Source organism: Hydractinia symbiolongicarpus, chromosome 14, assembly GCF_029227915.1.
Source record: "Hydractinia symbiolongicarpus strain clone_291-10 chromosome 14, HSymV2.1, whole genome shotgun sequence".
NCBI lineage: Eukaryota > Metazoa > Cnidaria > Hydrozoa > Anthoathecata > Hydractiniidae > Hydractinia > Hydractinia symbiolongicarpus.
In genome coordinates, this window is record NC_079888.1 from 13,015,853 (window position 1) to 13,087,941 (window position 72,089).

Genomic DNA, 72,089 nt, shown 5'->3' on the forward strand with positions numbered 1-72,089 from the left:
AAAGTCAAACACAACATAAAAACAACATGTTAAACGAGAGCATTAAATAATAAAAAACCAACTCAAAATGGCTTAACAATCAAACTGTGCCCCATTTCCTGAGAATCTAAAAAAAGGTAATTAATTTGTATTCACAATGTGGTGTTTTTTACCTGATAAAATTAGCATAAAATAATTTTGTATTGGCTATGCTTTTTAAGTTTCAAAATTTAAGCATTCTGAAAGAAGATAATATTTAAAAAAAAAAAAAAAGAAATCTGGCCAAACAGTAACAAATAGGTAAACTAGCTTTTTGTAAAATAAATATTTTAACTTGATGTACATACTAAGAAAATTAAACAAAAATGCACTAGGTATTCTACTTTTTATATATAATACATTATTAATTAAATTAGGCCTGGGACATTGCATTCCATGAACTATTATGCATAGTATGCAAAGGGTTAATCAGGTGGATATGAAAAAAATCTGCTGGGTTGATTTACCTTATTCCCACTCAAAATCGCCATCGCTATGAAACAAAAAAAATTGGATGGAAAACAGTTTCGCGAGTCGAAAATTTTCTGTAATTTAGAATATGGTTTAGCTAAAAACTTTCGCGGCCAAAAGGCTAAAAAGTTTTTTCTGCGGAAGTTTCTGCCCATAAAGTAAGTCACTGTAAGTTTGCTTTAGCTCGTAATTCCACCATAGTTCACGACTTTCCTAAGAAATTAATGTTTAATTTCGTAAACAATAAAAGTAAAAACGGCTAAGCACTTTTAAATGAAATTTCAACAATTAAATACACACTAATATATACAGCAATCATGTATTCAATATATATTCAATTTAACTTTTCTTAATCATACTTTGTGTTTTTACTTCGCGCCGACAAATGTCACCACAAATGAACGATATTTGAGGAATTAATTTGCGCTTCCTGTGTTGTCGCTTACTGTATAGTTTTCACGGGTTTCAGTTTTTGCAGAAATTAGTACAAAAATAACATTGTTTTTTTTAATACCAGGCAGTAAAATATTTAAAAAATAAATAATTAAATTAAAATAATTTAGTGGAAATATAATCACCAAAAATTTCTAAAATTTGAAATAAATAAAATGGGAACATTTGATACATACTTACAATGTCAACTTTGTCGTTTCAACATTCAGAAGTGCGGGGGGGGGGGGGGGGATATCACACTAGAACAAAACATGCTTAGTATAAAATCAAAGCATGCTTGAAGCAAGTTGCCGATAACGTCAAAGGGAGAGTTGTAAACAAAATTAAAAACGAAACTTAAGCCTCACCTCCACTTGAGCGTACAAGTGGTGCGACCGAGCGATCTATTGGTTTGCAAATGAGGTATTGCGCAATAGTGATTCGCAGTCTTGCCGAAGCGACGAAACTTTCAAACGACAAAAGTAGGATTGGATTCTTCTTTTGTCGCATGGTAGTTTGTCGCTGAGTTTTCGCCAATAAAATTGCACAAAAACGTAAAAAAACAATAAGAAAATTTTTGTTTGCAAGGATAGAAATAAAGATATCTTTATTATCAAGATGATCTATTAATCTTAATGGATATGCATTTGAAGTTTACAAACAAAAGAAACAACTACAACTTGGAGTTGGATCACTTGCAGAAGAAGCACAGCTCGAAATTCATACAGCTAGAGTTGAAGAGGAAATGGAATTACATCCTACTGCTGAAGAGAACATGGAAGTGGAGATAAAAATTGATGATGAACTTCTAATATATGAAGTGAGAAATTACAGGTGTCTCTGGGACACAAGCACTACAGCTTTCGAAGACAACAACAAGAAATAGGAAGCCTGAAAAACGATGGCATCAAAATTAGAATATGATGGTAAGAGTTTCCTGTTTTTTCATGATATTTTCCAGCTTTTTTTTATCAATATCCAAGAAAACTTTCTATTTATTCATCTCCTGGTGCTTAGCATTTAAGATATTTGATCACAGTAAATCAAAATCAAAATTTTGGACACAAATTTTTGGTGTTCGGAAACACAGACAAAACAAAAAAATTGTAAATGGGAATTACATTTGTAATTTTTTCTTATATTTTTAGAATTGGAACTATCAAAGCGTTGGAAAAATCTTCGAGATTGGATGATGAGATGTATTAAGAAAATTGATCAGCAAACAAGGTCTGGGGCAAGATACAAAAGAACTCCAAGATGTCAACATTTCGATAGTTTGCTCTTCATCCGGGACAATGTTACAAATAGGGAAAAATATAGTAATTTAACTCTTACTAAATCTACATCAGAAAATTCAGATTTCTAGACAGCAGAAGGAACCTTTTTTAATAGTGTAAATATTCCTAAAACTCCAACCAGTAGTGCCAGTAGCCACACAAAAGTAACCGTTAACAACAAGTCTGTTGGTAAATCAAAAGTTACAGCCAATGACAACTGCACAACCGTAACTATTGACGATTCAATTTTAATTAAAGAACAACTCTCCACACCAAAAATAGGTGTGGGAAAACGTAGAAAATTAGAAGAGGTAAAGACTTTTATTAACCAATCAAAGGAACAAAGTCAAAAAATCGATGATTTGATTGTAAAAGTGGCAACCTCCCTTCTTAAAGCTAAAGAATCAGTAGATGATGATGCAGATATGTTGTTTGTCAAAAGTTTAGTTCTAAACCTTCAAAGGCTTAGTCGCAAAGCCAACATGATGGTGAAAATAGGAGCTGAATTTTGTTGTTGTTGTTTCTGGTTGTGTTGTTTTGTATAATTTGAACCTTCAAATAGGCATATGCTTGAATGTCTCATGACTTTACCTGATGTGTTTCTTAATATTAATAATACTTAATAATTACTTAATAATACTTAATAAGGTTTTATGGCTTCTCTTTTGGAAAAGAGTTTCAATAAAAACAGTGCAACGCTTTCGAACAACTTTTCGTACGTACTTGGTGACATGCGAAATATTGTAATTCATTCTTGCCTGTTTCTCTAAGGAATAGAATTCCTCTTATAATGAACTTTCTTTGAATATTTGTAGCATCCAAAATCTTCTATTTTTAGGAGTTTAAGTATCAACATCTTCCAATTCCATTTGATAAGGATCAATACCAGAAATCTTTTTCTTTTGTCGGCAGATATCTTTGTTTTTTGGGTACATTTACAAACTAAAAAAATTACGCCTTTTTGTTTGCTCCATCGTGCTTGTGACGACTGGGGAGTAGAAAACGCTTCCCGGATCGCTTGATCTCTCTGCTTGTACGCTCAAGTGGAGGCGAGGCTTTAAAATCATACATAACAAATGTTTATTTACATGTGAAGCCGGTTTTCCAATTAAAAAAATGATACGCGTATCGGAACGTATCGTATCAATGAGCATGCGCAGTTTATAAAAATCCTGAAAGACGCGTATTTAAAAGTAAACTGTGCGTGCACAAATAAAGTAGAAATCAATCCAACTTTTTCGCGTGCTACGAAGTATCAGTCAGTGAATCAGCCAATCAGCGTTCTTTTTTCGTAAAACAACCGCATTCAAATTAGCTGAGAATCCACAGCAACAACAAATACCGGTGGAAACTTTTATAGATGTTCTTCATCAATCAGGGATATTTTCTAGTTGTGGACAGTCACAAATTATGCAAGAAACCTCGCAGGAAGCAGTAGCTCTTTTTACCACCAACAACAGCACGAATGATATAGAAGAAACACAAAAAGAAGTGGAAGAAACACAAAAAGAAGTGGAAGATGATAATAAAACCAATGTGAACCTTCTTTCATCTCGTACTGACGAAATAGGAAAATATCCTTGTATTTGGAATATATCTTCTAAAGCTCACAAGGATAAGTACAAAATAGCAGAAGCATGGAGAAGATTATCAGCTGCTTTACAACATCCAGGTAAAAATAATGAAAATGATATTTATTGTCAAGATTTCTGTTGTAATGTACTGAAATGTAGCTAGCCAAACAAAGATGTATATAGTTGCTACAACCCTGGAGAAAAATTGTGGAAAAACTATGTAGTTTTTCAAGATTACCTCTTCCCCAGCATCAATGTTGGCTTTCCAGCCTGTACGCATGGCTCAAACGCATTGATATTAGAGGGGAAAAGGGAGATATTAGGAAAAAAATTTAGGTTTTTGTCACTATATTTTGTCCAGGATTGTAGCTTTATTTGAACTTGTTTTACACCTAGAAAATATGCTTAACCTTGGATTCATTATATATATTTAATAAAGCATTAATCTTCCTTAATTTCTTTTAGAAACCGCACTGCAGAAAAGGTTTCTGAAATTAAAGGATAATTATCGACGATGCATAAGAAAAAGAGAACAGGCAACACGTTCTGGATCTGGTCACAAAAAATTGCCCCAGTGTGAATTTTTCAGTGAACTGTTATTTTTATATAACGTTGTATCTGGGAAACAAACTGACACCAACTTGTTTACCCCACCTCCCTCTCCGATACCGATTAATTCCAAAAATCAGATAGATGGAATTAACTTTATGACACAACCTGACTTTGATTCTGCTAGTGCACATCAATTAAATTCTTCTGTTGTGATTCAGCCTCACCTTCAACAAAAAAGTCCAAAAGGAAAACTGATATTGATGACTTGTTAAGGGAATCTCTTGCTGCAGATTTAAAGAAGAGCAAACAGGAGGAGGGGTTAAAACAGATGGAGAAGCTGGATCACAATGATTCGGATGTTTTATTTTGCAAAAGTCTTGTTGAACAGTTTCGTGAACTTACAAAGCGGCAAAAAATGAAGCCAGAATAAAGATAATGCAAATATTTTTAGGCTATGAACATGATGATTAAGGACATGTTCAACAAAATTTTATGTTTCAATGTAAACTGGACAAAAGTAAAAAATATATATGCAGTTCAAGTTTATTATATTTTGGATTTTTAAGTATATTAGTTATATATTAAAAAGATAGTCTTTCTGTTTTCTTGAATATAGTTTTTGTTTTGTCATTTGTTAAGTACTAGTCACCATAGACCACTGCCAATTTACTTGACCATCATAAGAACTGAAATAATCACGATATTTTTCTGGTATTGTTTTTGCGTCTTTTGAATAATTGTTTGACCCAGCTCTTGTTATACACTGTAGTGCATCTGTATTCCCAATTTCATTCTTCCATTCTCCCAATTTTGTAGACGTATCACCATAACCAGATGGGACAATATCTTGAAGTTTCCGAGTAAAATTCCTTCCCTGCCATCAAAAAGTTGTGTAAAGCTATTACTGCTTTAGTGATATGTATAACAACGTGAACTCTTGCATTTATTGGACGTCTTAAAACACAAAATCTTGAGGCTGCAATACCGAATGCATTCTCTATAGTTCTACGCGCCCTTGAAAGTCGGTAGTTAAAGATTCTTTCTTTAAGACCCAGTGTCTTTTTTAGATATGGTTTCATGAGGTTTTCCCTTAGAGGGAATGCCGCATCACCAACCAAAAAATATGGAAAATAGGTGTTGGTACTTCTCAATTTGTCTTGCTCTGGAACATTTAGTTTATTCTCCAAAAATGCTTCTCCCATTCTACTGTTGGAAAAAACACCCCCGTCACTGTTTCGACCAACGTTACCAATATCTACCATAGTGAAGGAATAATTGGCATCACAAATAGCCATCAAGACAATAGAAAACATCTTTTTGTAATTAAAATACAAAGAGCCTGTATTGGCAGGTGCTTGCACAACAACATGTTTTCCATCCAGCGCACCAATGCAATGCGGGAAGTTCCAGATTCTCTCAAATTCGTCAGCAATTTTTTTCCAATCTTTTTTTGACTTGGGGGGGGGGGGGGGGGGGCGCAACATATTCCTCGAGCAGTGCATTCCAGATTTCTGCGCAGGTTTCAGCTATTATTCTGCCAATAGTAGTTGGACTTATTCGATAATTTGCAGCTATTGTTGTCTGTGCATCACCAGTTGTGAGATATCTCAAAGTGAAAGAGTCTTTCACTAGGGCCTATAAATTTCCTTCTAGATGATTTTAAAATATGTGGTCCCACTTTGGAAAGAAGAATTTCAAGCTGCTGTGGATTCATTCTAAAATATCGGAAGAAATATTCTTCATCATGCAATCTCATATCACAAACGACAAGATAATATTCTCCTTTTGCTTCTCTCTCTTGGAACAATTTTCGAACCCAAAACCTTCTTTTCTTTGACAAACGTCGCCGTAGTAAGAGAAGGATAACTGTTCTTCTACTAAGAATTTTCGCCATGTTTGTTTAGATTTTAATGTTGCGCCAATGTTTTGTTTATGGGAAATTGAAAGTAGTAGCGTATCGTGCGCTTCGATATTAGTATTTTGCTAAGAGACGCGTATCATTTTTTTAATTGGAAAACCGGATTGAGTGAAGCAGATGTTAAAATGGATGCGAGAAAGAAAATTTTTTGTTGATAAAACTCAAAACGTTTTTACGACGAAAGTATGCTGCAAGGGGAAAAAGACACATTCTGATTTTATAAATTTAATTTGTTTCATCGTTTTATCAGATCTAACATCATTGACTCAATCCTTGACTTTCGACCAAACTGAGTTATGTTTCGCTGTTTCAAAATCATTAAAATGTTCTTTTCACACATATCGACTAACGTTCTTGTTTGTATTTTTGACCAACGTTCTCTCTTCCTTTTACCAGTGGTAGTCTTATTGAAATATTACTAGATGCGATTCACGACGATGATGCAGAATTTTTCATATATTGAGAATTTGAAGATACTGCTCGACTTATTATATTTAATGTTTAATCAATATGTGTGGTTTTTTAGAATTTAGAAACACATATTTTGATTTAGACGTGTCCTTTTTATTCAACGATTATTTGAAAGGCATTTTAATAAAGCAAAAATGCGTTCACATTAATTACAAGCTCGTGAGCTTGTATTAAAACGCAAATGTGTCCTACAAGAATGGAAATTTTTGCCTCTCTGAGCACCGACACGGGAGTCGTCGTGTGTTCGAATCTCATCTTGGTAACTATTTTTCTTTTTTCTTTTTTTAAAAAAAAGATAAGACAAGTGTTCAAAACACTTGTTTAACTAACTAGTAAATAAAGGTGTTTCCACCAAACTTTTTAAAAGTGAATGTAGGCAGAATTAACTGAATTAATGAATTTCGCAAATTTTGGGGTTTGTGGGTTTGTGGTCTTTCTTCTTCCTGTCAGTCGGTTCACCCAAGACGGACCCATCGAAAATTAAAAGTTCGAGGAATTCTCCGTTCAGGAAGGTCTCACAAATCAATTTTGAAAAATAAGTGTGTAACAAATATTATTGCGTATCTGAATAGTAAAATATGTCGTGTCTAACTTCGTAACAAAAATCCCAATTTGATAGACAGCTTTTTGTAAACATTATTCGCGAGGTTGTTTGCGTATATCATACGTCTTGTTAAGCATGCTTTAAATCGTGTTTTAAATTTACAGCATGCTTTAAAATTCTAGTGTGACCCCCTCCCCCTATTATTTAAATTTAAAGTACGATCTGAGTCAGTTTCATCATCACTGAACAAAATTGCTACTTAAACAACTTTGCTATTATTCTGCAAATCATCACAGGTTTCGCTAATGACTACTACCACAATATGGGGTATCTCCTTTCCTGTGGTCGATTATTCTCTCCTTTTTAATACACCCGGTATCTGAATTATGACTAGATTCTTTGTCACAGATTTGTGAGATTTGTGGAAAATTATTGATGACCGCTGCATCATTCGATAGAATACTACCTCGTTCAATTATAAATTTATTCGAACGTTTACCCTCAATAATAGTTGCAGTTAAATCTTCACCAGATGAATCTTGGATACATTTTTCTTCGTGTATTTTACCGAACGCTTGATATAACAAAGTATCTGTATTCTCATCTTCAAGCACTATTTCTTTTATTTCAGACAAGTGTTCTTTTTTGTTTACTTTGTTCGACGTGGTAAGTTGTCTTCGTCTGCGTTTTCTGCGAGGTGGCGGGCTTGTTAAATTTCTTATTTTTTCAAACCCAAGAGATCTGTGATGTCTGCTCGCTTAAAACACAAACACAAACAAAATACAAATATCTACTTCTGAGTATAAAACATTCAAATCTTCATAATTTCATAAATTTTGCATATTTGTAAGGTCCTCCGGTCAGAAGCATCGCTTACCTTAAATTACTTAAAATCAACAGGAAACAAGTTTAGAAGAAATGTTTAAAACGTTTAGGCATATCCTAGGGCAAATCTTCCAGATACTTACACAGGACATAAGATGTGAATTTGGAAAGATTAGCGTGTAAAAACACTTTTCGTGTATTGAAAACAAACATTTGCCGCACTCTTTATTCTATAACAGCAGACAGTTAAAAACATATCAAAATTATATTTTTGTCTTAACGGTAGATGGTACAGAGACACACAAAATTAACACTGCGGTGCACACACACGGACACACTAATAATGACGCATACGCTCACGATGTTTTAGTGTCAGAGAATTTACCTGATCTTGGAGACAACAAATTTTTGCTTTGTAAATTCGCAGTCCAGCTGATTTTTCCTTCGCTGATTTCCTCTTCAAGTTTTTCATCAACTAAGTCACTGTTTTGCGAGTCAGAGGTTTGTCTTAGATCTTGCAATCTGTCGAATATCAAACGTTATCGTACGTTATCGAAGATCAACGTTAAAAGAGGTCGAAAAAATAGCTAAATCTTACAAGACTACCTTTCGCTCACTTGCATCTTTTCTTTAAATATTTTAAGTATCACGAAAGAGAAACAGGGAGGCAAAGCATTTATGATATAAAACGACAACATACCTATCATATGCTTTTAAAATATCTTGGCAATCAACAGGTGGAACGCATGGGTATATATTCTGTGGCTTCAGATATCCTACCACCTCTCTGATCTAATAAAACATAAAGAAATAATGTTACGTGGTGGCGAAATCGAATAGCTATTTTGAAACGGGAAACGATTTTAATTTTAAAAATATTTTCCACCTCGTTATAAGAAGCATGCATGGAATGAACAACTCTCCACAGCTTCTGTGATTGTCTAAAAAAATTTATCTAATATCAAAAGAAAGAAAGAAAGAAAGAAAGAAAGAAAGAAAGAAAGAAAGAAAGAAAGAAAGAAAGAAAGAAAGAAAGAAAGAAAGAAAGAAAGAAAGAAAGAAAGAAAGAAAGAAAGAAAGAAAGAAAGAAAGAAAGAAAGAAAGAAAGAAAGAAAGAAAGAAAGAAAGAAAGAAAGAAAGAAAGAAAGAAAGAAAGAAAGAAAGAAAGAAAGAAAGAAAGAAAGAAAGAAAGAAAGTGTTAGTTAGTGTTAGTGTTTTTTATTACGTAAATTCCAAACTTTTGCACAAATAAAATTAGAATACACCATACATCCAAACATGGTTTTCTTTAGGGATTCCATTCCTTAAAAAATACAGACTTGATGGAACGATGGTTATCATCTTGATACGTTCACCATTAATGTATTGTAAATCGCAGGGTAGATGACATGCTGAGTTAGTGCTCTAATGGAAAGAAAGATATACAACCCCCACAACCTTTTACTTGAGGGTATTTTTTTATAAAAAGGAGCTGAAGGTCTTCCTTTCTTAAAAATTTCGAAGGTTGAAACAAATAGTGTTTCTGAGGAATAGGAATATTCACTTACAATTTTTCCATAGTAACAACAATGGATTTGTGTTGATGAAGCGTCAGTGGTGAAATGTTTTAACATGTCGCTTAATTTAGCACACATATTCATCCTCCAGTGGTTTACATGGATCTAAAAAATTATGTTGGTGTAATTACTGCACTGGCCGTAACATGCACTCCTTTTTTTCCAATCATTAAAACTTTTCAATTTATCCCGACCTTATTTTACTGTTCCTATCCCCTAACCTGTCCCGTTTCCAAGCAAATTAAGAGATGCCAGAGAAAATAAAAACATTTTTTTGCAGAAAGAACTCAATTTTACAGGGCCAAGGCCAACGAACAACTCTTGACGTCAATTCTTCTTTTACCCTTACAAAACACACCGCTTGTATAACAGAACATTTTTATACAACTTCAATAGTGTGGAAGTTAAAGAAAACAAGAATGTTAAGATGATGACCTGTTATCATCAGGAGAAGCCAATCCGCAATTTCCATTGACATTACAAACTCCAAATCTGAGAGGTGCAAACGTAGAAATCACTCCTACCTTCATCATAAAATGCTTTGCAACTTCTTTCATAATGTATTCATAGCCATATCTTCCTTTACATTTTAAATGGACCATGTAATTAGGCCCTTTTAATATCCACCTAACAAGAGAAAAGATAAATCACCGACACAATAACATTTGTGGAAACGGTTGCTGAACAATCAATATTACATATAATGTTGATTGTCTCCTTAATCCCGTTTAATTAAATTCGCAAAATTTGTGTGTATAACAACCAAATAACAATAGCTCCTCTCAGGTTAATATAATGAAAGATAGCTCAAAAATAGATAAAAAAAATTGATAGATTTTGCTGTCTATACCCAATATTTTTCATACAAAGTAAGTTCACTAAATATTTAATTGTTATGCCAGTTAAACTACATAAACGATAAAAGCAGTCGCTCTTAAGAAAACAGGACATGAAGTCACTTGATCTAATGGTGAGACTTCAATAACCAAAAATAGTCGTAAACACAGGGCGGAAAAATGTTAAAGCGATAAAAAGCTTTGTCTAGTTTTAACATTATCAAGGTAATATAACTTCGCATACGGAATATATTTATGATAAATAGATTGTAAGATATAAATTCCCAGCTCTATAGCTTTTAAATATTTTGTTAGGTAGATAGCCAGTTCTTACACATTCTACATGTTTTACGTTTCATTAGGAAGTTACATGTTATTGAGATTATCAGAGTTTACTTCTGTCCTGGTATATAAAGCTAATAAAAAACATTGTCTATAATTCTTGCTGTCGTAGGTAAAGTCATTGTTCAATAAAAAATCCTATAGGCTTCGCAACGCAACCATTTGCATTGCAGTTATAACTTTAAGGCTAAATAACTTAAAAAAGGAGGTGGTGACGTCATTCATTTTCCACCGCGTGGGTAACTAAGGACAACCTGGGACTAATGGAACTATTTTAATATCCATTTCCATTCCGCAAAATACACAGCCGGAATAGACATACTAACATGAAAACGAGGTTAGTTTAGAGACAATTTTAATTTTACAGCGAAGTGATGCACGCATAGTCTGTTTACCTTTATTATTTCTCAAATTAACTTGTCAAATGGGCAAATTATGGACTTTTGGTAAAAGAAAGAGAAAATGGCATTTACTTTATACCAATTTACTTTATACCCATTGGTACCCACTTGTGACGCATGGAATATAAGAACGACGGGTTCCACTCAGTTTCAATGCCATGTGGTAGTGTTGATGCTCACCATCTGTATGATCCTCTGTACAAGTAGCCCAGTGTTCGACATTTAGCCTTAGGCGTACCTATGAAAAATGCCTCTAATATGATGTCAGTGAACGCCTTTTGATTTGGAACAACACTTAAATCTGCTTTTGAGTAGGTTGAAATATACGTTCTGCAACTGTCTTTGTTCTCAAGCTCCTCAGCGCTATTTATATCGTTTGCAATTCTATATTAGGTTTTATACTTTATTTTATACTTTATTTTAGGCTAGCATGAGAGCTTTTTTCTTGTGTTGAATATTATTTGATTTCACTTTCATTTTCTTTAAATTTTGGCGCCTAATCTTTCTTATCATATCACTGGATTCGTTACAGAAGAGTAGTCTCATACAAACTAGGCTCAAGCCAACGTGCGTGTCTAACAAATTCGAGTTACAGAGGCCCTTTTGACTTTCTCTAGGATGAAAAAGGCCACTATTCTATTCAATTTTGTTCTTGAAATTCAGATCTCTGAAATTTTAGACTTAGATACAGATACTATTTTTTTAAAGATTTGAATGTGACGCATGTGACGCATTAAATTCTTTCACAGCATAGTACTATGTAGCTGGTGAGGCATATGTGACGCATGGCACAAAAAAAAAACAATGCTGGTACATATTTCAAAACATATATATAGTATTTGTTTTTTTCGTAACCTTCTCATCGTCCTACCAACCTTTTTATACATTTTTTTAAAGATATGTCCCTTCTTACCATGATCTTCGCCACTGCAAAAAATCGACATTTTCGACCTAGCCACCCCGACCATTAATACGGACCATTAATCCAGACTATTAATCCGGAGTTTGAAGGCTGTCAATCCTTTTGCGCCGGACTATAATTTAATAACCAATCAGAAACCTTATTCGTTTCACGTGTTTTCGCAACCCGGAGTTTAATTTTAGGCCGGGGCATTCACGAGATCACCAGAATATACATACGCAACCACGAGACAACGAGGACGGATTGGTTAGACATTGGTTTTACGTTTTACGCACTTAATCTGTTATCAATCTTTCCCCATTTTCTTTGAAGCAATTACCTAAACCTTAACATTTCGCCCCTTTTTATTTTGTAAATCCTTGCAAAAGAATGCAATAATATGCAGCCTTTGCTCGATATTCACTTCTTAGGACCTTTTAATATCCTCTGTGACGATTGTTTTGTATTACACTTTCAAAATAAAAAGAATTTTAAATGCTGCACTGACAGCAAAGTCCAAATGCCACATTTACATTCTTATCCATCTGAATTACAAGATCCACTAACAAGCAATTCTGAATTAGCTAAAAAATTTCGCCACCTTATTCGATGCTACAAAAATTCGTTCAGTTTTGCTTCTCTGGCTGCAAATATTCGCTCTCCTCCAGGACATGGCCCTCCCTGTTTTAGAATTTGTGGCCAGATTTTTCATAGATATGGTACTTTACATCCCAATGAAAACATAGTGCCTCCTTACAGCCAGTTGTATATTACTGAGGCAGCCAATGCATTAAATATTCGCATGAACAACCCTGCCAATAATCAATGCAACAGAGAAGTGATGCACACTGTGCAAACTGTCTTTGATCGACTTTCGCCTTTTGCAGCAGCCTATCGCAATGTGGCTACTATTTAAAATGCAAAAACTGTTCGTGAAAATAGGCCCTCTTCCAAAGTTTCTATGATCATGAGGGAAGGACCAGACCGTCGCAGGTACACTTCATGAAGAAGTAGCTGCAATACTCAACCTTTGCGCCATATTTCTTATAGTTAGTCAACATTGACCCAATGACCTATCCCATTATATTTCCTAGAGGGGAACCTGGGTTGGATCAAAATATGGACCATGTTGCAGAACTTGCAACTGCACGTCGCAATCATGTCACACAGCTCCAATATTACGTGTATAGAATAGCCATACGGAGACAATTTTATGCTATGCATTTGTCTAGCAAGTTGTTTCAACAGTTTGTTGTTGATTCCTATGTTAAAGTTGAGGGAAGACGCCTTGACTTTTTACGCAACAATCAACAGCAGCTACGGGCTGATACTTACAGTGGCCTCATTGACTATTTAAGCAATGTTGCAAACGAACGTAACTTGCGAGCAGGTAATATTGTCATTTTACCCTCAACCTTTCCTGGAAGCCCTAGAAGTATGCATCAGTTATACCTTGATGCTATGGCTTTGGTTGCAAGAAAAGGTAAACCTGATTTGTTCTTGACTTTTACCTGCAACCCCTAACCATTTAGGGTTGTAGGTAAAAGTCAAGAACAAATCAAATTGTTGACAATTTATTGTTAGGTCAATATGACATATATTGAAGGAGGATTAAAAGCATGGTGTTCTTGGCTTTCTCTTTGCTCATGTTGACGTAATCGAGTTTTAAAAAATAGGCTTTTCCCCGCACACATGCTTTTACATTTGTCCCATGACTTCAGGCTTCAGAATGCTGATAATATTGATTCTCTCATTTCTGCAACAATTCCAGACGCAAACTTAGAATCAGAACTTTATTCTATCACAAAGTCCACTATGGTTTATGGTCCCTGTGGTCACCTCAATAATAACTCCTCATGTATGGCTGGTGGTAAGTGCACTAAAAACTTTCCCAAACACTTTGGGGATGAGACTGTCATTAATGTTGATGGTTATCCACTTTGTGCCAGACCTGACAATGGGAAAACGGTCACAATCAGAGGTGTTGATTTGGATAACAGGTGGATTGTCCCTTACAATCCCTACCTTTCCAAAAAGTTTAATGCCCACATTAACTTTGAAGCGTGTGTTTCTATAAAAGGTGTGAAATACCTTTATAAAGGTTATAACACAGCGCATGTTGAAATTAATGATGAAGTAAAAACGTTCCTGAAGCTGCGTGGCGCCTATTTGCTTTTCCCATGCACTCACAAAGTCATAGCATTGTACCCCTTCCCTTGCATATCCCTAACAATCAACGTGTCTTTTTCAGAGATGGAGAGGAAGGTGCTGCAGCACTAAGAGCTGAGGTTCAAAACACTAATGCTTTCACGTCTTGGTTTCTTTTGAATCAAAACTATGAATATACCAGGCAGTTTTTGTATACAGATATCCCATACCATTTTGTTTTTATTAAAAAGAATAAAGTATGGCGGCCAAGACAAAAAGGTGCTGAAAAAACTATCACCAGGATGTATAATGCCAGTAACTGAGAAGGAAAGCGATTCTTCCTCCGCATACTGTTATTGCATGTTCCTGGTGCCACATCTTTCAACTATTTAAAAACGGTTGATGGAAATATTTGTCGAACTTTTAGGGAGGTTTGCATTGCAGGTCATCTTCTAGATGATGATACCATGTGGAGCAATACAATGCAAAATGTTGTGAACATAGCGCCACTACAAAAAATACGCCTAATGTTTTTCTTTATTTTAATTCACGGGGAACCAAACAACCCCGCTGTATTATGGCAGGCCTATCGATGATGGCGGATTTTATGAGGAGGATTAATGAGGCACAAGCTGAAAAAGCTGCTCTTGTACAACAGTACATGTAATGTTAAATCTAATAGTAAACATGCTGATTTTCTTAGAATGCAACATGTTATCATCTTTGACGAGGCCAGCATGATGCCTAAACATGCAATTGAAGCTATCAACAGAATGTTTGAAGACATTTAATGACTCTCCTTTTGGAAGAGAAGTTATTCTTTTAGGTGGTGATTTCAGGCAAACTCTTCCAATAGTAAAGCGTGCTCGACCAGCACAAGTGGTTGAGGTTTGTCTTGAAAGTTCTGTTATATGGCGCACTGTCCAGATCTTCCATCACTGCACCAACATGAGAGCAGGGCTACAAGAGGAAGCTTTTGCAAATTAGTTGCTTGAATTAGGCGATGGAAGGCTACCTGCGAAGCAGGATGATCCACTGATAGGCTGCATTGAAATACCTCTTGAATGTGTCCTTCATCCCAATGAGGGCCACATTCAAGCTATTTTTGATGATGTTGCAGCAGCTGATTTTAGGAGCCGTGTTATTTTGACACCAACAAATGAGGAAGCTCTAGAAATTATTGACCTCATTTTACAAACACTTCCCGGGGAAATGCGAACTGATTTTTCTATTGATTCAGTTGTATGATCCTGAAGAAATAGGTATGCATCCTATGGAGTTTTTAAATAGTATTACGCCTTCTGGTATTCCACAGAGTTTGCATTTGAAACCCAGGTGTATTGTAATGCTCTTAAAAAATCTTAGCCTAAAAAATGGATTGTGCAATGATGCTAGATTACTGGTTTGCCACATGAGAGACAATGTTCTTGATTGTAAAGTTCTTACTGGGATTGCTGCAGGTAATCGTGTACTAATTTCACACATTGCACTTGCTCCCAATGACACTAACTGGCAATTTCAAATTACATGTGTTCAATTTCCATTACGTCTTTTGTACGCCTTGACTATAAACAAAAGTCAAGGTCAAACATTTGGAAAAGTTGGAAGATATCTTCGCAGACCTTGCTTTTGCCATGGTCAACTTTATGTCGCATTTTTAAGAGCTCGCGCTCTTAGACAATGTCCATGTCAAGGTATGTAATACACAACAGCAAGGCTATGTACAAGATAGTGTTAATCTTCCATTCTAGGCGATTACTAATAAGAATCAATTGGTGGTGGGGTTTACTTGTGTTGAACCAATCTTGCTGGTGAAATCATTGTGTTAGTGGTATATATTGTGTTGTGTGTAAATCAATTGGCTTTATTTGGTGTTGCGTTATTAGGAGAACTGTGAAGATAACCTACAGGTTAGTCATACACATATTGTGAGTTTAACAAATGGTAGCAGAGGAATAAAATTGCAAAGTATCATAGAGAAATGTCGAAAAGTTGGGTACCCCCACCATCATTGAATACAGAGTCCAGTTACAAGACCTGGAAAAAAAGAAGTTCAAATATGGCAAGCACTCACAGAACTCAAGGCGGAAAAACAAGGGCCAGCTATATTCATGGGTTTGAAAGGAAAAGTTAAAGAAGCAGTATTAGAATTGGAAATTGAACAAATCAGTGCCACAACTGGGGTAAAAGATATTACTGACAGATTGGACAAAATTTACTTAAAGGATGAAAATCAAACTGAGTACCTGGCTTATGAAACCTTTGAAAAATTTAAACGACCCTCTGAGATGAGCATGAATGATTACCTTATAGAGTTTGAACGATTATATCACAAAATCCAAGTTCACCGTATGGAACTTCCTTATGGAGTTTTGGCATATTGAGTTTTACAAAGCGCTAATCTTACATCAGAGCAGCAACGGTTGGCTAGAGCAACTATAAATGAATTACGCTATGATTCAATCGTATTACAGTTAAAGAAAATATTTGGTGATACTGTGGCTTTATCTGTGTCAAATGATGCTGATAAGATAGAGCCTGTTTTACAGGCAAGTGCAGATTCTACAGAGCAGAATTACTTCACTAAAAGAGGTGGATATCAGCGTTTAAGGTTTAAAAGAGGAAGGGCTGCAGCACCAAATCAAAGATATGGATGGAGGAAAACCAGGTAACAGAGTAATGAATCCGCCTGATGAATTTGGAAATATTTCAAAGTGTAATATTTGTCAGGCTTATCACTGGTCTGTGAATTGTCCCCATTCTTATGAGAATCAGGGGTCTGAAGATGTTAAAAAGGAAGAGAGTCGTTCAAAAGTTACATTTTTTTCTAAAATTAAAGAAAGTGAAATGCAATCCCTTGTTGGTGAAACTTGGTCATGTGCAGTTTTAGACTGTGGTTGTACCAAAACAGTCTGTGGTAAGAATTGGTACCAATGTTTCATTGATAATATTGATAGTGATAAACTGCCAGAAGAGTATCCAGGTGAAACAAGATTTAAATTTGGAGATAGCGAAGCAGTTTGTTCCATAAAACGAGTAATCTACCTGTAATCATTGGTTCAAAAGAGTTTAATCTAGAAACAGAAGTTGTACCCAATGAAATACCTTTGCTTTTGATTCAAACATCTATGAGGAAAGCAGATGCAGTTTTAGATTTTAGCAACGATACTGTTAAAATGTTCGGAGAACGCCATCCTTTAAAATTTACCACCACAGTCACTGTTGCATACCTTTAAACAACAACAGAATAGATTAGATGAAAAGAATTATGACCATTTGCTTCCTCAAGTTGCCTTTGTATGCGCAAGTGAAAATTCCAAAAAAAACAAGATCGTCAAACTTCTTGTGAGCAACACAATGGTATCATTAAGGAAATGCTGAGTAAGATTATAGAGGATACGAAATGTACACTTAATCGAGCACTTTTCTGGGCTATTAGTGCCAAGAATTCTTTATCAAACAACAATGGATTTTCACCAAACCAGCTTGTTTTTGGTAAAAACTATGACTATCCCTGCATCCTTACTGATTAGTTACCAGCCATGAATGATACAGTTTCAAGTAAGACTGTGGCCCATAACCTTGCTGTGATGCATGCATCACGAAGAGCATTCATAGCAGCAGAATCTTCTGAAAGAATACGTACAGAATTGCGGCATAATGTCCAGTGTTACAATGATGTGCAGTATGTAACTGGAGATAAAGTCTTTTATAAAAGAAAAGACAGCGAAAAATGGCATGGACCAGGCACTGTAATTGGACAAGAAAATAAACAAGTACTTGTCAAGCATGGTGTAAGTTATGTGTTATAGTCCACATTTGTCGGTTGCAAAAGGTAAATCAAGTAGTACATTCACAGAAACCATCACAAGATTCTGAAAAGAGCCCAGAAGTAACAACTATGCAGTTGGACAACTGTGTTTCACCGGAAGACAAAATTTTTGACATAGTTGATCTTGAAAGTAATACTACGGAAGTACCAGTAACAGAAGTACCAGTAACTGAGGATGCGGCCATTGATAATTCACAAACCAATGGGACACCAATAGAGGAAAGATCTAATGAAACATCAAAAAGTGAAATCACAGTCAATGAAAAAAAAAGGCAATACCTCTATATTTCAAGGAATACCAAAGTTAAAAACCAGAATCATCTGTAAGCTAACTCCAGACAGTGAGTGGATTAAAGGATTAGTTCACAGCAGAGCAGGTAAAGTGAGTAGAAAAGGAAAAGAAGGCAGGCAATATGACAGCTGTTTAAATGTGCAAAATGTGCAAAATGAAGACACAGGTGAAATTAATTGGTTAGATTTCAAAAGATGTGTGAGTGAATGGCAACCGGTTGTTGAAGCCAATGACACTGAAGAAGTATTATTAGCGATAAAACCAACTATTGAAGACGAGGTCTTGAATGCGAAATTTAAAGAATTAACCAACCGGCAAGACAACAACGTTTTCTCCATTGTTGAAGACAGAAGTCAATCTACAATATCCACAAGATGGGTAATCACAACAAAATTGTCAAAGCTCGTTTGGTCATAAGAGGTTTTGAAGAAGAGGAGGTTCAGAATCTGACTAAAGACTCCCCAACGTTTTCAAAAAAAGCCTGCGAATTGTACTCACAATGTTAGCAACTAACGAATGGGAATGCCACACCTTAGATGTCAAAACAGCATTTCTTCAAGGTAACCCGATTGATAGAGAAGTAATTATAAAGCCCCCAAAGGAAGCAAACGTAATAGGGGTTCTTTGGAAAATGAATAAAGTAGTATATGGCCTTGCTGATGCTTCAAGAGCTTGGTATTTACGAGTAAAGGAACAGTTAATTGGTTTGGGAATGAAAATATCTTTATTTGACGAGGCTTTATTTTATTGGGTTCAAGATGACTGTTGTCAAGGATTGATCGTAATACATGTTGATGATTTTCTTTGGGGAGGATCAGAAGATTTTCAAGTAAAAGTCATTGCATCCATTAGAAAAATATTTCGGGTTGGGTCAGAGAATTGCAGTAATTTTAAATATGTTGGAGTCAACATACAACAATTCAATAGTTCTATTGAGTATGACCAAAGCAAATATGTGGCAAGCATGGAACAGGTTGAGATTCAAAGCACCAAAAACAAACATCAAGAACTCTCACATGAAGAGCAATCTAAGTTTCGATGTATTTGTGGTCAATTAAATTGGGTATCTTCTCAATCAAGGCCAGATATTTCTTTTGATGTTTGTCAGTTAAGCACAAAGTTAAACCGTGCAAATGTTGGTGATGTTATAAGAGCTAGTAAAGAAGTTGAAATTGGATCCTGATATTTGCCTAAAATTTTGGAAGTTGAAACCTCCATTACAATTAATCTTGTACGCTGACGCCTCATTTGGAAATCTACATGACGGAAGCTCTTAAAGTGGAATTTTTGTTTTTCTTAAAGGTGTTGAGAAGACCATGACACCTATCACATGGTAGTCAAAAAAGATTAAGAGAGTTGTGCGTAGCACATTTGCAGTAGAAACCTTAGCACTTGTTCATGGTATTGATGCATGTATCTGGGTGAAAAATGTAATAATGGAAATTGTGAAGACAGATCTAGAAGGTATCTTGTGCTACACAGATAACAAATCTTTGTATGAAGCTGCATATTCAACAAAAGCTTTAGAAGATAAGCGATTAAGAGTTGACATTGCTTCTCTCAGACAGAGCATCAATCAAAAGGAAGTTATATTGAAGTGGATTCCCACCAAACATCAGTTAGTAGATGTGTTAACAAAACAAGGAGCAAATAGCACACTTCTACTGAATGTGCTACAAAATGGTCATGATGAGTATTAGTGACCAATCAAATGTTGTGTTTTCAAAATGTGTGTTTTCAAAATGTTTTATTATAAAGTTTTTTTTTTGAGTTTTATTTTTCAGAATTCATTGCTGAAACACCACTTAGCACTTGGCATCACACAACTAAGGACCCAAGAAAGAATAGTCTTCGGTAACTGTTTGATCAACACTTGTATAGTACAGGGTATTGGTGAAAAGCCAATTTCTCCCCAGGACCACTATACTAAGCGAGTAGGAGTCGCTATAAATTCCTCCCATAGCAGCATAAACTGAACAACGTGCAGAAAAGAAAATAGAGGGAGATTGTTAATCTTCCATTCTAGGCAATTACTAATAAGAATCAATTGGTGGTGGGGTTTACTTGTGTTGAACCAATCTTGCTGGTGAAATCATTGTGTTTATAATAGTGGTATATATTGTGTTGTGTGTAAATCAATTGGCTTTATTTGGTGTTGCGTTATTAGGAGAACTGTGAAGATAACCTACAGGTTAGTCATACACATATTGTGAGTTTAACAGGTCGTTGTACACCATATTTATACTCATATTTTAATTAAAATTACTTAATTTTAAATTGGTGTCAGCTTAGTTTACTATTTCCTAAATATAGGCGTACCTTTTTACAGGTATGCATGACAGTGTGAGTTGTGTTCTGTCAAAGGGGGCAATGTTAATATGTGTTTTGTCCATGGATTGTGCTCAAAGCTTTTTTGTGCAACTTACTATGATTAAACTTCGCGTTCTGTCCAAAATATTTGCACCAGTGCCAGATATTTTGTGGATACCAAAAAGATTTCACACGGTGTTGCCAAAAGAGCGTCTATCTTATAAATTATCTAACATATTTCTTTCTCCTTCCAACGCCTGTGAGAGTTTTATACTCCAATTTTGTTTGTTTGGCTAATGTCTGCTTTTCTCCTTTTCTCATAGGTGGGGTTCAAATTCCTATGGCATACCTTCTCGTGGTGTACCCTGTTACGTAAATCTTAAAGTATTTTTCCTTATTAGCATGTAGTTAAAGTTTACAAACAAAAAGCCAAGGTTATTGCTCACAGTTGGTGGTGGAACTTCCCAAAGCTGCCACTTTACAATTTCTATCATTCTTTCTAATCACCCATCACCTACTGTGTGTAATATCCCTTTATTAAAAATATAACTTCTGTTTTTCTGTCATATGCTCCTTTATTATTTTTTTTATTAAAACCTATTATAAATACTCAGGGATGCACATTACACACTTAGAGAGTAATGCTTCAGTTTAAAGCTGGCCACAATGAGGTTAAAGTTTATCCAGAGAATTTATCTTTGGATAACCTTTTGGCAAAACTGATACCCCTGTGCATCACAGCTAATACGGACAATAACAAATGTCCGGGGACCAGCAGGCCTAAACTCAGTAAAGACTTTTATTTTTAGTATCAACTACACTCTTATTCAATGTGTTTTTTATTCCTGTAGGTACACCATTCAAATATCCTTTCTTTCTTCTTTAACGCACCTACATTATACTCAAATATTGACCCCGGGGTACGACGCCAGGGCTCCCCGGCTAGTATCAATAAAAATTAAATTTAATAACCACTATAAAATTTTATCCACTACAATTCTTTTAATATGGTAGTTGAAAATTATAAAATCAACATTTGTTGATAACTAATGTCAGAACAGCTAGTAAACAACTTGGCGTCCTGAACATTATCTGAACTAACCTCATTTTCATGCAATGTTTTGATTTTTCGCCACTACGGCTGAACATGAAAAGGCAATATTGAAATAGGTCTATTTGGGTAAGTTTCCCAAACCTGCATGCCCGAATCCGTTTCGGAATGGACGGTTGAGATGTCATCAAAAATATTTAAAACCTAATATCTTTTCAACCGTTCGTCAAAAGTACATGATCCTGCACACTTTTTTGATCAGCGTTTCAAGATCTATACGAGGAAAGCAATTGGTATAGAAATTTCTAAAGAAAAATATTTTGAACTTTTGGTAAGGATTTTGCTGATGGGAGCAAAATTTGTAAACCTTTATATCTTCTTAACCGTTCGTCAATAGCACATGATACTATACATTTTTCTCAGCAGCGCTTCAAACTCTGTACATTACATAAAACGGATAAGCAAAACACCTAAAGCAACCTATATTTTTCATCATTTTTATTCCTAAGGGGATTTTTCCACGGGCCTCTTCGACTAGTTGTTTAATATTGTCTCATTAAGTTTCGGATGTATTTGGTGAAATTAGACAACACAGTTAGTTCTCATTCTTTATATTTTATTAATATATTTTATATAATTAATATTTTATTAATTAGAGTCCATAATAATAGTTATGAAAAAATGAAGATTTATACACTGCTTTAACAAAACCTACTTACATGCTAATAATTTTGATCAGCGAATCTTTTGTCTCTCCCTAGCAAAAAATTAAAAATAGTATTCTATCAAACCTTCAAAAATAATGCATATTAAATCAGCACACAGTTCTTTACTACTCAAAAATGGCTGCTGGTAAATAAATTTTTAAAAAAAAATTTTGTGTATTGACGGATCATTGCTGATGTCATCAAAATTGAAATACGGTAATGATCCGATTAGGCACCCAGTTTTTTTAAGCGCCCTCCTCGAATAAGTGCCCAGGTAATTTCCTGAAAGTTCAATAAGCGCCCAGCACTTATTAAGCGCCCCGCTCCCTCTCTCGAATAAGCGCCCATCTGATAAAAGGAGGTGCTTAATCGAAAATAACCTAATTGAATTTTACTTTCTTATATCGAGAATAAAAAAACATAATTTGTTTTGAAAAACTTTTCTATATTACATAAATAGGGAATTTCCTACACAATTCTTTCTTACTATGTTTTAATTCCAAAGTTGAAATAAAATTGAAAATTACCGTTGTTTTTAATTTGTACAAAATTTGGAAAAATTAATATGCACCCAGCATTTCTAAAGCACCCCCCTTAATTAAAAGCGCACACGCAAAAAATCCAAAAATTTAATAAGCGCCCAGGGCGCTTGTTCGGATCATTACGGTAACGGATCTTTTTTGAAGCTCTTCTGCTTATGTACTATCTGTTTATTTAGTTATTTATTTGTTGTTTGTTTGTTTGTTGTTTTTTTGCTTTAGCAATATTAAACATAGATATTAGATATAAAAGGGAACCCGAGTTATAAAATGATGTTGGGCTTACATTGTAGAGCTTTAAAAAGTCTTTTTAAAGTTTTTAAAAAGACACTGGCATAGATAAATTTTTTCTTCCAGTTCCTAATTTCTCTACTTCCATTTGATCAATCTACGAGACATAAATGACAACGTATATACAACCTACCCGAGTTGGAAGACTGGGAACTTTTGGACAACAAAATGTTGTGTCCACATACATACTTTCAAGACACCGAACACTAAAAAAACCCACAGGATCAGTCTAGGTTCATTTAATTCTGGCTTCTTACTCTCGTTAAATTAATATACATACTTTAAACCACAATGCAAGGCAGGAACTTTTGATATTTCTTTCTCGCCAAGGCGAAAATCACCTAAACAGAAACTAAATTTTTTATGAGCATCCTAGTGGCTCAGATTAGGCAGCTTGCTTTGCAACCTTTAGGCCTCCCATCCATTCCTTGATTACATTCGCCAACTTAGTAAACTTCATTTGGACTTACCACAAATCATTTCAGAAGAAACGATATATCAGTGAAATTAGATGCGTTCACTTCTTACGAACACTTTGCAAATGATCAGGTTTGGGTTCATGATGCTAGAATTATGTCTGTAAGAAATTTTGCTTAAACTTGAGGGCCAAAGATCTCCTATACATTAGCAACCTAACACTAGCTACTAAAAATAGAGCTGCTTATAAAAACATGTACGACAAAACAGCCTTTACTTCAGCAAAAAGACGTATTCAGTTTACATGACCAAATTAAGCTGTTAGCAACACAAATGACTTAATACAGTTCAAAGCAGTCACATACTTTAAGGACTTCTGATATAGCTCAATAGAAACCGTAAAATGCGTTATTAATCTGCCTTGGTTCACTGCAGGATTAAGTTAGATACATAATATTGAGCACACACATACCTGTATATAGCACTGTACCTTTACCTCCTTCAAATAAAAACCTAAAAACATATATGGACATTATATTCTCTCTGATTCCGTTTTTTTTAAATCTATAAACAAACAAAGCAACCCACATTACTGATCCAACACAATGTCCAGCAGATATTGGAGTTACAACTATTGTTTCCTTTTTCAACTAAAAACAAAATTTAAAGTAAGTAATTTAAAGAAATTTAAGGATTCTTCAAATAGGATCCTAGTGCATTAAAAAATTTCGCTGAAGCTATGTTAACTGGCCAAGCACAGCAACCACTTAACTAGATAACCACTTACGATATCAATCCTATTTAAGGCTGAATACTAAGCATAAAGGATGGGTTCACACTTTTATTTTCCCTGGCATGACCCAAGGGACTTGACCCCAAAACCTTTCTTTACAACAAGACTACCCTGCACAAAAAACAACAACATAATATACACAGCAAAGGAGTTAAATACACTGAAGGTAAATGATCTACATAAATTTCCAAAGATTTCCTCTTTACAATTTTAACAACAGTGTTTACAATTTTTTCACTTACTTCTCCCTTCTTAATTGAAATGAATGTTTGTTGATGTACAGGAAGTCCAATCTTAAAAAAAAACAGAAAGTCTCAGGTGCTTAACACTAATTCTCTACTGCTGTGTGCACAAGAATTTTATTCTTTTTACTAGTCGTTAGCCTGTGGAAAATTTCATGGGAGATCGCAAGTTGTACTTAGTTTTTGTACGCTATTCCGTGCAGCCTTGTCCACCTGGTAGCATCGCCTATAATAATGTGTTAATGTGTTAGTAAGGGGAAATTTCGACATGTGTTCATTTTCACTTTGTTTACATCACATGATTAAAATGACGCTTCTTGAATGACTAACCGTCGCAAAAAAACAAATGCAAGAGTCCCTTCGTCATGAAAAATGCAAAAAGTAAAAGGTAAAGGAAGAAAAGTCTAACTGAAGAAGTAGAAGTAGAAAAATGAAGATAGAAGCTAAGAGAGTTACTTCTGAAGTGAAGAGTGGAGCTAGAAGTAGTTAAGTAGAGTTAGAAGTAGAAAATGAAGTTTGATGTGGATTGTAAGAACCTTGATATTTTTTGACGTTCAGTTGTTATGTAGCTAGAGCTGCGTGTTACTTTCTTATGTAGAACATTTATTGTCAAGCAGAATTACATTCCCAGAAAAAACACATTAAAGCCACATTCCTAAAGTTTCGTATTTCCGCGTTTTTTATAAAAAAGTTAACATATTTGTTTACATTTTTTCCGCATAATTAATGTCTCCCCTGGTACGTAACTATATATTTATCCTAAAATTCAAAATTCCAAACAAATGTACTAGCGAAACAGAAAATTTTGGTTTGTTGAACTCACTGCAAATGTCATATTTTTTACATTGTGATGTTTCTCTTTGCATGTATTTTACTAAGCATAAATAGCTAGCTAGCTATATGCGCCTGTCTAGTTTAACTATATTTAACTGGATAACCTATGATTTATGTTGTTATTCCTCTTTTTAGCGATTTATAGCTACTCTAGTAATTTTTTGAGCACCAGTTATAATGTAACAAGTCACAAAATCTTTCAATGACTTATTGAACTTTTAGGATAGTGCGAGGAATTATTTTCCTCACGTTTCCTGTTAACTTTAAAAGGAACGGTTTTTGTAAAATTTAAAGTGTGTGCCTTAATTGGGTCAGTTTTATTGTTTCGTTTTTAACTGTTAAACATTTGTCATGTAAATTAACAGGTTATTTTTATAAGAGTGGTTGATATTTTTACAAAGGTTGTTGACATTTTCGGGGAAAATTTACGTGTGACTTTGACGTTTGAGTTTAAATTTTTTCAGAAAAGAATGGTATGGTCGTCCGTTTATATTGTTTGTGTTGCAAACTGCTGTTTTTTAAAATGTTGTGTAAACTTTTATGGGAAAAGACCACATGCAATATACTGAAAGAACAAATTTCTGTAGAATTAGATGTCATGTAAGCTGTTGTGTAAGGTGATATTTTTTATATTTTGTGTTATAACCCTTTGTTGGGGAACGCTAACTGTATGTGATGTCAGTTTCGCTGGACGAAAATTCAACGGTTATTGTTTTTGTTGAATTTACAAATTTTAACAGGAATAAATATTTGGTGATGATAAGAAATTACAACGTGTTTTTGATATTTTGTGTAAACTTTTGTAAGGAAAAACCATATGCAAATATATATACTAAAAGAAATAATCTTATACTAGCTGAATACCCGTGGGAGAATCCACTTTATTTCTTTTTTAATCCATGTAACGGACACGTAAAGACTCAGCAGTTCGAATTTTACAACCTGTTTTATTTAAAGGCGAATAATCACCCTGTAGGCAACTTTTTTTGAGGTGCCTATTTTATTGTAAAAATTGAAAGATATACATGAGAAAACATTACCCAGAAAATTTAATTGAAAACTGACAACCAGAACATGTTCAAATGTTACATGGAAATAACAAACTCACCCCAATTTCTCTTCGCCTACAGAACCGCCATTGCATTTCATTGCACGAATCATGCGATAATAAACGCACGGCAAAATCGATCACATGGTTGCTGGATTCATGCCATTACAGAAAAAATAATGAAGGAGGGAGAGTATCCGTAGCTGTGTTTCCATCGTAATGCTTTTACAAATGTATCAACAAAGTTCCGAACATGATAAATCAGATAAATCAATCGAAGTTTCTGTGTTATTCTTTATTGTTTAAACGTTTTAACTTACTGAAATCAGACTTCTTTGCAACAACGACCTCTTCTTGTTGTTGTTTCTGAAGACAGCTTCGCCTCGCTAGCTGTCTTACTTTTTGATTATTTTCCTTTGTTCAAACAGTTAGTCGTTTCCTTATGGAGACAGTATCAAATCTACACAATTAAAATACCTAAATACTCAGAATTTCCCTTTTCATGATCTAAATTTAATTATCTTCATAGAGCTTCAACTATCTTTAACTATTACAATGAGCATTCTTCCCCGTTGGGTTTTTTTGCCTATAATATGCAATAATCCCGGTCAGCTAATAAAAAAAAAAGAGCGTGATAAGCATTTAATTAATAGCCACGAGGCAATGCTGTGTTTTCTTCTTTCTGTTTTGTTTTGTCTGGTCTCCAAAAACAATGGCGAATAGAATTACGGAGTTTCATACCGCGCAGTTCTGGGCACTAGAGAAGCGCTTGTAGGGACAAATTTTTATATCCCCCGCAGAGCGTAAGGCATTTTCTAAGAAAAACAATGCTGTACGAAGAGAATTATGCACTTTTGCCTTTGTATTTTTACTTTTTAAACTGGTGCGATATATTGATTTTACAATTATTTAAAGGAAGGATACTCAGTAATGACATAAGATTGTATTTTACGAAGGTTCAAGACCTAAACTTGATTATTAATTTAATTGCTTCAAGTTGTGGGGTACACTCATCATGAAAAGTTGGCAGTCAAAAGAGAAAGAAAACTTATTTTGGTAGTTAGTTACATCACAAGTTTTAATATTGTCTTAAAAATATCACAGTGCTGATCAAAGAGGGATTGCTAGCATGTCATTAAAGAATTATATAGCTACTAGTACAGCCAAAATAATGTAGCTCATTAAACACAGTAAAGAAAACAATGGGTTTTTTTCTAAACTAATAGTTTCATGCTCATTAAACAGATACCTAGCTAGCTATAATATTAAAAAACAATTCCAAAAATTCTTATTTTGTGTTTGCTAGAAACTTTATTTAACTAACCAGGGCGGAGCTACCTACATTTTTTATAAACCAAATTAAAAATTGTCAAAAAGCTGGCTGTATCTGTCTCGTTGTAGTTTTTGTTAGCTAGGGGTAACACTGGGTCACTAATATAAATTGTAGCCTTATTCATACAGTAATCAGATATATAGGTAGGTAAGTGCCCAGATGCTAAAAATAGGATCATAAAAACTCATTTCTAATATCACTCAACTTAACAGTGCAGTTCAAACACCAACTTAGCCTTAAAAATTGCTACGCCTCAATTTTGCATTGGAATAATTTTAATCTGTAAAGTGCAAAGTTTCGACCGCTGCGAAATATAAAATAAAATAACATACTGTGGTTAAAATTAACAAATTTTAATGGAAAAAAAATTTTTAAACAAATTTAGTGACTTTAACTGTTTTCGTCAAATATTATCGGTTGCCAAATTTTTCTTATGTCAATGTACCAAAATTACTATAGCTATCACAAAATTGTAAAAGTGGACCTTGCCTAAATTTATTCTTGCATTTTACCAAAATTAAGAACACAGTAATACAGTGTAACATGCTATTATATATTTCCCTTCCTAGCTAGTTATGTAATATTTATAAGCAATAATTTCTAACGAAAAGTCAAAGCCAGTCATTATATCATTGAAGTGTGTATTTTATTTTCAGTCGATTTCATCTGTGCTCTTTTTTATATAACTAGTTAGCTATACTTTGCAAATAAATCCTTTATTAAATGCTCTTCCACGTTAATCCATGTCAAACTTGCAGATCCATATATAGATGGCTAGCTATAGCTTACTGTAAAAAAACTTCCTTTAAGTCTTTCTATAGCTAGCTGTAATTTTTATTTCTTCTTGCCAAAGTGCACTGATAATGACAGAATAGTGTTTCTTTTTAACCATTACTTTATTCCTCACAACACAAAATGTATGGTATATGTAGCTTGCAACTTCAGGAAGCTAACCCCTAAAACCAACATCAACAATATGTCTTCTCTTGCCTCTCTATAAAAGTACATCAGCCGAATTCCCGTGGAAGAAATCCACTGAATCTGTCATTAAACGATGCAAGGAACACCAACAGAAATATACAATACAGTAATTTGAATTTTCAAAACTCTTATAACGGGATGGCAAAAAGAAATTCAAGTTATACTCAAAATATAAGAAATTAATAGTTGACAACACATAAAAGAGAAATATAAAAACTGGAATCATTTGGTATATTGTATATCTACCGAAATATTTCAATCCAAAATCTTAAAAGAACAGAAAGAATAGTTTGCCTTACAAACTCAAACTCATAATCAAGAAAATCAAGTACAGAAAATAATGAGGATAGTATTTTGACAAAAAAGTTAAGAACATTGAGGCTGAATGAAAAAAACACTATTCTTATAAAATACAGTGTGTATATCCTATCCTCTACAAAGTAATTTTTCCGTCGTTACTATGTTTAACGCTACGAAGTGGGTGATTCAGTGTTGATGTCTTATTATAAACATAACAAAATGTAAACAAACTTAAATCAATCGTTTGAAATACGCTCGATTCTTAAATTCGAAAACACTGCATTGTTATCATGCACAGCATGTTTCAAAATAATTGATTTTCTTGATTCTGAGTTTGGGTCTGTAAAACAAACTGTTTTTTTAATATTTTGCATTTGAAATATTACGGTAGATATACAATATACCGAAATCATTCAAGTTTTCATATTCCTCTTTTATGTGCTGTCAACTATTAATTTCTTATATTTAAAATCTTGGGAGTGTTGTTGTATGCAATAGACTGAATAGCTTATTTGGTATGATGCATTAAAACATGTACACTGTGGAATTTTTGTAATAACTTTTTTGTATAAGGTCGAAATTTGTTGGATTTTTTTGTCTGATATACTATTATGTCTGATATACTGTTTTCCCTGGTGTAACTACTTCTGGCATGGCAAAGCAAGTTTATAGTTTTAGCAGATTTAGCTTTTTACATAACAGTTATTACCTTTGATTGTGTTGGACATTTGGCATTTTTATTTTTTTTTTATTTTTTTTTGTTGCACCTGCTTATATTCAGCATGTATAAATATGAAATAATGCGAATAGTGAGTTTTAAAAATTCAAATTACTTTCTTGTCTGTTTTGTTTGGTATCCCTTACACGCATTAAAGAAAGAGGGAGATTCAGTGGATTCTTCCACGGAATTCAGCTAGTATCTTATATTAAACTAATGAAGCCATTGCAATGGAAACTTTGAGGCTATACAACGTGGAAACGAAGTGGCGACATCAATGATTATTCACTGCGTGGGTACCTAGGGACTACATTGGATCAAATTGGGTAAGTTTGCAAAACCTGGGTCCCCGATCCGTTTCTGAATGGACGTGTTTATGGCTTCATTAAAAAATCTTTGAACCACAATATTTCCATAACCGTTTATCAAAAGGCATGATCCTATACATACAATGTGGTTTTATTGACTAGTGAAGTAAAAAAACTTGCTTAGACGGAAGCTATTGCTATTGTTATAGGTGCGATTACCAGGGTGTTTTTATTTACCACTCCTATTTTTGAATTGGCTCACACACAGATGTGAGTATTATAATATAGATTTTTTCTAGTAGAAAGAACTACAATAATACAGAGCTGTAGAGCTTTTGATGTATAGAATCAATTGGGGAGTTAACCCCCGGAATGTATGACATACCATTATGCACTAAAGGGACTGGCAGTTTTTGTTTTCGATGTAATATTACACAAATTTTAATTTGAAACCTTGTTTGACACGTAATATTTTGACATTTCAATTGGGCATTGGCACAACCAATTATATTCATAAAGTAAAGAAAATTTCTTGTTCTTATTCATTTAACATACAATATTGCTGGGGTCAAACGAATGGTTCTGTCCCTGTAAAATACATTGCACTGATTATTAAAATAAACTTTCTTTACATACTGTATACTCTACCACATATTGCATTTCAGGATCACACAACATCAAATTTCTGGTTGTTTCTGAAGCATACAATTTCACATCAGGAAAGCTAAAAAAAAGAAGAATGTTCACACTTTATAATTTTGGAAGTGAAGCATATGTTAATAATACACTGTGCATAAAGGCAAATTGCCACTTCTGTGATCAGTTGCCGAAAATAGTTTTTTCTACAGAACTTTTTTAATATAGCTACAATTTTGGTCAAAATATGTTGAGACAAGACAGCTAATTTCAAAATTCGCAGCCACAAGTAATTGCACAGGCTATTTCTATAACAGATTCATGCATTTAAAATTTGTCAACGTTCACTTGTCAATGTTCAGAGTGGGCTTTGGGATATTTGGTTAGTTTTTTACTCTTGAAATGTGCTAATTGTTGCTGGAGTCAGAAAGGCTATTTCCCAAGCATTTCAGGATCTTTCATAGCCCCAGCATGGATTATTTGTGTCTGACAAAAAATTGAGTTACTACCAACCCCTTTCCTGCAAACTCCCCAAGGCCACTTTCCAACTACAAGGTCACACTTGGCTGCAATGCTACTAATCATGACTTTAGACTTTGCTGTGTTTACCTTTAGCCCTTTCTCTTCTAGTCCTTTTTTCCACTTCTCAAACTTTTCAACTAATTCTTCTATTAGCAAATTGTAAACGCTTTCTGGCTGGTCAACATGTGTGAAAAAGTAGAATTTGTTTATTAGCATTGTTTGACGCTTTTGTACATATTTGAAAAATTATGAAAAAAACTAACTTTATTTTGTCCAAATTTGTAGCTGGTGTTTGGAGTTAGAATTAGATTTGTCCTCGGAATAAAATACTAATCATCACATTTTACGGTTTTTACGTTTTATACGTTAATTTTTCAAAATAAAATACAAATTAAAAAGATATAAATTCAATTAGATAAATATAAATGGGACTGAACATTTTTAGTCGAAGAGTATTCCATTCTGGCTACTATTTACTATGGTGACTAATCAACTCCACTTTTATTCACTCTTACCAACTTTGCCAATGGTTTGTCTTTAGTAAAGAAAAAGGCTATTATTAATTGTTTTCAGACAATTCAGTGTTTTTTTCAGGGTTTTTTTGCTACTGGTAAACAGTAGCAAAAACTCAATCATCACGCTGAGTTTTAAACTCAATCTTATAATATCAAAAAAATAGGATAAAAAAACTCTTATTTGATTCAATTTAAACTTGAATGTTGAAAGACAGTTGCTTTATTATTGTAAAACATTTTTCTGGAAAACATTGTCATTACCACTGCACATTTAATTTGAAGAAAAGTTTGTATCATGAATTAAACATAATACGCACTCTGAGTTCAAGTTTGTCATGGAAATAAAATTATATAATTACTTGTTACCATAAAATTATTCTATAATCAAAACTTATTTATAATCAAATTGGTGTCTGTGAAATGTGTGTGTGTGGCTGCTGATGGTTTCTATAATAAAGTCGTGTCAATCTAAAACATAATACTTAAATGTTCATAACTCTTGACTCTTAACTCAAGCTTACAGTAAAAAGAGTGGCAGTTATACAGGGTGACCACTAATAAAATGAGAACAAAAGTAAGGATATTAAGGAGAATTAAGGAGAAAAATTGACATTTTTTAAGGATATTTTGCTGTAAATGAGGATATAAAAATATAAAAATAAGGATAACTAAGGAGAAAACCAATTTTATAGTTCCCTTTCTATAATGTTACATTCTATGTTCTATGATAAGAAAATTATACATACTAGTCGTTAACCCGTGGATAAATCCACGAGATCACCTGTCCTTTATTAGACGCATTTCGTGTGTCTCGATACTGCGCTTACCATTTTGTGTGACAGACAGACGCATACGGGTATTATAATATAGATTATACAATTATAGATATAAATTATGCCCTGAAAGAGAGAAAATATAGGATTTCAGGTAACAGAGAAATGTCTTATTTCACTGGTGATGAACAATCCATGAACACATTTCCAAAAGTTACGATCAGAAAAATTAAGAAATAAGGAGAAATTAAGGAGAATAGCTAAAATTTCAATTTCTTTTAAGTATATTTAAGTACTTTTAAGGAGATTTTCTTTTTCTAAGGTTCTTTAAGGAATTTAAGGAGGAGTGGTCACCCTGTTATAAATCCTGGGATGATCCCTGAATATAACACAGTAGTAGTAGAAATGCTTAAAATATTTACCCAGATTTAAGTCTGTGCAAAAACATCTCGTCAAGCAAGCCAACAACATGATCTAAAAAAAATAAAACCAGGCTATAGCTAGCTTCATTATGAAGTAAACATTGACTAAACAATACAAATATTGGGTTTGAAACATGTACAAGACGATATGTGTTAGGGCAAGGAACCCTAAAATATGGAAACTACAAAAAAAAATTTGAAAAAATTGACTTGGCATCATAAACTATCGTGATATAAGTTCATGGCTAGCAATTTTAGTCAATAATGAAAAAGTTGGAAGTGGCATCGTTAATTAAACCTTGTCACGACTTGTAGAACAAACATTACTTATATGTATATTTATATAGTCAAGCCTGGTAAAAAATACGCATTTATGCAAATTATGCAAATAAAGCCTAAATATGTTTAAAAACCCTAACCAAAAATAAATAATATTTTAAAGCGCAAGCAGTTTAGTTAGTTTAAGATTCAAATTGTTAATATTTGCCTCCGTCCTGTATTACTCCTTAAGAAAAACATTGCATATCTTTAAACTTCCCTCAGCATTACAAAATAGGCCAGTTGTCATTAAAGAAATTTGCATGCTTTCTACTGGTTAAGCATATATTTAATTGGTTAAATAATCAAAAAATACGCTCTTCAATTGAAATCATGTTCTAGATTTTTCTTGATTATATCACTTGCTTTGTGTTTGAAATTTGTTTTTTTCTTGTTACATATAGATCAAAAATAATGTGTTGTGGTAAAAAAAATTCAGATTCCAGGGATAAAAAGTAAAGAATGCAGTCATTTGACAAGGAAATAGTGTTTTAACTTGGTTACGCATATTATAGACCTCGATTACAATCCATTGTTTTCTGTCTATATTTTTAACTTTATCAAAGAACATTTCCATGTTTGCATAACCAGGAACATTCCATTTGTTTCCTCACTCTTGATACACTTCCAAAGACAAGCTGTTACAAAAGCAAGTTGTTACATTGTGGACCTATAAAAGTGAAATATCTGGTGTGGTTCCTGTGTATAACTGTAACGTTGTACCATTCCCAACACGTGGCTTCAAACAGTCCAATTCAACACCACACACTAGTCCATCTGCATCCAAAAGGAATCGAGTGGTAGCTTTTTCAATGTAGAGAGGGGGTGGCATTCTTTTCTTTGAATTTGCTGATTAAGGTTTAAAGACAAGAGCAAACCATTTCCTAGGAGTGTCTTCCTCCTCATTAGGTGTTAATAATCATTTCCATAATTTGACAAGTCTTGCCTCATCTTCTTCCTTGCCAGTGTAATCTTCTTTTTCATCTGCATCTTTACCTTCATCCACATCTATCTTCTTATCTGTTAGAGATTCTATGTCACTTTCCTTTTTATTCTTTGTCGATTGATGGTGTGGGCGTTAAATCTGCATTCACAATTTTTTGCTCTTTTATTTTTGTTTGTATATTTGAAGTGCGAGCAAGTTCTTCCATATAATATTCACTGGTTTCCAACTTCGCACCATCGTTAAACACATCAGTGGTTATCCAACCTTTGTCAGAGCATTCCATTCCATGGTAAAGATATCTTTACTAGGTTTTTTGATAACTACTTTTGGCTCTTCTAGTTCTTCTGGTTCTTCAATTGACTGTGGCTTGTGTTTTAATCTGGTACTTTCTTTTTTTATATTGCTATACGCAATATATCCACCTATTAAAAATATGCCTGCACCAACACCCGGATTATCATCATCATCATCATCATCATCATTCTCAGCTTAACGTCCGTTTTCCATGCTAGCATGGGTTGGACGGGGTATATTAATGACCCTCTTCCAATCTGATCTAGACTGTGTTAGATCTAAACTCAACTTCCTCTGTATCAAGTCTGTCCTTATAACCTCCTGCCAAGTCTTTCTTGGTCTGCCTCTGGGCTTTGCCCCAGGAACTATCAAGTCTCTACATTTTCTTACCCAATTATCTCCCTTCATTCTTTCCAAGTGCCCCAGCCAATTCAATCTTCTTATCTGGATAACATCCTTAATTCTACGGAGACTTAGCCTGCTTCTTAGCTCATCTGAACTCTTTCTGTCTCTCAGACTGGCGTTACACATCCACCTAACCATTCTCATATCATTCCTTTCTAAACGGGCAAGATCTTCCTGCTTCACTGCCCATGTCTCACTACCGTACAACATAACACTTCTTACACAGGCCTCACACAACCTACCTTTTACCTCAATTGACAGGAATCTGCTAATCAACAAAGTAAGTAACTCTCTGAACATTCTCCAAGCAGAACCTATCCTGCAAGTAACACTTCTTCCAACACCCCCTTCACTGTCCAACATATCACCTAAGTAACAGAAGTTCTCAACTATCTCTAACGAGCCACTGTTGTACATCATTAAAGCTGGAAATACTTCATTCTCTATAATCTCACCTTTGAAACGCTTGCATACAAACTGAATGTCAGCTCTTAACCTTCCACTAATACTACTGCACTTCTTATGTACCCAATGCTTGCAAGTCTGACAAAAAATTGAGTTACTACCAACCCCTTTCCTGCAAACTCCACAAGGCCACTTTCCAACTACAAGGTCACACTTGGCTGCAATGCTACTAATCATGACTTTAGACTTTGCTGTGTTTACCTTTAGCCCTTTCTCTTCTAGTCCTTTCTTCCACTTCTCAACTTTTCAACTAATTCTTCCATCAACTCTGCTATGAGAACCAAATCATCTGCATACAATAACTCCCATGGACAATCTGTTCTGAATTCCATCGAAGGCGTTTCTGAAACTAGAACAAACAACAAAGGACTAAGGACTAAGTACAGAACCCTGATGTACACCAACATTTACACTAAATTCATCACTAAGTGAATCGTTAATCCTGACACGAATTCTAGCATTGCTGTACATAGACTGTACCATCGTAACTAGCCACTCATCCACACCTAATTTTCTTATAGCCCACCAAATAACTTTACATGGTACTCTATCAAAACCTTTCTCTAAATCTACAAAGGCAAAATAGAGAATCTTTCTCTTTCCTAAATACTTTTCCTGAAGCTGTCTGAGTAAAAATATTGCATCTGTAGTGCCACGCCCTCGAACAAAACCAAATTGCATCTTATCTATCTCAATTCTTTCTCTAAGTAACTTATCAATCACTCTTTCAATAACTTTCATTACTTGATCAACCAACTTCAGACCTCTATAGTTACCCCTTTCTAATGCATCACCCTTGCCCTTGAAACAATTCACTATTACACTCGACTGCCACTCACTCAGAATAGCACCATCCTTTATAAACTGGTTAGCAAGACTTGTAATAAGCTCAACTCCAAAATATATATATATATATGCTTTTACCATCTCTGCAACAATACCTGATACTCCTGCAGCCTTGCCAATCTTCAATTTCCTAATAGCCTCTACTACCCATTCTGTCTTGATCTGCATAGCTGGCCCTTCTACAACATCATCATCAGACAAATTATCCTCGTCCCAATCAAACTCAGTGTTAAGCAACCTCTGATAATGATTCTTCCAAGCTACCCTTTTCTCCTCCTCTGTGCTTTCTCCTTTGTTTAGCCTTGGCTATCGGGAAAGTCTCCTTCCTAATTGCTAATTTATTCTTTTAGTAATGTAAATTGTCATTTCTTAGGTAAATAAATGTTTACTTACTTACTTACTTACTTACTTGCTAACACCTTCATCATTACGTATACACTTCTCACCTACAACATCTTGATTAGTCTTCTTTATTTGCTTTGCTATCTTGAATATCTCATTGTGCTGGTCTTCCCTTCTTAACACATCTGCAAATCTGTTTCTCTCTGCTTCTGATTTTGCCTTATACACTGCTGTACGAGCGCGACGCTTAGATACTAAGTAAATATTTTTACTACCACCTGACTTCCACTCTTTCCAAAGTTTCCTCTTTTCCTATATACACTGGTCAACCTCATTATTCCACCACCAGGTATGTCTAGCTGGTCCTTTCGTCCACTCACAGGTATCATCAGAAGCTTCTAGAAGACAATTTTTCAAAGTAGTTCAAGTACTTTCAACATTGTCACTATCACATTGACCATTGTGGGCTAACTCCTGAACTTTTGCACTAAATTGTCTTGCTACAATCTCTTCCTACAGCTTCCAGACTTTTCGACGGGGCCTGTACTTTCCCTTGGCTTCTTTAACACTCTTCAAGATAAGATCACAAACCAGCAACCTATGCTGGGAAACACACTCTTCCCCCGACATAACTTTCACGTCCTTCATCACTTTCTTGTCTGACTTTCTAACCAGGAAGTAATCTATCTGTGTCTCACCTGACTCATATGTTATCAGCCTACTCTGTCTCTTACTGAATGATGTGTTGCAAACTATGTCCGTTGCCATTATAAACTCAAGCAATCTCTCCCCTTCCTTATTTCTGCTCCCAAATCCATAGCCTCCATGCACAGCTCTATAACCTTCAGATGACCTCCCAACATGACCATTAAAGTCGCCGCCCACCATGACAAGTTCAGTGTCTCCAAACTTTGATGTGACTGCTATTAACTCATCATAAAACTTATCTTTATCTTCCTCACTGAGTCCACACTGTGGAGCATAAACTGACAGAAAAGTTTACCTATCAAAAACTTTATCACTATAATACGACTATTAACACCCATAACATCTATTACTTTTTCTACACACTTCTCTGCAACGAATATGCCAACTCCTCCATCCAACTCCTCCATATCCTTCATCATCCTCCATATCCATCATTAAACTATTCATACATTTTAATCAAAATATATAAAGAGATCATGGTGGTTTAAAATTTTCTGTATTGCATATTTTGTAATGGCGCTGCACCACGAAACTGGAAATGGCGAAAATTATTTGCAATGTTATAATTTGGTATATTTTAAAACTTTGAACTGTGACCTGTGGAAAACACCAGTGGTCTCTCATAGGGTGTTTGTCTTTGCAAGGAAGGTCATGAAATGTTGTTGAATGTTTTTATGACATCTTATTGATCTCTTCACTTCAGTTTGTTGCTTACACCATCGTATTTCCATTACAACAGAGTCTCGTAAGGATATTCAATGGTGGTGAGAGTTTCTCACCACTTGGAATGGCATTGCTATCATCCAGACTAAAACGTTAGACTTATCTTCCATACATTTTTTAAAAGTCTTTAAGGATACTTTAAATGTTTCCACTACCTTCTTATATATTTTTCAATGTGACAACAGTTTATATGTGTTTATTATTTGGTGATACCTATTTTAGGACTACATGCTGTGTTAAGTCATAGTATGTGGCTAATGCAGTACTTATAGAAGATTTAATATATAATGTCAATTCTTGGTTTTCTTAATTTGGAGAAATTTGAGGGGTGCTGGGCTTTCTTCGTCAGCCGGTTTAGGTGCAGATGACCATTGTCCTTACAGTGATAGGGTTACGTGAGTATTTTGTGTGTCAGTTCATACCAGTCAGTTCTAATAAGACGCACATTTAATTGTCATTTAATTGTCATGTAGTGTCATAAGTGACAGGCCTATCAATAAGGGGAGAGCAATTGCTCTTGCTCATGCAAAGGCTCACACAATTCTGAGAAATGAGAAACTAGCTGGGCCATTAATCATTAATTGCTCCCCCAATTTAAAATATTTTTTTAGCTGAGCAATATCAATTCATCTCACATGGAAATCAATGTTCTTTTTCTTATTATATATATTTACAAAAAGTACCAAAATATATAAAAACTAGTCGTTAGCCCGTGGAAAATCCACGGGTTTGCCCGTCCTTTTTATACCGCATTACGTGCTTCTCGCTATTGCGCAGCTAAGCTACCATTTTGCGTGACAGACAGACAGACGTATGCGGGTATTATAATATGGATAAAAAATAAATTGCCGTTATAATCTTATTCTATTAATTCAGATTGCTCGCCCAGTTTAAATTTTTGTAAGCTTGGGGGAGCGATTTATTGCTTGGGTGTTATTTTCTTATTGATAGGCCTGATGTAGGTTGTCAAAATGTCTAAAAGAAGTCTGTCGGACAATCGATACAATAAAGACTCACCACAATAGACATGTAGTGTCAAGAGTCCATTGTCAAAATGTCTTAAAAAAGCCAGTGGTCATATGGTTCAGTTAAAGGAAGCCCTATGGGTCAACTGTTATGAAAAACACTAACCATAATTGACATGTCATGTCAAGAGTCCATTGTCAAAATGTCTTAAAGAAGCCAGTGGCTGGCTTCTTTAAAAAAAAGCCCTATGAACCTGTGGCAATAAACACTCACTATAATAGACATGTAGTGTCAAGTGTAAAGAGTCCATTGTTTAAATTGACAATTGACACTACATGTGTAGTGTCAATTGTCTTTTCTGTTACAATGACAGTTATTTGTCAATTGTCTTGTCTGTTACAATGTCAGTAATTTATTTCAGTATAAGCACAAGTTTAGAATAGTAGTCCTCTGTCACAAGTTCCTCATAAGGAGTCCGTTACAGCATGGTGAATCATTTGAAGCACAAAGGTTAGACTTTGAGAATACACATTAATATTTTCTAAAAAAGTCAAAACACCTACACCCATACCCCAAATATAACTGCGAACTATCTAAGAATACATTATCTTCTACAATTTTGTGTTGTTTTTATTTCTGAACCATACCAATTAATAACATTAAACATATATAATACAAATACATAATGACATTAACTACAAACCCTTGTGGCAGTGAGATAAGAAATACACTTCAGATGACAAATTACTTCCATCAAATCGATCAATAGAGACAAATGGATATTCTAACAGATGACCATCAAATGCACTCATTTCATATACATATGATTATAATAAACCTAGAAGAAGCAGCTTTATATATATAACAGATATTATTACTTCAATATTATACATCCCAAAAAAACAATTTAAGACCTTAAAATGATAACAATTATAACTACTATTCTTGGATCCGGGTTAACATTATCAAATTTTGAAAAAGAAAACAAGGAACTTTTGAGAAAATTGAGTGGCATATTTGGATTTATCAGCAAAAATTATATTATATAACATAAGTAGTTTTTCATTATATCTTACATTTTCATTTTGTTTGTCCTCCCCTCTAGCTTTTAGGATTTTACACTACACTTTTAAAAGTATAGCGCAGACCAATAAAATCATATAAATAAAATTCTTTAACAACACTTCAAATAAATGCAACGTATAAGCATCAGTGTAAAATAAGTTTAACGACATAGCTATTTTCAAGTTTTACGACTTCATGATAACAATTACATAAATATTAGGTTCCAGAATTTTTCCTGTTTCCCAGTCGTTTCCTGGTTTCCCTATCATTTCCACTTGACTTTCCAGTTTTGTGATCATTTACCCTCGTTTCCAGCCTGTTTAACTCCGTTTCCAAGCTATTTCCCCCACTTTCTTTATAGTTTCCCCTGCGTAAAGTGCTTGCGAAATAAAAAAGCGTAAAAGCTTAATTATATACTACAAATAAAATACATGTTAGAATTAATTTACAAATTTTTAAAGTTAAAACTGTGTTAAAAAAAATGAGGGTGAACTCAACCATAAATGTTGTCCAAACGCGAATTAAGGAATTTCTTACCTGGTGTAAGGGCGATCAAAAATAACTTGAATTTTATGTTGGGGAGGGTGTTACTATGAGAGCCAGAGTTTTACTATGCATGGAAGTCACCACCCTTACACCTTCCAAATGGAAACAAACGAGGTAAAATGGCTGTAAAAACCCTATCGCTCAGCCCTTTTGTATAAGTAGCCAATTCCTGCACATTGTCACCTAGGTAAATTTTCAAATAGTAAAATATTGCGTAGATAAAAAAACATTGATACTTATATAGATTTGCTCATTTTTTCAATATGTAAATCTAATTTATTAATAAAGATTGTTCCTGTGTAGCTACTTTATTTATTTCACAAACTTATCCAAAACGAACTACAATGTCATATAGAATGTTTCATTTAATAATTAAAGCCCCAGCTGTTCATTGATGTCATACTGATTGCGAGTAAAATTGTACCTGCTTTTAAACATGAACGGGAAACTCGGTCCACCGAGATATCCCGCATGCCGAGATCTCAGATATTTGCGGAAGAACGCTGAAAATGGAAATCGTGTTTATATGGTGCATATTCATCTCGCCCCGGTTAAAGAGGGTGCCGCTAAGCCGCAAACGCCTGCATATATAAGGGCGAGTTCGGGCGACTTTTCGAATTAAATTGACGGTTGTCCGCCGCAACCGCCTGCACTTTCCCGAACACGCCCGAACTCGACCGGAACATTCCCGAAATGCAACATCTTGTAACATAAACATGGCGGACGGCAGTTGAAAGAACGTGCTTGAAGAGTTTGACGATAAAGAAAACGGATGCCGACGTCGTAGTCCATTGAGACTGGAAGGAATAGACCCATGGCCGCCTGTCTGGAGGCGTATTATCACGAGATTAACGTGTAGCGCCTTTTATAAACCGTAAAAGGCAATGTTACGAATTTTGAAAGGCTATGCAGGTTGACAGAGGTGTTCTACGGGCCTGGCGCTAGAGAAGACGCTTGGGACGTCGTAGTCCATTCAGACTGCAAGGAATAAACCGATGGCGCCTGTTTGTGCGCGTATAATCACGTGAATAACGTGCAGCGCGTTTAATAAGCCGTAGAAGGCCATGTTACTGCATTTGATAGCCTGTGCAGGTAGTTGGAGGTGTTCTATGGGCCCAGAGCTAAGGATAACGACTTGGGACGTCGTAGTCCATTGAGACTGGAAGGAATAGACCGATAGCCGCCTGTCAGAGCGCGTGAAACCACGTGATTTACGTGTAGGACCCTAATTTGGCCATAAAAGGCCATATTACAGACTTTGAAAGCCAGTGCAGGTAGTAAGAGGTGTTCTAAGAGCCTGAGGTTAAGGAGAAAAATTTGGCACAACGTAGTCGATTGAGACTGGAAGGAATACAGTGATGGCCACCTGTCTGGGTGCGTGGAACTATTGAATAGAAGAACTAAAGAATAGAACGAGGGGAGTGTTTCTGGGGACATGGAATCACGTGATTTACAGGTAGAGATAGAGAAATGTTCCTTCTGGCACAGTCGACGTCGACCAAAGGGAATTTCCCTAAGTCATCTGTTAGTAACCAACACAAAATAATATGAATATGCCAATCACCAACACATAATAGTATTAATTGTAAGATACCAGAAATATAATGCCAATAACCATCACAAAATAATATTAAATACCAATAACCAACACATAATAATAAATGTAAGATACGTGACGTCATACACTAAATCATACAGAATATGAGCAAGGGAAATTCCTTATAATGCCAGTTACCAGAGTTCTATCAAATAAATATGACTGAGTATTGTGATGAATGAGGGATTAATCTTAATAAATATGATAGATATGAGAAGTGTGGACGGAGGCTAATCATAAAAGAAAGGATGCTTTGCTGGCAGCACTATATCATGTGGATCACCTATAACGGTGGATATTGTGTTTGTGAAAATTCCTTAGTTGGAGTCCAATTTCTATAAATAAAGGATGTTCATATTCTATAACGACTCCGTAGAGATAAGGACTTTTTACAGCGAACCAACAGTACTTGATATTGACTATGTCAAGCTTGAGAATATCGTACTTAGCGATCCTATACAAGCCAACAAAGGCAAGGATGAGCGCTTTGTCATTGGTTATAAATATAACAACAAGATTTCATCGCTGCTAATCATAACACCGAGAGGCCTATATAGCAATGGTGCATCCAGATACGATGATGGATCCTCCCTTACCATGTCATTTGATATACATCAACATCCTAAATGGCTGGAAAAATATAAGTGTATCCTGGCGAAGATACAGCAATTGTATGGTAGTGAGTTCACAACCTCATCATTGAAGAACGGTAGATACCTGCACACAAAAATTAAAGCATGGGAGGGTAAAATAAACACATATTTCTACGATCTTCCATTACCTATACGACAGAAATGTGAATGCATCTCAGTCACAAAATTATCTAGCATTTATCGGCAGAATTCTAAGCATTTTCATCCAGGTCCTTCTGGAGAAATGCAAGTATAGGCCAATGGAATTTTCCAGGACCAGACACCTTATCGATTCCGATAACGAAGAGGAACCGTTCACTTTAGTGTAATAAGATTGATAGATTTTGTATGCATACAAAATAAACGAGACTGGAAGAAATACACCGACGGCCGCCTGTCTGGGTGCGTGAAACCATATGATTTTCGTTTAGGACCTTTAATAAGCCGTAAAAGGCCATACTACGGCTTTTGAAAGACTCTGTACGAAACTTGGAGAACTTCTTAAGGCATGAGAATAAGGTAAACGTCTTGGGAAGTCGTAATCCATTGAGACTGGCAGGAATAGACCAATCGCCGCCTGTCTGGCCGAGTGGATCCACGTGATTTATCTGGAGGAGTTGGTCGTAAAAGGCCATATTATAACCTTTAAAAGCCTGTGCAGGTAGTTAGAGGTGTTCTAATAGCCTGGCGCCAAGGAAAACGACTTGGCACATCATAGTCCATTGAGACTGGAAGGAATAGCCCGCCTGGGTGAGTGAAACTGCGGCGTGATTTACCTGCAGGGCCCTAATTTGGCCATACAAGGCCATATTATAGCCTTTGAAGGACTCTGTACGTACTTGGGGAACTTTTAATGACCTGGCACTAAGGAAAATGATTTGAGACGTCCTAGTCCATTAAAACTGGAAGCAATAGACCGATGGGCGCCTGTCTGGGCGAGTGGAAACATGTGCAGGCAGGTGTTCTGATGGCCTGGCGCTAAGGAAAACGACTTGGCACGTCATAGTCGATTGAGACTGGTCGGAATAGACCGACGGCCGCCTGTCTGGGTGCGTGAAACCACTTGATTTACGTGTAGGGCCTTTAATAAGCCGCAAAAGGCCATGTTACAGCATTTGAAAGACTCTGAACATACTTGGAGACCTTTTAAAGAGATGGCACTAAGGAAAACGACAGGAGACGTCGTAGTTCATTAAGACTGGATGGAATTGACTGATGGGCGCCTGTCTGGGCGAGTGGAAACACGTGATTTACGTGGAGGACCCTACTTTGGTCGTAAAAGGTCATATTGCAAATTTTGAAAGACTCTGTACGTACTTGGAGAACTTTTAATGACCTAGCAATAAGGAAAACGACTTGGGACGTCGTAGTCCATTAAGACTGGAAGGAATAGAAGGATTGGGCGCCTGACTGGGCGAGTGGAAACACGTGATTTAGGTGTACGGCCTTTCATAAGCCGTAAAAGGTCATATTACATCTTTTGAAAGACTCTGTGCGTACTTGGAGACCTTTTAAAGACCTGACGTTAAGGAAAACGACTTGGGTCGTCGTAGTCCATTAAGACTGGAAGGAATTGACCAATCGCTGCCTGTCTGGGCGAGTAAAACCACGTGATTTACCTGGAGGACACTAATTTGGTCGTAAAAGGCCATATGATAACCTTTAAAAGCCTTTGCAGGTAGTTAGAGATGTTCTAATAGCATGGCGCTAAGGAAAACAACTTGGCACGTCATAGTCCACTGAGACTGGAAGGAATAGACCGCCTGTCTGTGTGAGTGAAACTGCGGCGTGATTTACGAGTAGGGCTTTAATAAGCCGTAAAAGGCCATATTGCAACTTTTGAAGGACTCTGTACGTACTTGGAGAACTTTTAATGACCTGGCACTAAGGAAAACGACTTGGGACGTCGTAGTCCATTAGGCTGGGCGAGTGGAACCTCAAGATTTAATGGAGGACAATGATTTGGCCGTAAAAGGCCATGTTACAGCATTTGAAGGACTCCAAACGTACTTGGAGACCTTCTAAAAGCCTGACGCTAAGGAAAACGACTTGGGACGTCGTAGTCTATCAAAACTAGAAGGAATAGACCGATGTCCGCCTGTCTGGTCGCGTGGAACCGTGTCATTTACGTGTACGGCCTTTAATAAGCCGTAAAAGGTCATGTTACATCTTTTGAAAGACTCTGTGCGTACTTGGAGACCTTTTAAAGACCTGACGTTAAAGAAAACGACTTGAGACGTCATAGTACATTAAGACAATAAGGAATAGACCGATGGGCTACTGTCTGGGCACGTGGAGTCACGTGATTTACTTGTAGGACCCTAATTAGGTCGTAAAATGCCTAATTACAGCTTTTGAAAGCTAGAGGATGTGGGTAAATGTGTTCTAATAGCCTGGCGATAAGTAAAACAACATGAGACATCGTATTTCATTAAGACTGGAAGGAATAGATCGATGGGCGCCTGTCTGGGGGAGTGAAAACACGTGATTTAGGTTTAAGGTCTTTCATAAGCCATAAAAGGCCATATTACGGCTTTTGAAGGACTCTGTACGTACTTGGAGACCTTCTAAAGGCCTGAGAATAAAGTAAACATCCTGTGACGTCTTAGTCCATTAAGACTGGATGGAATTGCCCGATGGGCGCCTGTCTGAGGGAGTGTAACCATGTAATTTATGTGGAGGACCCTAACTTGGTCGTAAAAGGCCATATTGCAACTTTTGAAGGACTCTGTACGTACTTGGAGAACTTTTAACGACCTGGCACTAAGGAAAACGACTTGGGACGTCGTAGTCCATTAAGACTGGAAGGAAGAGACCGATGTGCGGCTGTCTGGGCAAGTGGAAACACGTGATATAGGTGTACGGCCTTTTTATAATCTGTAAAAGTTCATAATACATCTTTTGAAAGACCCTGTGCGTACTTGGAGACCTTTCAAAGACCTGGTGTTAAGGAAAACGACTTGGGACGTTGTAGTCCATTATGACAAGATGGAATAGACCGATGGACTACTGTCTGGGCACGTCGAATCAAGTGATTTTCGCGTAGGACCCCAATTTGGCCGTAAAAGGCCGTATAGTCTTTGAAAGCCTGTGCAGGCAGTTAGAGGTGTTCTAATGGCCTGGCGCTAAAGAAAACAACTTGGCACGTCATAGTCAATTGAGACTGGAAAAAACAGACCGACGGCCGCCTGTCTGGGTGCGTCAAACCACATGATTTTCGTGTAGGACATGTAATAAGCCGTAAAAGGCCATACTACGGCTTTTGAAGGACATTGTACGAAACTTGGAGAACTTTTAATGACCTTGCACTAAGGAAAACGACTTGGAACGTCGTAGTCAATTTCTGAGCGCGTGGAAAGACGTGATTTACGTTGAAGGGTTTAACTTGGTCGTATAAGGCCATATTACAGCATTTGAAAGCCAGTGCAGGTAGTTAGTGGTGTCTAAGGGCATGGCGGTTAGGAAAACAACTTGGGACGTCGTAGTCGATTGAGACTGGAAGGAATAGACTAATCGCCGCCTGTCTAGGCGAATGGAATCTCGTGACTTACCTGGAGGACAATAATTTGCCCTAAAAGGCCATGTTACAGCATTTGAAGGACTCTGAACGAACTTGGAGAGCTTAAAAAGACCTGGCACTAAATAAAACGACATGGGACGTCGTAGTTCATTAAGAGTGGAAGGAATTGACCGATGGGCGCCTGTCTGGGCGCGTGGAAACAGGTGATTTACGTGGAGGAGCCAAGTGTGGTCGTAAAAAGCCATATTATAACCCTTAAAACCATGTGCAGGTAGTTAGAGGTGTTCTAATAGCCTGGCGCTAAGGAAAACGACTTTGCACGTCATAGTCAATTGAGCCTTGAAGGAATAGACTGCCTGTCTGGGTGAGAGAAACTGCGGCGTGACTTACCGGTAGGACCCTAATTTTGCCGTACAAGGCCATATTATAGCCTTTGAAGGCCTCTGCAGGTAGTTAGAGGTGTTATAATTGCTTGGCGCTCATAAAAACGACTTGGGACGTCGTAGTCGATTGAGACTGGGAGGAATAGACCGATGGCCGCCTGTCTTGGCGAGCGGAACGACGCGATTTACCGGTAGGACCCTACTTTGGCCGTAAAAGGCCATGTTACATCATTTGAAGGACTCTTAACGTACTTGGAGACCTTTTAAAGACCTGCCATTATGGAAAACGACATGAGACGTCGTAGTTCATTAAGACTTGATGAAAATGACCGATGGCGCCTGTCTGGGCGCGTGGAAACACGTGATTTACGTTAGGACCCTAATTTGGTCGTAAGAGGCCATACTATAAACTTTGAGCTCCTTTGCAGGTAGTTAGAGGTGTTCTAATGGCCTGGCGCTAAGGAGAACGACGTGCTTTAGGTGTGAAGCCTTTCATAAGCCGTAAAACGCCATAATACAGCTTTTGAAGGAATCTGTACGTACTTGGAGACCTTCTAAAGGCCTGGCGCTAAGAAAAACGACTTGGGACCTTGTAATCAAAACTAGAAGGAATAGACCGAAGGCCGCCCGTCTGTGCGCGTGGAACCATTTGATTTATGTATGCGGAATTTAGTAAGCCGTAAAAGGTCATAATTGATCTTTTGAAAGAATCTGTGCCTACTTCAAGACCTTTTAAGGACCTGGCGTTAAGGAAAACGACTTGGGACGTCGTAGTCCATTAAAACTGGAAAGAATTGACCGATGGGCGCCTGTCTGGGTGCGTGAAACCGCGTGATTTTCGTGTAGGACATTTAATTGGCCGTAAAAGGCCATATTACGGGTTTTGAAGGACTCTGTGCGTACTTGGAGACCTTCTAAAGGGTTGAGAATAAGGTAAGTATCCTGTGACGTCATAGTCCATTGAGACTCAAAGGAATAGACCGATTGCTGTCTGTCTGGGCGTGTGAACCACGTGATTTACCTGGAGGACCATAATTTGGCCGAAAAAGCTATATTACAGCTTTTGAAGGCCTGTGAAGGTAGTTAGAGGTTTTCTTAGGGCTGGCGCTAAGGAAAACGACTTGGGACGTCGTAGTTCATTAAGACTGGATGGAATTGACCGATGGGCGCCTGTCTGGACGCGTGGAAATACGTGATTTACGTGGAAGACCCTAATTTTGTCGTAAGAGGCCATACTATAACCTTTGAAAGCCTGTGCATGTAGTTAGAGGTGTTCTACTAGCTTGGCGCCAACGAAAACGTCTTGGCACGCCATAGTCAATTGAGACTGGAAGGAATAGACCGACGGCCGCCTTTTTGGGTGCGTGAAACCACGTGATTTTCGTGTAGGACCTTTAATAAGCCGTAAAAGGCCATACTACGGCGTTTGAAGGACTCTGTGCGTACTTGGAGACCTTTTAAACCCCAGGCAATAAGTAAAACGACATGAGACGTCGTAGTTCCTTAAGACTGGAAAGAATTGACCGATGGGCGCCTGTCTGGGCGCGTGGAACAACGTGATTTACAGGTAGGACCCTAATTTCGCCGTAAAATGCCATGTCACAGCATTTGAAGGACTGTGAACGTACATGGAGACCTTTTAAAGACCTGGCACTATGTACCACGACATGAGACATCGTAGTTGTTTATGACTGGATGGACTCGAGCGATGGGCGCCTGTCTGGGCGCGTGGAAACACGTGATTTACGTGGAGGACTCTAATTTGGTCTTAAAAGGCCATATTATAACCTTTAAAAGCCTGTACAGGTAGTTAGAGGTGTTCTAATAGCCTGGCGCTAAGGAAAACGACTTTGCACGTCATAGTCCACTGAAACTGGAAGAAATAGACCGCCTGTCTGGGTGAGTGAAACTGCGGCGTGATTTACGTATAGGGCCTTTAATAAGCCGTAAAAAGCCATATTGCAACTTTTGAAGGAATCTGTACGTACTTGGAGAATTTTTAATGACCTGGCACTAAGGAAAACGACTTGGGACGTCGTAGTTCATCAAAACTAGAAGGAATAGACCGATGACCGCCTGTCTGGGCGCGTGGAACCATGTGATTTACGTGTACGGTCTTTAATAAACCGTAATAGGTCATATTACATCTTTCGAAAGTTTCTGTGCGTAATTGCAGACATTTTGAAGACCTGGCGTTAAGAAAAACGACTTGGCACGTCATAGTCAATTGAAATTGGACGGAATAGACCGGCGGCGCCTATCTGGGCGCGTGGAACCATGTTATTTACGTGTACGGCCTTTAATAAACCGTAAAAGGTCATATTACATCTTTTGAAAGACTCTTTACGTACTTTTAGAAATTTAATGACCTACCACTAAGGACAATGACTTGGAACGTTGAAGTCCATTAATATTGGAATGAATAGACCGATGTGCGCCTCTCTGGGCGAGTGGAAACACGTGCTTTAGGTGTAGGGCCTTTCATAAGCTGTAAAATGCCATATTACAGCTTTTGAAGGAATCTGTACGTACTTAGAGACCTTATAAAGGCCTGGCACTATGCACAACGCCTTTAGACTTCGTAGTTCATCAAAACTAGAAGGAATAGACCGATGGCCGCCTGTCTGGGCGCGTGGAACCACGTGATTCACAGGTAGGACCCTAATTTGGCCGTAAAATGCCATGTTACAGCATTTGAATAACTCTGAACGTACTTGGAGACCTTTTAAGGACCTGGCACTAAGTACAACGAGATGAGACGTCGTAGTTCATCAAAACTAGAAGGAATAAACCGATGGCCGCCTGTCTGGGCGCGTGGAACCATGTGATTTACGTGTACAGCCTTTAATAAACCGTAAAAGGCCATAATACGGCTTTTGAAGGACTCTGTACGTACTTGGAGACCTTCTAAAGGCCTGAGAATAAGGTGAATATCCTGTGACGTCATAGTCCATTGAGACTCGAAGGAAAAGACCGATCGCTGCCTGTCTGAGCGTGTGAACTTCGTGATTTACCTGGAGGACCCTAATTTGGCCGAAAAAGGCTGTATTACAGCTTTTGAAGGCCTGTTAAGGCAGTTAGAGGTGTTCTTAGGGCTGGCGCTAGGAAAAACGACTTGGGACGTCTTAGTCCATCAAAACTATAAGGAATAGACCGATGGCCGCGTGTGCGGGTGCGTGAAACCACGTGATTATCCTGTAGGGCCTTTAATAAGCCGTAAAGAGACATATTACGGCTTTTGAAGGACTCTGTACGTACTTGGAGACCTTCTAAAGGCCTGAGAATAAGGTAAACATCTTGTGACGTCATAGTTCATTGAGACTCGAAGGAATAGACCGATCGCTGCCTGTCTGGGCGAGTGGAACCACGTGATTTACCTGGAGGACACTAATTTGGTCGTAAAACGCCATACTATAACCTTTGAAAGCCTGTGCAGGTAGTTAAAGGTGTTCTAATAGACTGGCGCTAAGGAAAACGACTTTGCACGTCATAGTCCACTGAGATTGGAAGGAATAGACCGCCTGTCTGGGTGAGTGAAACTGCGGAACTACGTGTAGGGCCTTTAATAAGCCGTAAAAGGTCATATTACATCTTTTGAAAGATTCTGAATGTACTTGGAGACCTTTTAAACACCTGGCACTAAGTAAAACGACATGAGACGTCGTAGTTCCTTAAGACTGGATGGAATTGACCGATGGCAGCCTGTCTGGGCGAGCGGAACATCGTGATTTACAGGTAGGACCCTAATTTGGCCGTAAAAGCCTATGTTACAGCATTTGAAGGACTCTGAACGTACTTGGAGACCTTTTAAAGACCTGAGAATAAGGTAAATATCCTGTGACGTCATAGTCCATCAAAACTAGAAGGAATAGACCGATGGCCGCTCGTCTGGGCGCGTGGAACCATGTGATTTACGTGTACGGTGTTTATTAAACCGTAAAAGGTCATATTACATCTTTTAATATTAATACTGGAAAGAATAGACCGATGCACGTCTGTCTGGGCGAGTGGAAACACGTGATTTAGGTGTAGGGCATTTCATAAGCCGTATAATGCCATTTTACAGCTGTTGAAGGAATCTGTACGTACTTGGAGACCTTCTAAAGGCCTGGCACTATGTACAACGACATGAGGCGTCGTAGTTCATCAAAACTAGAAGGAATAGACTGATGGCCGCAGGTCTGGGCGCGTGGAACAACGTGAATTACATGTAGGACCCTAATTTGGCCATAAAATGCCATGTTACAGCATTTGAAGGATTCTGTACGTACTTGGAGACCTTCTAAAGGCCTGGCGCTAAGGAAAAAGATTTGGGACGTCGTAGTCCATCAAAACAAGAAGGAATAGAAGGATGGGCTACTGTCTGGGCACGTAGAATCACGTGATTTACTTGTAGGGTCCTAGTTTGGCCGTAAAAGGCCGTATAGTCTTTGAGAGTCTGTGCAGGCAGTTAGAGGTGTTCTAATGTCCTGGCGCCAAAGAAAACGACTTGACACGTCATAGTCAATTAAGACTGGAAGGCATAGACCGACGACCGCCTTTCTGGGTTTGGAAACTACGTGATTTTCGTGTAGCACCTTTAATAAGCCGTAAAATGCCATATTACGGCTTTTGAAGGACTCTGTACGTACTTGGAGTCCTTTAAAGGCCTGAGAATAAGGTGAACGTCTTAGGACGCCGTAGTCCATTGAGACTGGATGAAATTGACCGATGGACCCATGTCTGGGCGCGTGGAAACTCGTGATTTACGTGGAGGACCCTATTTTGGTCGTAAAAGGCCATATAATAACATTTAAAAGCCTGTGCAGGTAGTTAGAGGTGTTCTAAAAGCATTGCGATAAGGAGAACAACTTGAGACGTCGTAGTCAACTGAGACGGGAAGGAATAGACCGATGACCACCTATCTGGGCGCGTGGAACCACGTGATTTACGTGTAGGGCTTTTAATAAGCTGGTAAAAGCCATATTACAGCTTTTGAAAGATTCTGTGCGTACTTGGAGACATTTTAAAGACCTGGCGTTAAGGAAAACGATTTGGGACGTCGTAGTCCATTAAAACTGAAAGGAATAGACCAATATGCGAATGTCTGGGCACCTGGAAACACGTGATTTCCGTGTACGGCCTTTAATAAAACGTAAAAGGCCATATTACAGCCTTTGAAAGCCTGTGCAGGTAGTTAGAGGTGTTCTAAGGGCCTGGCGCTAAGGAAAACGACTTGGCACGTCCTAGTCGATTGAGACTGGGAGGAATAGACCGATGACCACCTATCTTGGGGCGTGGAACCCCGTGATTTACGTGTAGGGTTTATAATAAGCTGTAAAAGGTCATATTACGGCTTTGGAAAGACTCTGTGCGTACTTGGAGACCTTATAAAGCCCCCCTTTAGGGAAAACAACTTTGGACGTCGTAGTCCATCAGGACTAGAAGGAATAGACCGATGGGCGCGTGTACGGGCATGTGAAACCATGTGATTTACGTGTACGGCCTTTAATAAGCCGTAAAAGGCCATATTACAGACTGTGAAAGCCTGTGCAGGTAGGTAGAGGTGTTCTGAGGGCCTGGCGGTAAGGAAAATGACTTGGGACGTCGTAGTCCTTTAGACTGGAAGGAATAGACCGATCGTCGACGTCTGAACGAGCGGAATAACGTGATTTACAGGTAGGACCTAATTTGGTCGTAAAAGGTCATATTTCACCTTTTGAAAGACTATGTACGTACTTGGAGATCTTCTAAAGATCTGACGATAAGGAAAACGACTTGGGACGTCGTAGTATATCAGGAATAGCAGGAATAGATCGAATAAACGCCTATCTGGGCGTGTGGAACAACGTGATTAACGTGGAGGACCCTAATTTGGTCGTAAGAGGCCATATTATAAACTTTGAAAGCCTGTGCGGGTAGTTAGAGGTGTTCTAAAGGCCTGGCGCTAAGGAAAACAACTTGGCACGTCCTAGTCGATTGAGATTGGGAGGAATAGACCGATGACCACCTATCTTGGGGCGTGGAACCCCGTGATTTACGTGTATGGCTTATAACAAGCTGTAAAATGTCATATTACGGCTTTGGAAAGACTCTGTGCGTACTTGGAGACCTTAAGGACCGCTTTAAGGAAAACGACTTTGCACGTCGTAGTCCATTAAGACCGAAAGTAATCGACCAATGGGCGAATGTCTGGGCACCTGGAACCACGTGATTTACGTGTACGGCCTTTAAAAAGCCGTAAAAGGCCATATTACAGGCTGTGAAAGCCTGTGCAGGTAGTTAGAGGTGTTGTAAGGGCCTGGCGGTAAGGAAAATGACTTGGGACGTCGTAGTCCTTTTGACTGGAAGGAATAGACCGATCGGCGACTGTGTGGGCGAGCAGAACAACGTGATTTACAGGTAGGTCCCTAATTTGGTCGTAAAAGGCCATATTACAGCAATTGAAGGACTATGTACGTACTTGGAGATCTTCTAAAGATGTGACGATAAGGAGAACGACTTGGGACGTCGTAGTCCATCAGGACTAGAAAGGAGACCGATGAACGCCTGTCTGGGCGAGTGGAACAACGTGATTAACGTGGCGGACCCTAATTTGGTCGTAAGAGGCCATATTATAACCTTTGAAAGACTACGCAGGAAGTTAGAGGTGTTCTAATAGCCTGGCGCTAAGGAAAACGACTTGGCACGTCCTAGTTGATTGAGACTGAAAGAAATAGACCGATGGCCGCCTGTCTGTGCGAGCGGAACAACGTGATTTACAGGTAGGACCCTCATTTTGCCGTAAAATGCCATAATACAGCCTTTGAAAGCCTGTGCAGGTAGTTAGGGGTGTTCTAAGGGGTTGGCGGTAAGGAAAATGACTTGAGACGTCGTAGAACTTTAGACTGGAAGGAATAGACCGATCGGCGACTGTCTGGCGTGCGGAACAACGTGATTTACAGGTAGGACCCTAATTTGGTTGTAAGAGGCCATACTACAGCAATTGAAGGACTATGCACGTACTTGGAGATCTTCTAACGATCTGACGATAAGGAAAACGACTTAAGACGTCGTAGTCCATTGAGACTGGAAGGAATAGACCGATGAACGCCTGTCTGGGCGACTGGATGAACGTGATTCACGTGCAATACCCTAATTTGGTCGTAAGAGGCCATAATATAACCTTTGAAAGCCTGTGCAGGTAGTTAGAGGTTTTCTAAGGGCATGGCGGTAAGGATACCAACTTGGGACGTCGTAGTCGATTGAAACAGGAAGGAATAGGCTGATGACCACCTATCTGGGCGCGTGGAACCACTCAAGTCATTTAAGGCCGGGCTTTCTCAATTTTGATCAGAAAATTGGTGTTTTTCATTTTCTTATATCTCGGCTTGTATTGACGCTATTCACTTGCGGTTTTTTTTGCTGAAAAGATGCTTCTTTCAGCTATGGTTTAATGTGGAGTATTATTAAATATCTTCTCTTATATCTGTTTGTTGGATTGATTTACCAAGGCATGTACAGTGCCATGTAATGGATTTAGGCACAATTTTCACTCGGTATAAACACGTGAAATTGATTTCAAACGAACCGTACCATTCTAGAGCATCTATGATTAGTCGATCGTCAGCACTTTCCACTTACAAAGTCACTAAATTTCAGTTTATGTATGTATTTACATAATCAGACGCACCAAAAAAGTTAAAAAAACATGCGTTTCCTTGCGAAATCACGCTTGATCGATTACATGTGTTTTTCAGAAGTTGTCGTTGATATAATTTATTAGGTTTCGGTAAAATTAGCTTTGAATAAGTCATTCCTAAACTATTTTTAATTATTCTCGGTAATTTTACCAAAAAATCAAGACATTTGGCACAAATTCGGGAACGAGCGCAATAATCGTTAATTATGCAAAACGACAACCAATATAAACAATAAATCGGTTTAATATTAATAATATATTTCTGCATAAATTATACATTACATTACATATAAAAATAATTAATTTAGCATTAACCAATAAAAAACGCAGACAAAACAATAGCAAATAATTTAAAATTAAATATATTAGGAAAATGGTAGAAAAAAATTGTAAACAACTATAAAAGTTTCCCGCGTTAAATATGTTATCGGTGTGTGCATGATTTCTTTATATATAGTAAGATCCTCCAAGGTAAGATAAGTAAATATTCTTCATTCGAGCATGGCCGTATTTACAAATCATACTTCGTGTGGATTCGCCAAAGTCATATTACATCTGACACGATTGAATATGCCATATTTAACCAACGATGAAGATCTTATCCAGGGGCCATCAGTTCAACAAAAACTTGATCGCTTCATAGCATTTTTCCTAGAGAGAAAAGCAGAATATACAGTTGATTATCGAACATTTAACAATGGAATGGGAAAGCTCAAGGCTAGTTTATTGAAACTAGCGAAATACAAGAATACAAGACGATGAAAGAATCTTCAACATGTTGAAATCCATCACAGGTAACACCTCATCAAAACATCCAGGGCATATTATAGGAAATTTAATTTTGCGTTATCAAGCGGAACGAAAAGTCAGAAAGAAAGTACCAAGAAAGTCCTACGAGAATGACATTGAGAAAAAATATAAATGTCACGTGATTTGCGTGTACTGCCTTTAATAAGCCGTAAAAGGCTATACTACAACTTTTAAAAAACTCTGTGCGTACTTGGAGAGCTTTTCAAGACCTGACGATAAGGAAAACGACTTGGGACGTCGTAGTCCATCAGGACTAGAAGGAATAGACCGATGAACGCCTGACTGGCCGAGCGGAACAACGTGATTTACAGGTAGGACCTTAATTTGGCCGTAAAATGCCATAATACAGCCTTTGAAAGCCTGTGTAGGTAGTTAGAGGTGTTCTAAGGGCCTGGCGGTAAGGAAAATGACCTGGGACGTCGTAGTCCATTGAGACTGGAAGGAATAGACCGATGACCACCTATCTAGGCGCTTTTAACACCGTGATTTACGTGTACGGCCTTTAATAAGCCGTAAAAGGCCATATTACAGCCTTTGAAAGCCTGTGCAGGTAGTTAGAGGTGTTCTAAACGCCTGGCGGTAAGGAAAATGACTTGGGACGTCGTAGTCCTTTAGACTGGAAGGAATAGACCGATCGGACACTGTCTAGGTGCGTGGAGCCACGTCACTTACGTGTAGGACCCTAATTTAGTCTTAAAAGGCCATAATACAGCTGTTGAAAGACTCTGTGCGCTCTTGGAGACCTTTTCAAGACCTGAACATTAGGAAAACGACTTAGGACGTCGTAGTCCATTGTGACTGGAAGGAATAGACCGATGAACGCCTATCTGGGCGAGTGGATCAACGTGATTTACGTGCAGGACCCTAATTTGGTCGTAAGAGGCCATATTATAACCTTTGAAAGCCTGTGCAGGTAGATAGAGGTGTTCTAATAGCCTGGCGCTAGGAAAACGACTTGGCACGTCCTAGTCGATTGAGACTGGGAGGAATAGACCGATGACCACCTATCTGGGCGCGTGAAACCCCGTGATTTACGTGTAGGGCTTATAATAAGCTGTAAATTATGGCTTTGGAAAGACTCTGTGCGTACTTGGAGACCTTATAATGCCCCCGCCTTAAGGAAAACGGCTTGGGACGTCGTAGTCCATTAAGACTGAAAGAAGTAGATCGATGGGCGAATTTTTCGGCACCTGAAACCACGTGATTTACGTGTACGTCCTTTAATAAGCCGTAAAAGGCCATATTACAGCCTTTGAAAGCCTGTGCAGATAGTTAGAGGTGTTCTAATAGCCTGGCTCTAAAGAAAACGACTTGGCACGTCATAGTCGATTGAGACTGGAAGGAATAGACTGATGGCCGCCTATCCAGGCGAGCGGAACAACGTGATTTACCGGTAGGAACCTAATTTGGCCGTATAATGCCATATTACAGCCTGTGAAAGCCTGTGCAGGTTGTTAGAGGTGATCTAAGGGCCTGGCGGCAAGGAAAATGACTTGAGACGTCGTAGTCCTGTAGACTGGAAGGAATAGACCGATCTGCGACAGTCTGGGCGAGCGGAACAACGTGATTAACAGGTGGGACCATATTTTAGTCGTAAAAGGCCATATTACAGCAATTGAAGGACTATGTACGTACTTGGAGATCTTTTAAAGATATGACGATAAGGAAAACGACTTGGGACGTCGATTGACACTGGAAATAAGGTAAGGAAAAAAACTTGGGACGTCGTTGTCCATTGAGACTGGAAGGAATAGACCGATGACCACCTATCTAGGCGCTTTTAACCCCGTGATTCACGTGTACGGCCTTTAATAAGCGGTAAAAGGCCATATTACAGACTTTGAAAGCCTGTGCAGGTAGTTAGAGGTGTTCTAAACGCCTGGCGGTAAGGAAAATGACTTCGTAGTCCTTTAGACTGGAAGGAATAGACCGATCGGCGGCTGTCTGGGCGAGTGGAACAACGTGATTTACGTGGAGGACCCTAATTTCGTCATAAGAGGCCATATTATAACATTTGAAAGCCTGTGCAGGGAGTTAGAGGTGTTCTAATAGTCTGGCGCTAAGGAAAACGACTTGGCACGTCCTAGTTGATTGAGACTGAAAGAAATAGACCGATGGGCGAATGTCTGGGCACCTGGAACCACCTGATATACGTGTACGGCCGTTATTAAGCCTTAAAAGGCCATATTGCAGCCTTTGAAAGCCTGTGCAGGTAGTTACAGGTGTTCTAATAGCCTGGCGCTAAGGAAAACGACTTGGCACGTCCTAGTCGATTGAGACTGGGAGGAATAGACCGATCGGTCACTGTCTAGGTGCGTGGAACGACGTCACTTACGTTTAGGATCCTAATTTGGTCGTAAAAGGCCATACTACAGCATTCGAAGGACTATGCACGTACTTGGAGATCTTCTAAAGATCTGACAATAAGGAAAACGACTTAGGACGTCGTAGTCCATTGAGACTGGAAGGAATAGACCGATGAACGCCTGTCCGGGAGAATGGATCAACGTGATTTACGTGCAGGACCCTAATTTGGTCGTAAGAGGCCATGTTATAACTTTTGAAAGCCAGTGCAGGTAGTTAGAGGTGTTCTAAGGGCCTGGCGGCAAGGAAAATGACTTGAGACGTCGTAGTCCTTTAGACTGGAAGAAATAGACCGATCGGCGACTGTCTAGGTGCGTGGAACCACGTGATTTACGTGTACGGCCTTTAATTAGCCGTAAAAGGCCATATTACAACTTTTAAAAGATTCTGTGCGTACTTGGAGACCTTATAAAGCCCCCGCTTTAAGGAAAACGACTTAGCACGTCCTAGGCGATTGAGACTGGGAGGAATGGACCGATGAGCTAATGTCTGGGCACCTGGAACCACGTGATTTACGTGTGCGGCCTTTAAAAAGCCGTAAAAGGCCATATTGCAGCCTGTGAAAGCCTGTGCAGGTAGTTAGAGGTGTTCTAATAGCCTGGCGCTAAGGAAAACGACTTGGCACGTCCTAGTCGATTCAGACTGGAAGGAATAGACCGATCGGTCACTGTCTAGGTGCGTGGAACGACGTCACTTACGTTTAGGATCCTAATTTGGTCGTAAAAGGCCATACTACAGCCTTTGAAAGCCAGTGTAGGTAGTTAGACGTGTTCTAAGGACCTGGCGGTAAGGAAAATGACTTGGGACGTTGTAGTCCATTGACACTGGAAGGAATAGACTGATGACCACCTATCTAGGCGCTTTTAACCCCGTGATTTACGTGTACGGCCTTTAATAAGCCGTAAAAGGCCATATTACAGCCTTTGAAAGCCTGTGCAGGTAGTTAGAGGTGTTCTAAGGGCCTGGCGGTAAGGAAAATGACATGGGACGTCGTAGTCATTTAGACTGGAAGGAATAGACTGGTGACCACCTATCTGGGCGCGTGGAATCCCGCGATTTACGTGTAGGGCTTATAATAAGCTGTAAAAGGTCATATTACGGCTTTGGAAACACTCTGTGCGTACTTGGAGACCTTTTAAAGACCTGGCGGTAAGAAAAACGACTTGAGACGTCGTAGTCCATCAGGACTAGAAGGAATAGACCGATGCCCGCGTGTCCGGGCATGTGGAACCATGTGATTTACGTGTATGGCCTTTATCAAGTCGTAAAGGGCCATGTTACAGCCTGTGAAAGTCTGTGCAGGTTGTTAGAGGTGTTCTAAGGGCCTGGCGGCAAGAAAAATGACTTAAGACGTCGTAGTCCTTTAGACTGGAAGGAATAGACCGATCGGCGACTGTCTAGGTGCGTGGAACCACGTCATTTACGTGTACGGCCTTTAATTAGCCGTAAAAGGCCATATTACAACTTTTAAAAGATTCTGTGCGTACTTGGAGACCTTATAAAGCCCCCGCTTTAAGGAAAACGACTTAGCACGTTGTAGGCGATTGAGACTGGGAGGAATAGACCGGTGACCACCTATCTGGGCGCGTGGAACCCCGTGATTTACGTGTAGGGCTTTTAATAAGCTGTAAAAGGTCATATTACGGCTTTGGAAAGACTCTGTGCGTACTTGGAGACCTTATAAAGCCCCCGCTTTAAGGAAAACGACTTAGCACGTTGTAGGCGATTGAGACTGGGAGGAATGGACCGATGGGCTAATGTCTGGGCACCTGGAACCACGTGATTTACGTGTGCGGCCTTTAAAATGCCGTAAAAGGCCATATTACAGCCTTTGAAAGCCTGTGCAGGTAGTTAGAGGTGTTCTAATAGCCTGGCGCTAAGGAAAACGACTTGGCACGTCCTAGTGGATTGACACTGGAAGGAATAGACCGATAGCAGCCTGTCTGGGCGAGTGGAACAACGTGATTTACAGGTAGGACCCTAATTTGGCCGTAAATTGCCATGATATAGCGTTTGAAAGCCTGTGCAGGTAGTTAAAGGTGTTCTAAGGGCATGGCGGTAAAGAAAATGACTTGGGACGACGTAGTCCTCTAGACTGGAAGGAATAGACCGATCGGCGGCTGTCTGGGCGAGCGGAACAACGTGGTTAACAGGTAGGACCATATTTTAGTCGTAAAAGGCCATATTACAGCAATTGAAGGACTATGTACGTACTTGGAGATCTTCTAAAGATCTGACGATAAGGAAAACGACTTGGGACGTCGTAGTCCATTGAGACTGGGAGGAATAGACCGATGACCACCTATCTGGGCGCGTGGAATCCCATGATTTACATGTAGGGCTTACAATAAGCTGTAAAAGGTCATATTACGGCTTTGGAAAGACTCTGTGCGTTATTGGAGACCTTATAAAGCCCCCGCTTTAAGGAAAACGACTTGGGACGTCGTTGTCCATTAAGACCGAAAGTAATCGACCTATGGACTAATGTCTGAGCACCTGGAACCACGTGATTTACGTGTACGGCCTTTAAAAAGCCGTAAAAAGCCATATTACAGCCTTTGAAAGCCTGTGCAGGTAGTTAGAGGTGTTCTAAGGGCCTGACGGTAAGGAAAATGACTTATGACGTCGTAGTCCATTGAGACTGGAAGGAATAGATCGATGACCACCTATATAGGCGCTTTTAACACCGTGATTTACTTGTACGGCCTTTAATAATCCGTAAAAGGCCATATTACAGCCTTTGAAAGCCTGTGAAGGTAGTTAGAGGTGTTCTAAACGCCTGGCGGTAAGGAAAATGACTTGGGACGTCGTAATTCTTTAGACTGGAAGGAATAGACCGATCGGCGGCTGTCTGGGCGAGTGGAACAACGTGATTAACAGGTAGGACCATATTTTAGTCTTAAAAGGCCATATTACAGCAATTGAAGGACTATGTACGTACTTGGAGATCTTCTAAAGATCTGACGATAAGGAAAACGACTTGAGACGTCGTTGTCCATTGACACTGGAAGGAATAGATCGATGACCACCTATATAGGCGCTTTTAAAACCGTGATTTACGTGTACGGCCTTTAATAAGCCGTAAAAGGCCATATTACAGCCTTTGAAAGCCTGTCAAGGTAGTTAGTTAGAGGTGTTCTAAACGCCTGGCGGTAAGGAAAATGACTTGGGACGTCGTAATTCTTTAGACTGGAAGGAATAGACCGATCGGCGGCTGTCTGGGCGAGTGGAACAACGTGATTAACAGGAAGGACCATATTTTAGTCTTAAAAGGCCATATTACAGCAATTGAAGGACTATGTACGTACTTGGAGATCTTCTAAAGATCTGACGATAAGGAAAACGACTTGAGACGTCGTTGTCCATTGACACTGGAAGGAATAGACCGATGAACGCCTGTCTGGGCGAGTGGACCAACGTGATTTACGCGGAGGACCCTAATTTCGTCATAAGAGGCCATATTATAACATTTGAAAGCCTGTGCAGGTAGTTAGAGGTGTTCTAATAGCCTGGCGCTAAGGAAAGCGACTTGGCACGTCCTAGTTGATTGAGACTGAAAGAAATAGACCGATGGGCGAATGTCTGGGCACCTGGAACCACCTGATATACGTGTACGGCCTTTATTAAGCCGTAAAAGGCCATATTACAGCCTTTGAAAGCCTGTGCAGGTAGTTAGAGGTGTTCTAATAGCCTGGCGCTAAGGAAAACGACTTGGCACGTCCTAGTCGATTGAGACTGGGAGGAATAGACCGGTGACCACCTATCTGGGCGCGTGGAACCCCGTGATTTACGTGTAGGGCTTTTAATAAGCTGTAAAAGGTCATATTACGGCTTTGGAAAGACTCTGTGCGTACTTGGAGACCTTATAAAGCCCCCGCTTTAAGGAAAACGACTTAGGACGTTGTAGGCGATTGAGACTGGGAGGAATGGACCGATGGGCTAATGTCTGGGCACCTGGAACCACGTGATTTACGTGTGCGGCCTTTAAAATGCCGTAAAAGGCCATATTACAGCCTTTGAAAGCCTGTGCAGGTAGTTAGAGGTGTTCTAATAGCCTGGCGCTAAGGAAAACGACTTGGCACGTCCTAGTGGATTGACACTGGAAGGAATAGACCGATAGCAGCCTGTCTGGGCGAGTGGAACAACGTGATTTACAGGTAGGACCCTAATTTGGCCGTAAATTGCCATAATATAGCGTTTGAAAGCCTGTGCAGGTAGTTAAAGGTGTTCTAAGGGCATGGCGGTAAAGAAAATGACTTGGGACGACGTAGTCCTCTAGACTGGAAGGAATAGACCGATCGGCGGCTGTCTGGGCGAGCGGAACAACGTGGTTAACAGGTAGGACCATATTTTAGTCGTAAAAGGCCATATTACAGCAATTGAAGGACTATGTACGTACTTGGAGATCTTCTAAAGATCTGACGATAAGGAAAACGACTTGGGACGTCGTAGTCCATTGAGACTGGGAGGAATAGACCGATGACCACCTATCTGGGCGCGTGGAATCCCATGATTTACATGTAGGGCTTACAATAAGCTGTAAAAGGTCATATTACGGCTTTGGAAAGACTCTGTGCGTTATTGGAGACCTTATAAAGCCCCCGCTTTAAGGAAAACGACTTGGGACGTCGTTGTCCATTAAGACCGAAAGTAATCGACCTATGGACTAATGTCTGAGCACCTGGAACCACGTGATTTACGTGTACGGCCTTTAAAAAGCCGTAAAAAGCCATATTACAGCCTTTGAAAGCCTGTGCAGGTAGTTAGAGGTGTTCTAAGGGCCTGACGGTAAGGAAAATGACTTATGACGTCGTAGTCCATTGAGACTGGAAGGAATAGATCGATGACCACCTATATAGGCGCTTTTAACACCGTGATTTACGTGTACGGCCTTTAATAATCCGTAAAAGGCCATATTACAGCCTTTGAAAGCCTGTGAAGGTAGTTAGAGGTGTTCTAAACGCCTGGCGGTAAGGAAAATGACTTGGGACGTCGTAATTCTTTAGACTGGAAGGAATAGACCGATCGGCGGCTGTCTGGGCGAGTGGAACAACGTGATTAACAGGTAGGACCATATTTTAGTCTTAAAAGGCCATATTACAGCAATTGAAGGACTATGTACGTACTTGGAGATCTTCTAAAGATCTGACGATAAGGAAAACGACTTGAGACGTCGTTGTCCATTGACACTGGAAGGAATAGATCGATGACCACTTATATAGGCGCTTTTAAAACCGTGATTTACGTGTACGGCCTTTAATAAGCCGTAAAAGGCCATATTACAGCCTTTGAAAGCCTGTCAAGGTAGTTAGTTAGAGGTGTTCTAAACGCCTGGCGGTAAGGAAAATGACTTGGGACGTCGTAATTCTTTAGACTAAAAGGAATAGACCGATCGGCGGCTGTCTGGGCGAGTGGAACAACGTGATGAACAGGTAGGACCATATTTTAGTCTTAAAAGGCCATATTACAGCAATTGAAGGACTATGTACGTACTTGGAGATCTTCTAAAGATCTGACGATAAGGAAAACGACTTGAGACGTCGTTGTCCATTGACACTGGAAGGAATAGACCGATGAACGCCTGTCTGGGCGAGTGGACCAACGTGATTTACGCGGAGGACCCTAATTTCGTCATAAGAGGCCATATTATAACATTTGAAAGCCTGTGCAGGTAGTTAGAGGTGTTCTAATAGCCTGGCGCTAAGGAAAACGACTTGGCACGTCCTAGTTGATTGAGACTGAAAGAAATAGACCGATGGGCGAATGTCTGGGCACCTGGAACCACCTGATATACATGTACGGCCTTTATTAAGCCGTAAAAGGCCATATTGCAGCCTTTGAAAGCCTGTGCAGGTAGTTAGAGGTGTTCTAATAGCCTGGCGCTAAGGAAAACGACTTGGCACGTCCTAGTCGATTGAGACTGGGAGGAATAGACCGGTGACCACCTATATAGGCGCTTTTAACACCGTGATTTACGTGTACGGCCTTTAATAAGCCGTAAAAGGCCATATTACAGCCTTTGAAAGCCTGTCAAGGTAGTTAGTTAGAGGTGTTCTAAACGCCTGGCGGTAAGGAAAATGACTTGGGACGTCGTAATTCTTTAGACTGGAAGGAATAGACCGATCGGCGGCTGTCTGGGCGAGTGGAACAACGTGATTAACAGGTAGGACCATATTTTAGTCTTAAAAGGCCATATTACAGCAATTGAAGGACTATGTACGTACTTGGAGATCTTCTAAAGATCTGACGATAAGGAAAACGACTTGAGACGTCGTTGTCCATTGACACTGGAAGGAATAGACCGATGAACGCCTGTCTGGGCGAGTGGACCAACGTGATTTACGTGGAGGACCCTAATTTCGTCATAAGAGGCCATATTATAACATTTGAAAGCCTGTGCAGGTAGTTAGAGGTGTTCTAATAGCCTGGCGCTAAGGAAAACGACTTGGCACGTCCTAGTTGATTGAGACTGAAAGAAATAGACCGATGGGCGAATGTCTGGGCACCTGAAACCACCTGATATACGTGTACGGCCTTTATTAAGCCGTAAAAGGCCATATTGCAGCCTTTGAAAGCCTGTGCAGGTAGTTAGAGGTGTTCTAATAGCCTGGCGCTAAGGAAAACGACTTGGCACGTCCTAGTCGATTGAGACTGGGAGGAATAGACCGGTGACCACCTATATAGGCGCTTTTAACACCGTGATTTACGTGGACGGCCTTTAATAAGCCGTAAAAGGCCATATTACAGCCTTTGAAAGCCTGTCAAGGTAGTTAGAGGTGTTCTAAACGCCTGGCGGTAAGGAATATGACTTGCGACGTCGTAATTCTTTAGACTGGAAGGAATAGACCGATCGGCGGCTGTTTGGGCGAGTGGAACAACGTGATTAACAGGTAGGACCATATTTTAGTCTTAAAAGGCCATATTACAGCAATTGAAGGACTATGTACGTACTTGGAGATCTTCTAAAGATCTGACGATAAGGAAAACGACTTGAGACGTCGTTGTCCATTGACACTGGAAGGAATAGACCGATGAACGCCTGTCTGGGCGAGTGGACCAACGTGATTTACGTGGAGGACCCAAATTTCGTCATAAGAGGCCATATTATAACATTTGAAAGCCTGTGCAGGTAGTTAAAGGTGTTATAATGGCATGGCGGTAAGGAAAATGACTTGGGACGACGTAGTCCTCTAGACTGGAAGGAATAGACCGATCGGCGGCTGTCTGGGCGAGCGGAACAACGTGATTAACAGGTAGGACCATATTTTAGTCGTAAAAGGCCATATTACAGCAATTGAAGGACTATGTACGTACTTGGAGATCTTCTAAAGATCTGACGATAAGGAAAACGACTTGGGACGTCGTAGTCCATTGAGACTGGGAGGAATAGACCGATGACCACCTATCTGGGCGCGTGGAATCCCATGATTTACATGTAGGGCTTACAATAAGCTGTAAAAGGTCATATTACAGCTTTGGAAAGACTCTGTGCGTACTTGGAGACCTTATAAAGCCCCCGCTTTAAGGAAAACGACTTGGGACGTCGTTGTCCATTAAGACCGAAAGTAATCGACCTATGGGCTAATGTCTGAGCACCTGGAACCAGGTGATTTACGTGTACGGCCTTTAAAAAGCCGTAAAAGGCCATATTACAGCCTTTGAAAGCCTGTGCAGGTAGTTAGAGGTGTTCTAAGGGCCTGACGGTAAGTTAAATGTCTTGGGACGTCGTAGTCCATTGAGACTGGAAGGAATAGATCGATGACCACCTATATAGTCGCTTTTAACACCGTGATTTAAGTGTACGGCCTTTAATAAGCCGTAAAAGGCCATATTACAGCCTTTGAAAGCCTGTGAAGGTAGTTAGAGGTGTTCTAAACGCCTGGCGGTAAGGAAAATGACTTGGGACGTCGTAATTCTTTAGACTGGAAGGAATAGACCGATCGGCGGCTGTCTGGGCGAGTGGAACAACGTGATTAACAGGTAGGACCATATTTTAGTCTTTAAAGGCCATATTACAGCAATTGAAGGACTATGTACGTACTTGGAGATCTTCTAAAGATCTGACGATAAGGAAAACGACTTGAGACGTCGTTGTCCATTGACACTGGAAGGAATAGACCGATGAACGCCTGTCTGGGCGAGTGGACCAACGTGATTTACGTGGAGGACCCTAATTTCGTCATAAGAGGCCATATTATAACATTTGAAAGCCTGTGGAGGTAGTTAGAGGTGTTCTAATAGCCTGGCGCTAAGGAAAACGACTTGGCACGTCCTAGTTGATTGAGACTGAAAGAAATAGACCGATGGGCGAATGTCTGGGCACCTGGAACCACCTGATATACGTGTACGGCCTTTATTAAGCCGTAAAAGGCCATATTGCAGCCTTTGAAAGCCTGTGCAGGTAGTTGGAGGTGTTGTAATAGCCTGGCGCTAAGGAAAACGACTTGGCACGCCTAGTCGATTGAGACTGGAAGGAATAGACCGGTGACCACCTATATAGGCGCTTTTAACACTGTGATTCACGTGTACGGCCTTTAATAAGCCGTAAGAGGCCATGTTATAACTTTTGAAAGCCTATGCAGGTAGTTAGAGGTGTTCTTAAAGCCTGGCTTTAAGAAAAACGACTTGGCACGTCCTAGTCCATTGAGACTGGGAGGAATGGACCGATGGGCTAATGTCTGGGCACCTGGAACCACGTGATTTACGTGTGCGGCCTTTAAAAAGCCGTGAAAGGCCATATTACAGCCTTTGAAAGCCTGTACAGGTAGTTAGAGGTGTTCTAATAGCCTGGCGCTAAGGAAAACGACTTGGCACGTCCTAGTGGATTGACACTGGAAGGAATAGACCGATGGCAGCCTGTCTGGGTGAGTGGAACAACGTGATTTACAGGTAGGACCCTAATTTGGCCGTAAATTGCCATAATATAGCCTTTGAAAGCCTGTGCAGGTAGTTAGAGGTGTTCTAAGGGCATGGGGGTAAGGAAAAAAACTTGGGACGTCGTTGTCCATTGAGTCTGGGAGGAATAGACCGATGACCACCTATCTTGGCGCGTGGTACCCCGTGATTTACGTGTAGGGTTTATAATGAGCTGTAAAAGGTCATATTACGGTTTTGGGAAGATTCTGTGCGTACTTGGAGGCCTTATAAAGCCCCCGCCTTAAGGAAAAGGATTTGGGACGTCGTAGTCCATTAAGACCAAAAGTAATCGACCGATGGGCGAATGTCTGGGCACCTGGAACCACGTGATTTACGTGTGCGGCCTTTAAAAAGCCGTAAAAGGCCATATTACAGCCTTTGAAAGCCTGTGTAGGTAGTTAGAGGTGTTCTAAGGACCTGGCAGTAAGGAAAATGACTTGGGACGTTGTAGTCCATTGAGACTGGAAGGAATAGACCGATGACCACCTATCTAGGCGCTTTTAACCCCGTGATTTACGTGTACGGCCTTTAATAAGCCGTAAAAGGCCATATTACAGCCTTTGAAAGCCTGTGCAGGTAGTTAGAGGTGTTGTAAGGGCCTGGCGGTAAGGAAAATGACATGGGACGTCGTAGTCCTTTAGACTGGAAGGAATAGACCGATCGGACACTGTCTAGGTGCGTGGAGCCACGTCACTTACGTGTAGGACGCTAACTTAGTCTTAAAAGGCCATTTTGCAGCTGTTGAAAGCCTGTGCAGGTAGTTAGAGGTGTTCTAATAGCCTGGCGCTAAGGAAAACGACTTGGCACGTCCTAGTGGATTGACACTGGAAGAAATAGACCGATGGCAGCCTGTCTGGGCGAATGGAACAACGTGATTTACAGGTAGGACCCTAATTTGGCCGTAAATTGCCATAATATAGCCTTTGAAAGCCTGTGCAGGTAGTTAGAGGTGTTCTAAGGGCATGGCGGTAAGGAAAAAAACTTGGGACGTCGTTGTCCATTGAGACTGGAAGGAATAGACCGATGACCACCTATCTAGGCGCTTTTAACCCCGTGATTTACGTGTACGGCCTTTAATAAGCCGTAAAAGGCCATATTACAGCCTTTGAAAGCCTGTGCAGGTAGTTAGAGGTGTTCTAAACGCCTGGCGGTAAGGAAAATGACTTGGGACGTCCAAGTCCTTTAGACTGGGAGGAATAGACCGATCGGCGGCTGTCTGGGCGAGTGGAACAACGTGATTAACAGGTAGGACCATATTTTAGTCGTAAAAGGCCATATTACAGCAATTGAAGGACTATGTACGTACTTGGAGATCTTCTAAAGATATGACGATAAGGAAAACGACTTGGGACGTCGTAGTCCATTGACACTGGAAGGAATAGACCGATGAACGCCTGTCTGGGCGAGTGGACCAACGTCATTTACGTGGAGGACCCTAATTTTGTCATAAGAGGGCATATTATAACATTTGAAAGCCTGTGCAGGGAGTTAGAGGTGTTCTAATAGTCTGGCGCTAAGGAAAACGACTTGGCACGTCCTAGTTGATTGAGACTGAAAGAAATAGACCGATGGGCGAATGTCTGGGCACCTGGAACCACCTGATATACGTGTACGGCCTTTATTAAGCCTTAAAAGGCCATATTGCAGCCTTTGAAAGCCTGTGCAGGTGGTTAGAGGTGTTCTACTAGCCTGGCGCTAAGGAAAACGACTTGGCACGTCGTAGTCCATTAAGACTGAAAGGAATAGACCGATGGGCGAATGTCTGGGCACCTGAAATCACGTGATTTACGTGTACGGCTTTATTAAGCCGTAAAAGGCCATATTGCAGCCTGTAAAAGCCTGTGCAGGTAGTTAGAGATGTTCTAATAGCCTGGTGCTAAGGAAAACGACTTGGCACGTCCTAGTCGATTGAGACTGGAAGGAATAGACCGATCGGTCACAGTCTAGGTGCGTGGAACGACATCACTTACGTTTAGGATCCTAATTTGGTCGTAAAAGGCCATACTACAGCATTCGAAGGACTATGCACGTACTTGGAGATCTTCTAAAGATCTGACAATAAGGAAAACGACTTAGGACGTCGTAGTCCATTGAGACTGGAAGGAATAGACCGATGAACGCCTGTCCGGGCGAGTGGATCAACGTGATTTACGTGCAGGACCCTAATTTGGTCGTAAGAGGCCATGTTATAACTTTTGAAAGCCTGTGTAGGTAGTTAGAGGTGTTCTAAGGGCCTGGCGCTAAGGAAAACGACTTGGCACGTGCTAGTCGATTGAGACTGGGAGGAATAGACCGATAACCACCTATCTTGGCGCGTGGTACCCCGTGATTTACGTGTAGGGTTTATAATGAGCTGTAAAAGGTCATATTACGGTTTTGGGAAGACTCTGTGCGTACTTGGAGACCTTATAAAGGCCCCGCTTTAAGGAAAACGACTTGGGGCGTCGTTGTCCATTAAGACCGAAAGTAATCGACCTATGGGCTAATGTCTGGGCACCTGGAACCACGTGATTTACGTGTACGGCCTTTAAAAAGCCGTAAAAGGCCATATTACAGCCTTTGAAAGCCTGTGTAGGTAGTTAGAGGTGTTCTAAGGACCTGGCGGTAAGGAAAATGACTTGGGACGTTGTAGTCCATTGAGACTGGAAGGAATAGACCGATGACCACATATCTAGGCGCTTTTAACCCCGTGATTTACGTGTACGGCCTTTAATAAGCCGTAAAAGGCCATATTACAGCCTTTGAAAGCCTGTGCAGGTAGTTAGAGGTGTTCTAAGGGCCTGGCGGTAAGGAAAATGACATGGGACGTCGTAGTCCTTTAGACTGGAAGGAATAGACTGGTGACCACCTATCTGGGCGAGTGGAACCCCGTGATTTACGTGTAGGGCTTTATAATAAGCTGTAAAAGGTCATATTACGGCTTTGGAAAGACTCTGTGCGTACTTGGAGACCTTATAAAGCCCCCGCTTTAAGGAAAACGACTTGGGACGTCGTTGTCCATTAAGACCGAAAGTAATCGACCTATGGGCTAATGTCTGAGCACCTGGAACCACGTGATTTACGTGTACGGCCTTTAAAAAGCCGTAAAAGGCCATATTACAGCCTTTGAAAGCCTGTGCAGGTAGTTAGAGGTGTTCTAAGGGCCTGACGGTAAGGAAAATGTCTTGGGACGTCGTAGTCCATTGAGACTGGAAGGAATAGATCGATGACCACCTATATAGGCGCTTTTAACACCGTGATTTACGTGTACGGCCTTTAATAAGCCGTAAAAGGCCATATTACAGCCTTTGAAAGCCTGTGAAGGTAGTTAGAGGTGTTCTAAACGCCTGGCGGTAAGGAAAATGACTTGGGACGTCGTAATTCTTTAGACTGGAAGGAATAGACCGATCGGCGGCTGTCTGGGCGAGTGGAACAACGTGATTAACAGGTAGGACCATATTTTAGTCTTAAAAGGCCATATTACAGCAATTGAAGGACTATGTACGTACTTGGAGATCTTCTAAAGATCTGACGATAAGGAAAACGACTTGAGACGTCGTTGTCCATTGACACTGGAAGGAATAGACCGATGAACGCCTGTCTGGGCGAGTGGACCAACGTGATTTACGTGGAGGACCCTAATTTCGTCATAAGAGGCCATATTATAACTTTTGAAAGCCTGTGCAGGTAGTTAGAGGTGTTCTAAGGGCCTGGCGGCAAGGAAAATGACTTGAGACGTCGTAGTCCTTTAGACTGGAAGAAATAGACCGATCGGCGACTGTCTAGGTGCGTGGAACCACGTGATTTACGTGTACGGCCTTTAATTAGCCGTAAAAGGCCATATTACAACTTTTAAAAGATTCTGTGCGTACTTGGAGACCTTATAAAGCCCCCGCTTTAAGGAAAACGACTTAGCACGTCCTAGGCGATTGAGACTGGGAGGAATGGACCGGTGGGCTAATGTCTGGGCACCTGGAACCACGTGATTTACGTGTGCGGCCTTTAAAAAGCCGTAAAAGGCCATATTGCAGCCTGTGAAAGCCTGTGCAGGTAGTTAGAGGTGTTCTAATAGCCTGGCGCTAAGGAAAACGACTTGGCACGTCCTAGTCGATTGAGACTGGGAGGAATAGACCGGTCACCACCTATCTGGGCGCGTGGAACCCCGTGATTTACGTGTAGGGCTTTTAATAAGCTGTAAAAGGTCATATTACGGCTTTGGAAAGACTCTGTGCGTACTTGGAGACCTTATAAAGCCCCGGCTTTAAGGAAAACGACTTAGCACGTCCTAGGCGATTGAGACTGGGAGGAATGGACCGATGGGCTAATGTCTGGGCACCTGGAACCACGTGATTTACGTGTGCGGCCTTTAAAAAGCCGTAAAAGGCCATATTACAGCCTTTGAAAGCCTGTACAGGTAGTTAGAGGTGTTCTAATAGCCTGGCGCTAAGGAAAACGACTTGGCACGTCCTAGTGGATTGACACTGGAAGGAATAGACCGATGGCAGCCTGTCTGGGCGAGTGGAACAACGTGATTTACAGGTAGGACCCTAATTTGGCCGTAAATTGCCATAATATAGCCTTTGAAAGCCTGTGCAGGTAGTTAGAGGTGTTCTAAGGGCATGGGGGTAAGGAAAAAAACTTGGGACGTCGTTATCCATTGAGTCTGGGAGGAATAGACCGATGACCACCTATCTTGGCGCGTGGTACCCCGTGTTTTACGTGTAGGGTTTATAATGAGCTGTAAAAGGTCATATTACGGTTTTGGGAAGATTCTGTGCGTACTTGGAGGCCTTATAAAGCCTCCGCCTTAAGGAAAAGGATTTGGGACGTCGTAGTCCATTAAGACCAAAAGTAATCGACCGATGGGCGAATGTCTGGGCACCTGGAACCACGTGATTTACGTGTACATCCTTTAAAAAGCCGTAAAAGGCCATATTACAGCCTTTGAAAGCCTGTGTAGGTAGTTAGAGGTGTTCTAAGGACCTGGCGGTAAGGAAAATGACATGGGACGTCGTAGTCCTTTAGACTGGAAGGAATAGACTGGTGACCACCTATCTGGGCGCGTGGAACCCCGTGATTTACGTGTAGGGTTTATAATGAGCTGTAAAAGGTCATGTTACGGTTTTGGGAAGACTCTGTGCGTACTTGGAGACCTTATAAAGCCCCCGCCTTAAGGAAAACGACTTAGGACGTCGTAGTCCATTAAGACCAAAAGTAATCGACTGATGGGCGAATGTCTGGGCACCTGGAACCACGTGATTTACGTGTACGGCCTTTAAAAAGCCGTAAAAGGCCATATTACAGCCTTTGAAAGCCTGTGTAGGTAGTTAGAGGTGTTCTAAGGACCTGGCGGTAAGGAAAATGACTTGGGACGTTGTAGTCCATTGAGACTGGAAGGAATAGACCGATCGGCGGCTGTCTGGGCGAGTGGAACAACGTGATTAACAGGTAGGACCATATTTTAGTCTTAAAAG

General features: G+C 39.1%; 1 protein-coding gene across 2 annotated transcripts; it reads right to left on the reverse strand.

Annotated features, from left to right (window-relative positions):
• Positions 1-280: 280 nt before the first annotated feature.
• Positions 281-40,976, reverse strand: LOC130626093 (protein artemis-like). Of its 2 annotated transcripts, XM_057441199.1 has the most exons (16): positions 39,847-40,916; positions 33,131-33,182; positions 30,899-30,986; positions 24,741-24,791; positions 24,294-24,355; positions 24,178-24,218; positions 23,569-23,629; positions 23,422-23,494; positions 22,471-22,508; positions 10,163-10,265; positions 9,630-9,743; positions 9,353-9,486; positions 8,969-9,023; positions 8,783-8,874; positions 8,468-8,604; positions 281-8,014 (listed from the first exon to the last, which is right to left on the reverse strand). In XM_057441199.1, the coding sequence occupies exons 1-16, from the start codon at positions 39,953-39,955 to the stop codon at positions 7,560-7,562; spliced, it is 1,665 nt and encodes a 554-aa protein (XP_057297182.1). In that variant the 5' UTR covers positions 39,956-40,916; the 3' UTR covers positions 281-7,559. The 2 variants fall into 2 exon arrangements, with proteins under 2 accessions (XP_057297182.1, XP_057297183.1); XM_057441200.1 differs by lacking the exon at positions 8,468-8,604 and having other exon boundaries at positions 7,848-8,014; positions 39,847-40,976.
• Between the last annotated feature and the right edge of the window lie 31,113 nt (positions 40,977-72,089).

Coding starts and splice junctions, on each gene's coding strand:
- LOC130626093 (XM_057441199.1), bottom strand. CDS start 39,955: ATGAGTGCATTTGATGGTCATCTGTTAGAATATCCATTTGTCTCTATT. Junction 24,219..24,293: donor CATTGTGTTGGATCAGTAAT/GTGGGTTGCTTT, acceptor ATATGTTTTTAG/GTTTTTATTTGAAGGAGGTA. Junction 9,487..9,629: donor GTTGTTACTATGGAAAAATT/GTAAGTGAATAT, acceptor TCTTTCCATTAG/AGCACTAACTCAGCATGTCA.